At 44.0% G+C, this 54692-nt stretch overlaps 1 protein-coding gene and 1 long non-coding RNA gene across 5 annotated transcripts; one reads left to right on the top strand and one right to left on the bottom strand.

Annotated features, from left to right (window-relative positions):
- Positions 1-1994: 1994 nt before the first annotated feature.
- Positions 1995-36177, bottom strand: OPTN (optineurin). Of its 4 annotated transcripts, none has more exons than XM_050936895.1 (14): positions 35730-36177; positions 31706-31882; positions 29210-29394; positions 25242-25412; positions 23776-23852; positions 22258-22392; positions 20193-20340; positions 18636-18751; positions 17652-17801; positions 14811-14904; positions 13718-13876; positions 12814-12944; positions 2726-2808; positions 1995-2416 (listed from the first exon to the last, which is right to left on the bottom strand). In XM_050936895.1, exons 2-14 carry the CDS (start codon positions 31869-31871, stop codon positions 2292-2294), a joined length of 1740 nt encoding a protein of 579 aa, XP_050792852.1. In that variant the 5' UTR covers positions 31872-31882; positions 35730-36177; the 3' UTR covers positions 1995-2291. The 4 variants fall into 4 exon arrangements, with proteins under 4 accessions (XP_050792852.1, XP_050792850.1, XP_050792851.1 ...); XM_050936893.1 differs by having other exon boundaries at positions 29210-29397; positions 35730-36175; XM_050936894.1 differs by having other exon boundaries at positions 22258-22389; positions 29210-29397; positions 35730-36175.
- Positions 36178-36689: 512 nt separating this feature from the next.
- LOC127043212 (uncharacterized) lies at positions 36690-37994 on the top strand. Its single transcript, XR_007772177.1, has 2 exons — positions 36690-37358; positions 37495-37994. It is a non-coding gene; the product is annotated as an uncharacterized LOC127043212 (long non-coding RNA).
- Positions 37995-54692: the final 16698 nt, after the last annotated feature.

Below are 54692 nucleotides of genomic sequence, written 5' to 3'. Positions count from 1 at the left end.
ACTAATGTGAGCAGTAATGGACTGGAACATTTATGGTTATTATATAATGGTCAACCTCAAAAATAAGGACAAACCACAGTGCCCCCATTAGCCATCAATGATAGCTCAATTAAATCCATGCTACAAAATACAGGTATCACTGTGAGAGGTCATTAGTGTCCTGTCTTACTGATGGCTGGAGCTGGAAGTATGATTTTGTGCAACCCACCAATTTCAAGCAACATATATCTGGAACATTCACACAATAGAACCCTGCAAATCTGCAGATCTCTGCTTTATATCTGTGGACCATGTTTGTGGATCAGATGTGGATACAAATGTTGTATCCGCGCAGAACTCTACACACAATGTAATGAACCAAGCCAGAGCCATTCCAATAGGGGCTAGAGATCTGTCATTCATAGTGGCTGAATACAAGCAATAAATTAACACCTCCTTTACATAAATAGCAAGAGGATGGGGTGTGGCGGACCTCGTTGTGGGTGTTCAAAGTTTTTCCATGTACCTGCATCGCTTCTGCAACAATCTTTTGGCCTCCCATCTCTGCCAATTCCTCATACCCAAAATTCAAAATTATGGAATATCAACTGTTTGCATACAAATTACATTCCTTTTGCATTGCATGCATGTTTATCATTGGTGCTCATTTACCAAATATGGTCCTAGTTCAGGGACTGGTAGTTTATAGCAATAGATTTAATAATTCAATCAGCTGTCCAGACAGGGCTCTAATCCTGCAGTTCTTACTTGGGGAGAAATCCCATTTGAAGTCAGTGGGACTTTCATCTGAATAATGAGTACAGGATCAAGCTCAATATAATTTCCATTTTTTCCCCCTCGATTACAATCCTCGTTCCAGTAGTCCTTCACATTATTTGATGTATGATCCTGCTGCTTTTTTTCCTCTTTCTTTTTTTGCTGTCACAGTAGATTTTGCATTCTAGATTTCAATAGTAATTCAACAAAAACAGCCGACTGAGGAGCTGAGCTGGAATCCCACAATCCTGAGGAAGATGGTGATAGTTTTTAGATTTGGTATTATATAAGCAAAGAATATATGCACGCATCTCTGAAAGCATCAAAAGACCTAGCCCAACACAGTTTCCTACTGGAAATACATACGGACGAAAAGCCAATCCAGAATATAATGAAGATCTAAAACGGGTAGGCAACCTATGGCACGAGTGCCGAAGGCGGCACATGAGCTGATTTTCAGTGGCACTCACACTGGGTCTTGGCCACCAGTCCAGGGGGGCGCTGCATTTTAATTTAATTTTAAATGAAGCTTCTTAAACATTTTAAAAACCTTATTTACTTTACATACAATAGTTTAGTTATATATTATAGACTTATAGAAAGAGACCTTCTAAACACTTTAAAATGTATTACTGGCACACAAAACCTTAAGTTAGAGTGAATAAATTAGGACTCAACACACAACTTCTGAAAGGCTACCGACCCCGATCTAAAATATGCACAAGTTGCAAAGTCAATTCTTGTGTTTTGCAACAGATTTATTTTTGTCTCATAAACATGAAACTCAATTAACTCTCCTAAATGATTAAGTTACATCCACCATACCTGTTTCCAGCAAAATATTTTGAGATCTACTGTACAAGTTCAGGTGAATTTATTACAATTGAGAGGAGTAAAGACAGCTTCTTTAAACTGTTCTATAAAACCAAATGACTTTAATATAGCAGCAGCTACATATTTCAGACCCAACCAGTTTAATCTTACACTTTGCCCACATCTGGTTAAAGCAGAGAGTACACAAACTACAGTATCAAGAATCTAACATCAGATTAGCCTGGTTCCAGGGAATTCAATACAACTGCTATTCAGCGCAAGAGCAGGATTCTTTTCAAGTGTGTAATGAATACAAAACTATTCCATTTTATTATAAGCTTCTCAAACATGAGTTAGCTTCCTGATTAACCCTGTACCCCCTACTTCATCTCTCATATATAAACTGAATCATTCTCTGCTGAGTGATCATAAACTATGGGAAGTAGAACTTGTTGTTAGAGGATGATTAAAGATTCCACTGCAGCAGACATATGTGGAGTTCCGTAAATCAGCAACTCATTTTACAAAATGAAAATTCTCTCTTCCCTAAAGCAAATGGAAATGCTAAAGAAAAAGTGGTATTGCCCTGTTGTCAATGAAATCAGTGGAAAATAACCGTGTAAAACTTCACAGGGAGTAGGATCAGCGCCTATTCTAGAGGGAAAGAATGCATTTGCTTGGCAGTTGAAAATTTCCATTTATGAAGAGTTGGAGATCAGCATTCAGATGATACAGTCCATAACGTGGATCTGAAGCGTGTCCATGTCAGGTAGAATTTCTCCACATTTGGGACAGGAATGTACTGGAATATTCCTCTGCTGCTGCCGCCAGTCCTGAGGATCACTTCCTGCAGAGAAAGAGAATTAAAACTATGTTAAACTAGATTGTCACTCTTTTGTGAAAATGTGAATTTAGTGCTGGCAAAAGATGCCAGATTGATAGTCCTGTGGACTGTAGCTAGGGAGTTGCAATTGCTGGCCTATCTTCAGTTACAAAAAGGCCCTGCAGGCTGCTGGGCTAAGACAGAGCAGTCCTGAGAGTGCTCAGTATTGTGCCACTTGACTGGCCTGGCGGCAATGCGAAGCTGGCTTATACTGCGGACAGCAGGGCCAGGCCCAGGATTTGATCTCATAACAATTATCATCTATTAATTTACCTCTTTGTACAAGATGAGGTGAATGATCTTGATCCACTGATGCTCTGGCTCCGTGACGACTCTGCATTTCCACCAAGGAGCTTCTGCAGAGATTAAAGAAGTTAAGAGGGTGCTCATTTTCAAGCACACACACAAAGCCTGGTAGGAAGAGAAATCTAGTCTAACCTCAAACAACAGGGAAAGCAGAAGGATTGTTTGATATGAACTGCTGAAGGGAAGAATTTTAAAGTAGTATGGCATCAACACACAAGCTTCTGGCCTGGGAAGAGTGCTGAGAATTCTGTCCTTTGGAACATTCTAAGGCCTCAAATCATGTAATGCACAATTTTAAGTGTTAAAAGAAAAAGTTATACAGGAAAATATTTTGGGCTACATGTCTTGGAGAAGATGGGGATTAATATGTGAACTGAAAGATGGGTAAGGAAATGGGGAGACTACAATCGGTTATGCTGAAAGATGAACTGCCAGGCTGGAGGGAGGTTACCAGTGAAGGATCTGTCTTGGGATAAATCTTATTTTAATTAATGGCCTGGCACAAAAAGTGGACGTGTACTAGTGAAGTGTGCAGGGGAACAAAGCTGGGAGATAGTGTCAATAGGGAGAGGACCAGATCATCGTATAAGGAGATTTGGATGACTTTGAAAACAGGAGTAAAAGAAATAGGGTGAAATGCAACAGTGAAAAGTGCAAGTTCATTCACTTAGGGACTAACATGCATTCCTGCTATAAATTGGGGACTTATAAATTGTAAACAACAGAGGAGAAAAATAACCAATGCACCAAGGTCTATCACAGGATGATTATGAGCCACCAATGTGATGTGGCCATGAAAAAGGCTCATGCAATCCTAGGATGCCTCAGGTGAGGCATTTCCAGTAGTGATAGGGAAGCATTAGAAACATTGGACTTGGCACTGGTGATACCTCACCTGAAATACTATGTAAAATTCTGGTCTCTCATGTTGAAGAAAGATGAATTCAAACTGGAACAGGTGCAGAAGGGCTACTAGCATGGTCAGAGGAATCTTATGAGAGAAGACTTATGGACCTTGGCTTGTTTAGCCTAACCAAAGGATGAGATGAGATACGACTGCTCTCTAAATACATATGAGGGATAAACACCAGGGAGGGAGAGGAGTTGTTTAAGTTAAAGTCCAATCTAGGCACAAGAACAAATGGATATAAATTGGCCAGCAATAAGTTTAGGCGTGATATTAGACAAAGGTTTCTATCTCTCAGAGGAGTGAAGTTCTGGAACAGCCTTCTGGGGGGAACAGTGGGGGCAAAGAGACTTAGCTTGATAAGTTTATGGAGGGGCTGGTATGATGAGATTGCTTACAATACCATATGACCAATCCACGACTGCTATTAGCAAATATCTCCAACAGCCAGAGATGGGACACCACATGGGGAGGGCTCTGAGTTACTACAGATAATTCTTTCCTAGGTGTCTGGATGGTGGAGCTTGCCCATCATATGCCCATATGCTCAGTGTCTAAATGACTGCCATATTTGGGGTCAGGAAGGAATTCCCCCAAGGTTGGATTGGCAGAAAGTCTGGGGTTTTTTGCCTTCCTCTGCAGTGTTGGTCACAGGTCACTTGCTGGTTTGAACTAGAGTAAATGGTGGATTCTCTGTAACTTGAAGTCTTTAAATCAAGATTTGAGGACTTCTGAAATAGGGTCCTACTTCTTGTTCAGTCCATCGCTCAGACAAACAAGTTTGCTCACATTTGCCGGAGATAATGCTTCTTGTTTACCATGTTACCTGAAAGTGAAAACAAGCGTTCTCATGGCACTGTTGTAGCCAGCATCACAAAATATTTACATGCCAGATGCACTAAAGATTCATATGTCCCTTCATGCTTCAACCACCATTCCAGGGGACATGCATCCATGCTGGTGACGGGTTCTGCTCGATAACCATCCAAAGCAGTGTGGCCCGACATGTTCATTTTCATTATCTGAGTCAGATGCACCAGCAGAAGGTTGATTTTCTTTTTCAGTGGTTCGGGTTCTGTAGTTTCTGCAGCGGAGTGTTGCTCTTTTAAGACTTCTGAAAGCATGCTCCACACCTTGTCCCGCTCAGATTCTGGAAGGCACTTCAGATTCTTAAACTTTGGGTCGAGTGCTGTAGCTATCTTTAGAAATCTCACATTGGAACCTTCTTTGTGTTTTGTGAAATCTGCATTGGAAGCGTTCTTAAAATGAACAACATGTGCTGGGTCATCATCCAAGAATGTTACAACATGAAATGTATGGCAGAAGATTCGTAAAACAGAGCAGGGGACATACAATTCTACCCCAAGGAGTTCAGTCACAAATTTAATTAACACGTTTTTAACGAGCGTCATCAACATGGAAGCATGTGCTCTGGAATGGTGGCCGAAGTATGAAGAGGCATATGAATGTTTAGCATATCTGGCACGTAAATAACTTGCAATGCCAGCTACAAAAGTGCCATGCAAATGCCTGTTCTCACTTTCTGGCGACATTGTAAATAAGAAGAGGGCTGCATTATCCCCTGTAAATGTAAACAAACTTGTTTGTCTTAGCGATTGGCTGAACAAGAAGTAGGACTGAGTGGACTTGTAGGCTCTGAAGTTTTACATTGTTTTGTTTTAGAGTGCAGTTACATAGCAAAAAAACCAAACCAACCTACATTTGTAAGTTGCAATTTGAGGACAAAGAGATTGAACCTACAGTACTTGTATGAGGTGAATTGAAAAATGCTATTTCTTTTATCATTTTTACAGTGGAAATATTTGTAATAAAAATATACACTTTGATTTCAATTACAACACAGAATATATATAAAAATGTAGAAAAATGTCAAAAAATATTTAATACATTTCAATTGGTATTCTTTTGCTTAAAGGTGCGATTGTGATTTTTTAAAATCGTGATTAATTTTTTTGTTAATCGCATGAGTTACCTCCGATTACTTGACAGCCCTACTTATCAATAACAATGTTTTACATTTTTTTATTCTTAGATTTGAATAAAAACTGGAATCCCAAAGATCTCACTGCATAAGAACATAAGAATGGCCACAATGGGTCAGATCAATAGTTCATCTAGCCCAATATCCGGTCTTCTGACAGAGGCTAATGCCAGATACCTCAGAAGGAAATGAGCAGAACGGGGCAATTTATCGAGTGATCCATCCCATCGTCCACTCCCAGATTCTGGCAGTCACAGATTTAGGGACATCCAGAGCATGGGGTTGTCTCTCTGACCATCTTGGCTAATAGCCATTGATGACCCATCCTCCATTAATTTATCTAATTCTTTTTTGAATCCAATGATAGTGTGGCCTTCACAACATCCCCTGGCAACAAATTCCATAGGTTGATTGTGTATGAAGAAGTACTTCCTTTTGTTTAAACCTGCCTATTAATTTCATCAGGTGACCCCTGGTTCTTGTGCAACATGAAAGGGTAAATAACACTTCTCTATTCATTTTCTCCACACCATTCAAGATTTTATAGACTTCTATCATATCCCCCCCCTTAGACATCTCTTTTCCAAGCTGAACAGTCCCAGTCTTTTAAATCTCTTCTTATAAGGAAGCTGTTCCATACCCTAATCATTTTTATGACCCTTCTCTGTACTTTTTCCAATTTTACTTATCTTTTTTGAGATAGAGCAACCAGAACTGCACAGAGCCTTCAAGGTGTGGGAGTAGCATGGATTTACTTAGTGGCATTATCATATTTACTGTCTTCTCATCTATACCTTTCCTAATGGTTACTAACATTCAGTTAGCTTTTTTGACTGCTGCTGCACATTGAGTAGATATTTTCAGAGAGCTAGCCACAATGACTCCAAGATCTCTTTCTTGAGTGGTAACAGCTAATTTAGATCCCATCATTTTGTATGTATAGTTGGGATTATGTTTGCTAATCTACATTACTTTGCATTGATCAATATTGAATTTCATTTGCCATTTTGTTGCCGAGTCACCAGTTTTGTGAGATACCTTTGTAACTCTATGCAGTCTGCTTTGGACTTAACTATCTTGAGTAATTTTGTATCGTCTGCAAACTTTGTCACCTCACTGTTCACACCTTTTCCCAGATCATTTGTGAATATTGACAGTACTGGTCTGTGACGGGGTGGACTAGGCTCTGAGGCTCTCTGCTGGAGGCCTTGTGGCCCTGCCACACTCTGCCTGAGAAAAGAGCAGAAGAGAGGTCCTCCAAGCTGCCTAGAGTGGCTGTGTGGGGAGTAGCCAATCAAGGCCCAGCACGTCAATATAAGAAGAGCTGCAGGGGAAGAGTGAGTTCAGTTCCTTACTAGAACTGGAGAAGCATGGATGGTGTGTGGCTGTTTAAGGGAGCTGCAGAACCTCGGATGAGATAGTGCTGCCAGAAGCCAGGGAGAGTGAGAAGGAGTCCTGAGCTGGTTGCGGGGACTCCATGAGGACAAGACTCTGAAGTAAGGGTGAAGATGGCACAGGGCTGTGAGAAAGTGGCCCAGGGAATCAGAGCAGCAGAGTCACTTAGATAAAGGGACACAGCAGACAGCTGCTATCTACAGAGTCCCTGGGCTGGGACCCAGAGTAGTGGGTGGGCCCGGGTCCTCCCCAGGTCCCCATAAGCCCCAAGGTGAGAGTGGCCTGGACACTGAGGCACCCCCAAAAGGGGGGAACTGAACTACAGTGGCCCGGCTGGAAAGGTGTGTGTGTGTGTGTGTGTGCCTGCACGCACGTGTGTGTGTGTGCGTGCATTGTGTCCTGGGAAGGAGCCCTGGGGCGCCGTTCTATTCTGGAGTGAGGACAAACTGACAGACTTTACAGAGGGCACTCAGAGACCCCAGTTGGACTTGGATCCCAAAAGGGATTTGCTTTGCTTTTATCTCACAGATGGACTGTATATGACTTGGATAGAGGGCTGAGTCAGCAAAGGCCCACCAAAAACAGGTAGAGTGAGTGTGCAGGCACACATACTTGGTCAGGGGGTTCTTGTGAGAGGTGAGTGCAACCCTGTTACACTGATTTATTCAGACCAGCCCCTGCACACAACAGGATCATGGAAGCGCAGATAAGAGCTCTCAGCCAGCAGCGGCAGATGGCAGGAGCTACAAAGTCCCAGCAAGCTGCCCAGCAGCAGCATGGCAAAACCCTGGAGGAACTTTAACAAGCAGCAACTCCAGGACCACCAGTCTCAGCTGCGGCAAGCAGCTTGGCAGCCATGACAGCCAGGCTCAGCCACCGCAGAGGCCACAAATGAAAGAATGGGAAGACCCCACCATGGAGCTGCAGGTACTATGGACAAGTGGGGAAGGTGAGATGGGTTTACCCTGATATAACCATGGCTTGTAAAACAAGACCTGTTGCCATGAGAGCCATCGAGACCAGTGAAGGCCAGGCTGACCAAGACACCCAGCCACAAATGGCTGAGGCTCAGGCTGTAGTGAAGGCGGAATAGAGGATCATCAGAACTCAGTTTAGGGCTTGGAAGGCTACTGCAGGGACAATTGGTTTCCATTACGGGGAAAATGGGTCACATAAGAAGGTACTGCCCTGAGAAAAACTAACTCAGGAAGGCAGTATTCGTATTATCATAGACCCAGGCCTCCCCATAATTAGCAAAGCTGGGCTAGACAAAGAAGCAGGATTGAGGCCCACAGGACAGAAATGGGAAAACAGTCATGGGGTTTGAACAGCCCTTTTGCTGAAGGCAAGACCCAGTCTCTGTCATGAGGGAAGAGAACATGGGGAAAAGTACTTAACGTGTCGCAGGAACTGAGGCAGGACCGCTGCCTGACTCTGGCTATAAAACCCCAGAATCTTGAAGTGGTGACAGAGTAAGGCCACAAGCAGATCTCTGCTAAAAAGAGAAGTACTTCCCAGAGGAAAAAGGAAGGTAAAAGTGGTCCTAACATGCTGGATGTTGTTCACACAATAGTGTGGGTACGGAAAGAATAAAGAGGGTGTTGCTAAGCCAGGTATTGAAAGCAGTTGGCAAAACAGTACAGTCCCTGGTCTTTGGAAACCTGAACCTGAATAGAGAGATCCTTAACTCTGAAGCATGTACAAGCAGATGCATTCGGAAGGACTCGTCTCCTGATCAGGAGGCCACAGTAAGGGAGTTTATTTCAGGGGAAAACCCAGCTCTGTTAACCACCCTCGAGAAGATAAAAGGCTTTGAAGATTTGAACGCCCTGCACGTGGCAAATTATGACATGCCACTGAATATGAAAGGTTATATTCACTGTATGGGGTACCTACAAAAAGAGGGATCCCAGGCTGCGGTCACTTCGTATTTATCTGAGGAAGACAGGGGTATTGCCAAGGACCTGGTTAACTTCCTAGTGTCAGTCAAGCAAGAAGTTCCCCGTTGGCTAAAGAATATGCCTAACGGGTAACTTTGGTCGAGCCCATCTTTGAGATAGGCTGGCACCAAATAAAAGGAGCTCCCAGGGAGCCTGAGCTATGAAAACCTCTCCAGACAAAGAGGTCTGAAAGGAAGCTTGACTAACTGGGGCAAGGAATTATTAAAAGCTCTCCAGGTAGAGAGGCCTAGGAGAGAAACCGAGGCACCAGGGCAGAGATTACCATTACTAGCTCTCCAGGTAGAGAGGCCTAGGAGAGAAACCAAGGCACCAGGGCAGAGATTACCATTACTAGCTCTCCAGGTAGAAAGGCCTGGGAGAGAAGTACCCTGAAGAAGCAGGGCATAATTGATAGGTGTGTCATAGAGCTGCTTAAGGAAGGACCCTGATCTGGAAAACCTCTCCTCACAGAGAGGCCTGGGAGGGAACCCTGACCAAAAGGGGCAGAGATTATAAAAGCTCTCCAGGCAGACAGGCCAAGCAGGGAAACCCTGAGAAACCAGGGCAAGGACTACTAAAGCACCCTGGATAAGAGAGGCCAGGGAGGGAGAACCATGACAAATGGGTGTACAGGCAGAGGAACTCTTCAGACAGAAAGGTTGGAGACAGTAAATACCCTATGAAACTAGGGCAAAAGGCTGGGTAAGCAGAGACATTACCTGCAAGAGCACCACTTCAATCTTGTCTGAAAGGGGAGGTGTGTGAGGGGGTGGACTAGGCCCTGAGGCCCCCTGCTACAGCCTGCCCCAGCAAAAGGCAATAGAGAGGTCCTCCAAGCTGCCTAGGGTGGCTATGTGAGAAGCAGCCAATCTGGATCCAACAGGTCAGTACAAGAAGAGCTGCAGAGCAAGAGTGAGTTCAGTTCCTTGTCACGGGATATCAGGAGGCCATCTAGTCCAACCCCCTGCTCAAAGCAGGACCAATCCCCAGACAGATTTTTGCCCCAGATCCCTAAATGGCCCCCTCAAGGATTGAGCTCAGAACCCTGGGTTTAGCAGGCCAATGCTCAAACCACTGAGCTATCCTTCCTTCTTGGAGCTGGAGAAGCATGGATGGTGTGTGGGCTGGCTGAGGGAGCTGCAGGACCTCGGACGAGATAGTGCTGCCAGAAGCCGGGGAGAGCAAGAAGGAAGCCTAAGCTGGTTGCGAGAACTCCATCAGGACAAGGCCCTGAGGTAAGGGTGAAGACAACACAGGGCCACGGGGAAGTGGTCCTGGGAATTAGAGCAGCAGCATAACTTAGATAAAGGGACACAGCAGACAGCTGCTATCTACAGGGTCCCTGGGCTGGAACCTGCAGTAGTGGGTGGGGCTGGGTCCCCCCGCAACCTCCTCCAAGCCATGGCGTGGGGGAGTAGCCTGGACATTGAGGCACTCCCAAAGGGGGAAAATGAACTGCAGTGGCCCAGCTGGAGAGTTGTGGCTGGAAAGGCCCTTGGAGGGCAAAGACATTGCCTCCAGGGAAGCAGCCCTGGGGCACTGCTTGATTTCAGAGCAGGGACAGACACACATTACAGAGCTGGACTTGTACTCTGACAGGGGTTTGCTTTGCTTTTATCTCACAGACAGTGTATGACTTGGCCAGAGGGCTGAGTAATCCAAGGCTCACCACAAACAGTTAGAGAGTGAGTGTCCAGGCACATGCACTTGGCCAGGGGGTGCTCATAAGAAGTGAGTGCAACCCCATTACATGGTCCCAGTACAGATCCTTGGGGGACACCATTATTTACCTCTCTCCATTCTGAAAACTGACCATTTCCTGCTAGTCTTTGCTTCCTATCGCTTAATTAGTTACTGTCCCATGAGGGGACCTTTCTGCTTATCCCATGAAGGGCACTCTACAGTCACTGGATCACCCTTGTCCACATTTGTTGATCCCCTCCAAGAGTTTTAGTAGATTGGTGAGGCATAATTTCCCTTTACAAATGCCACGTTGACTTTTCCCCCAACAAATAGCGTTCATTTATGTGTCATCATTCTGTCTGAAACTATAGTAAAGAACAATTTCCCAGGCTTTGAAGTTCGGCTTACCAGCCAGTAATTGCCATGATCCCCTTTGGAGCCTTTTTAATGATCAGCATTACATTAGCTATCCTCCAGGCATCTGGTACAGAAGCTGATTTAAGTGATAAATTACATACTGCAGTTAGTAGTTTTGCAATTTCACATTTGAGTTTCTTCAGAACTCTTGGGTGAATACCATGTGGTCCGGGTGACTTATTACTTTTTAACTTATCAATTTGTTTCAATAACTTCCTCTATCAACACCTCAACCTAGGACAGTTCCTCAGATTTGTGGCCTAAAAAGAATAGCTCAGGTGTGGGAATCTCCCTCACATTCCCTGCAGTGAAGGCAGATGCAAAGAATGTATTTAGCTTTTCTGCAATGGCCCTGTCTTCCTCTAGCACCTCTATTGTCCAGTGGCCCCACTGATTGTTTGGTAGGCTTCCTGCTTCTGATGTACTTCTAAAAACTAACAGCATACTTTTTTTTTTTTTTGGTCTTTTGCCAATTGCTCTTCAAACTTCTTTTTGGCTTGCCTAATTATACTTTTATACTCTACTTGTCAGTTTATGCTCCTTCCTAATTTCTTCAGTAGGATCCAACTTCCAATTTTTAAAGGATGCCTTTTTGCCTCCAACCACTTCTTTCACTCTGCTTTTTTAGCCATATTGGCATTTTTTTGGTCCTCTGGTTTTTTTTGTTTTGTTTTTTTTTTAATATGGGGTATACATTTAGTTTGAGCCTCTATTATGGTGTATTTAAAAACTATATTTCATAGACTATATGCACACCCAGATATCACTCCACCCCTGACTGATCTGCACCTGTCTCTTGGGAGCAGCACAGTACCAGTAATCACAGAATAACCAGTATTATAGTTTAGGACAGAAATGAAAGAAAAAACTATTCAAATGAAAGCACAGGAGGAATTTAACTTATATTGGGCTTACTTATCCAAATTGTTTATTCCTGTGTCTGGGCCAAATTTCAATCTTATGATGCAAATACAAATTATTACCATCATAAAATAAAAGCTTAGATATCAATTTGGCTCTCTCCTCTTAGAGAAGTTAACCTAAGAGGAAGAACAGGAGTCTACAGGGAATGGATCACTTGATGATTGCCTATTCTTTCCCTCTGAGGCATTGGGCACTGTCGGAGGACAGGATACTCTACTGGATGGATGTTTGGTCTGACCCAATATGGCTGTTCTTATGTAACTTGGTGAAGCCCTTTCTGTTTATATCTAGTGACTTAGTTTTTAGAAGAGACCTGAAAAATTTGAATAAATGGGGTTTCAGATGAAGCCAATTTATAGAGTCCTTAGGTGAAATTCTGGCCCCACTGAAATCAATGGGGCCAGGTTTTCACCCACTGAGTTTAACTGCATCTCTCAAGTAAGTATAATACTTTCATAATTCACAGGGAGCTCATATGGCTTAATTAATTTTGGTGCTTTGAGTTCTTTGGATCAATCTCGCACACACACTCACTGTTCTGTCATCTGGCTAATTTCTTGCTTAAATCAGCTAGTTCACTATAGAGCCAAGTCTCGGGCTCCTAGAGCTTTTTTTTTTTTTTTTAAACTTTATTGATGAGCACAGTGTGTTGTGGCTTCAAACCCTCATTAAAGCCAATGTTGATTTTAACGAGCCCCTAGCCAGCTCCTCAACATAAGAGACAACAAGATGATCCAGACAACTACGTCAGAAACATATTTGGAATTTCCCTTAATCAGTTTCTCACCTGCCAAGATTTTCAAGAGTGTGTTTCTCTTGTAGCAGGTATGTCAGCTGTACAGCCAACTGTTCTTTTTCTTCATGTATCTTCTCTCTTGCTTCTCTCTCAGCATGGAAGTCAGAACAATAAACCTCCATCTGGTCAGAAAAAATAAAATCATGTTCAGCATTTACTATTTAGATCAGATCTAACTCTATCAATGTACAAATTAATCCCATTTGCCAACACAGCCAACCAGTATGTTATTTGTATTGCAATAACTCCTATAAGCCCCAACCAAAATCAGTACCTGCATTGTGCTAGAAACTGCACATAGACATGGGAAGACATAGCCCAAGACCCAATAGCTAAGAGCAAAGAAAGGCTGGGAGAAATCAGGCCTTATCTCCATTTTACAAGCAGGACTGATGCAAAGACAGTGAGCAGGTGACTTGTCCAAGGTCAAACAGAAAATCTCTAGCAGAGCCAGAAACTGGTCCCAGAACTCCAGAGTTCCAGTTCAACATCAGCCTTCTTCCTATTCACCCTTTACATCCATGACCTCGTTTAATTTGACTAAATCCACCACTCTAACATTAAGGGAGCCAATTGAAAATAGAATATTTTTGTTCTATATCAGCTACCAAACTTTTTATTGGTGGTGCGAAATTGTGTCACGTTCCAGACTCATTTAGTTCTCAGAAATCCCATCCACTAAGGTCAATGGTAGCTGGGAATTCACAGAAGTACGGAGTCTACAAGGATCTATAGGGGAAACTCAAAAAGATAATTATATATCTGGACTCTTGTAAGTCTGTTTTAAATTATTCAGAGCAATTGCTCAAGCCATTAGGGTTTTTCTTCCAATTTCTCAACAGTGGGAAGGAGAACTATTCAAGCCTCCCTGACTTTTCTGAAGGGCACCCCATACCTGAGCTCGGAGGACAGCCATGGTTTCAAGGTCTTCCTCCTGCTTAGCAATGATCTGCTTCATTTCATCTATCTGTAGCTGTTTTGTAGCCAAAGCTCTCTCCACCAGCTCTAGCTTTTTATTCAGGTCCTCTACCACCGCCTTATCCACTCTCGCCAACTGCAAGGAAGAATTCATTTAAATGGCCTGATCGCCTTCCCCATCCCCCCCCCCCCCCAAAAAAAAAAAAAAAAACCATCAGCTCAAGGCTACTTCCGGCTCCCAGATATACAGTTCCCGCCAGTCCCCATTGTGTCAAACCCAAAAGGAATCTCTTTATGCAGTCTATGAAGGAGATCTTCCTTTTTTTTTAAATTGAAGAGTAAGGTCTCTGTTAAAAGTACTGGGAAAAGCAACCAAGTTCAAAGCTAAGGCTTAATTAACCCTATTCTTCCAGCTACTGCAACATGTATTGTACTTTATTATATGTATTCCAGGAGCCCCAGTCATATATTGGCACCTGACTGTGCGAGGCACTGTAAAAAAACAACTAAAAAGATGATCCCTGCTCCAAAGACCTTACTTTCTTAAGTTTACACTAACATTTAGATGCTTAATTTCTGGCTCCTGAGTTGGGATAAACTAAGAATTGCTGAAATGTATGCAATTGTGTCACATTGCCATAGCTTGCAGCCTACAGAGGATATCAGAGGGATAGCTCAGTGGTTTGAGTATTGGCTTGCTAAACCCAGGGTTGAGAGTTCAATCCTTGAGGGGGCCATTTAGGGAACTGGGGTAAAAATGTGTCTGTGGACTAGTCCTGCTTTAAGCTGGGGGTTGGACTAGATGACCTCCTGAGGTCCCTTCCAACCCTGATATTCTATGATCAGCACTAACACAGCAGAGATGTGGTTCATCTTTAGTTGAGGTGGCATTTATGTTTTTGGAGCAGGAGATGTCAAGGTCTGTCCTTACTAACGACCATGGAATCTATGTGGCTATGGTGTATGGTAAAGCTGAAAAATCATGAAGTCATTGGCCACAATATTGTTACAATCCACATTCATTTCTCTCCCCTAAAATTCATTGCAATTTCTCTTCATAACCAGTTTACCTCATTGTTTTTTAGTTCTTCAATGGTTTTCATTGCCTCACTGAGTTCAGGGAGAAGCTTGCTGTACGTATGCTGCAAGTCAGAAAATTTTGCCCTGTTTAAGGGGGAAAAAAATTACATCTGAAATGCTCCTTCTATCATCTTCCATTTTGTTAAATTGTTCAACTGGCTCCCACTTTAGCATTTTTCATCACTCCTCCCCGTCAAACTTGCAAATCCCCAGAGTTTAAGACACACTGATCCAGAATCCAGAAAGCTGAAGGACTATCAACTATCAGAATTTTCTCCAGTCTGACTTTTTACTTTTACAGGAAAATAAAAACAAAACAAAACAAAAAACAAAAACCCTGTAACAACTTACAAATGGTGTTTCAGTCTGATGATAAAATGTAGCCTTCTACCCCTCACCATACCCTCTCTCAAAGTCTCTGGTGCTGGCCTTTTCACAGATTTCAAGCCCAGAAGGGACCATTCCGATCACTTAAATCAGGCCTCTTGGAGTACAGGCCAAAGAATCTCACCCAATAATTTCAGCATCAAGCCCATAGCTTCTGTGAGAGATACAGCATATATTTAGAAAAGATAGCTAATCTGGACTTGAAGATTTCAAGTGAAGGAGAATTCATCATGTCCCCAGGTAAACTGCCCCAGTGGTGACTTACCCTCATTGTTAAAAATCTGTCCCTTATTTCCAGTCAGACTTTGTCTATCTCATTATGCTTTTTTCTGTTAAAATTGCCATATACTATCCAGGTAAGTGCTTACAGACCATGGAACAGTCACCTCTTTAACGTCTCTTCATTAAATAAAATGGACTGAGCTAAGCTTTTGAAGTAGTGCTTCTTAACAGCTTTTAATTCTTTTATGATTATTATTTGTGGTGCTTCTTACCAAAACACTGACCCCAGCAGAGTTTGGAGGCATTGGTGTTTCCCATGCCCTCTTCTCTCACTCTTTCTGAGCAGCTTGTTTTTTTGTCTTCCTCTGCAGCATGAGGCCTGGGTCACTCATAGATTTAAGCTAGTGTAAATGGTGGATTCTCTATAACTTGAAGTCTTTAAGCCATGATTTGAATCTTTAAGCCATGATCTGAGGACTTCAGTAACTCAGCCAGAGTTTAGAGGTCTACTACAGGAGTGGGTGGGTGAGGTTTTGTGGCCTGCAGGAGGTCAGACTAGACGATCATGATGGTCCCTTCTGACCTTAGAGTGTATGACACGTCATCCATTCTCCTAGTGCCATCTGGGCCATTTGGATTGCTTCCTCTAGAGCAGGGGTTCTCAAACTTTATTGCACCCCCTTTGGACAACAAAAATTACTACGTGACCCCAGGAAGGGACCAAAGCCTGAGCCTGCCTAAGCCCCTACTACCCTGGAGGGGAGCGCAATGCCAAAGCCTGAGTCCTGCTGGCCCAAGCTGGGAGGGAGCAAAGCCTGGGGCTTCAGCCCAGGCAGGGGGCCTGTAACCGGAATCCTGCCACTTAGGTCTGAAGCCCTCAGTCATCAGCTATGGCCCCAGGGTGGTGGGGTTTGGGCTTTAGCCCTGGGCCCCAGCAAGTCTAATGCCAGTCATGGTGACCCCATTAAAATGGGGTTGTGACCCACTTTGGGGTTCTAACCCACAGGTTGAGAACCACTGTGCTCATGACCAGAGAGCTTCCAGTAACAATGTGAACATGTCTACAAACATTTGAGAGTATCCAGGGTACTGTCTTGTTCCCACCAGAGTAATGCTCAGTTCCCAAGCCCTTCCTTAACACAACTGTGTTCAAGCCCTGCATATAATTGATTGCGGCTCTTGGGTCCAAAGAAGTGACAAATTAGGGAACTGCTCACAAGAGCCTATTATAATCCACTTGATCTGCCTTGGTACTGAAATGCCTGGGAGACATTGCTCAGTATCTGCAAGCATAAACTGCTTGTCTTGATTTTCAAGGCCTCTCACAGCCTATCCTAAAATTTGCATCTATGTCTGTCAGACTGGAGTAGTTCAGTTTTATGGCTGGTCACATGTAGCCATCACTTGGATGTAACCATCAGAGGGAAGGTTCCTCAGATTTATCCTTAAAAAATAATTCAGTTGAGTTTCCATTTTCTTTTGTAAGCCAAGCGAAGAAAATGCCTATTGTTTAGCAACCTGAGGAGTTAAACTTAGTCCAGGCAAGTGAAATTACTAACTGGCTGCTGGACAAAACTATCAACCTGCAGAAATTCCTGCTGACTGGGAGATGGGCCCCATGCTACACTCTGGGGACGGCATATGGTTAACTAGCCAAGTGCAGTCTTTCAAAAATGCATTGTGGGTATATCTGTGCAGCTCCATAGGAAGAATTTAGTAAAATACAGTAACAGGCTAGGCAAAGTATCTTCTCTTCACCTTTTGTAAGGAAAAAGCCAACATGGGAAGCCAGTTTGTGTTTCTGTCCTCAGGCTGGACACAGTAAGTTAATGTACCCAATATCTGAAGGCAGGGCTCTGTTTAGATCAGCAACATGTCCCTGAGACGGCAAAGTACAACTGTATACAGGTAGAGAACAGCACAAGTCAGAGGTTAGAGCTGGGATTTCCGCAAAGGTTGGGGATCTTTGGATGTGAAGATCCACTTTGGGCCTATTATAGAGAGAGGTTTGAATGGTCAACTTTGATAAACTGAGGCTATCTGGATCCAAGGCTCCAGTTCAGATTAATCTCTACAAATTCAATTTAATGAGGGGGGGGAGGAGAAGAATGTGCACACACAGTCACATCTGAGATTCAGTTACTCCTTGGACACATTACAAAGATATGTAGAGGTCAGGTGAGGAGAATAAATGGTAAAGTACAAAAGCTTGTCACACTCACTTTTCTTCCTTTGTTTTGGCTTGTTCCAGTTCGAGCTCTGACTGCATGCTCTCTACCTGAAGCTCTAGCTTTTTAATGGTATATAGGAGCTGCTGCCTCTCATCCAAATCTGCTGAAGTAGCAGAGTTTTTTCTTTCAAGTATCTGACACCTGACAAAAAGGAAGGAGAGTGGTTATCTTACCTATCTCCCTTTCTTGATCGAAGTCATCATGATGAGTATCATACAAAGAGAACCTATATTTATGATTAATATTTACCTCCAAAGCTTATTTCATGAGACTGAAGAAAAAACCCAACGCATAATGGTAAGAAAATAAAGGGACTGTACCATACCCTTTTCTTTAGGTTATATGCTCTCAACAAGATGGGAATCGTGGCTAAAAGTTTTAAAAAATGGGTGCCTGAAGTGAGGCTTTTAATTAGGTGCATTTAAAATAAAGTAAGTGGCCTGATTTTCAAGCGTGCTGAGAACTCATGTGAATAATGGTTCAAATTGGGCCCTTAACTGCTTTTCTTAAGATTGCAAATCTCCTCCTTCAACGGATTTCATTTATTTTAAAATGCCCTTTCACATCAGGAAGGATTAAATCCTCAATCTGTAAATCAGGATTCCTGAGGTCTATTGCTAACTCTGCTTGACTCGTGGTGGCATCTCAAATCTTGTGAAAGCCACTGAGGACTAGATCCTCAAAGGTACTTTAGGCACCTAACTCCCACAGAAATAAATAGTAGTCAGGTGCCTAAATACTTTTGGATATCTGGGCCCCGTTTCCTGACCTGTAAAATGAGATTAATACATACCCACTTCTTAGAAGTATCATAAGGCTTAATCAACAACACTACTTAGCTTTAATAAAGTGCTTTTCATAAGTAGATCTGAAAGCACCAGTTAGTGTTTGTAAAGCTTGTTAAACTCCCCAGATGGAAGGGGTTATGAACACTAAGATTCTCATCAGCAGAACATTTCCTTTTCTGAGCCTTACTTTTCTTGAAGCCTCTTCTGGATCAGCTCAGCTTCTTTTAATTTAGCATGGGCCTCCTGAAGTTCTTTGAAGAGGGATGAGACCTGCAGGTTCAGGGTTTCTATTTCACTACCAACCTGTTAGAAGGAAATTATACTCAGACAATTCAAGATTTGAAAATTGCAAACAAACTAGACACCTGTATCAGGCAACCACCATTCTCTTTCTAAAGAGAATAGCACAAATCATTCAGCACCAGTAAACTGCTCCACTGTGAGATTAATATAAAGATCTTGCAATTACTGAGCATTCCCAAAGAAAGCAGAGCTGAAATTTTGGGCACCCCAAACTTCTTTAAAATCGTTGGGAAAATGGCTGCAAACTACCTCTCCAATCATCACCTGTCTCTAAACAGGAAAGGAATGACAGGCAAACTCCAGCATCATGTGACCTCTCAACTTCCTGAAAACTTCAAGACCAGAGGACAGCACAGCCACAACCCTAGTGGCACTTAAAACAACTCTCCTCCTAACAATGGACAAAGACCATCTTCAAGCTGCTGCTGCTGACCCACCTACATGACATAGCTGGAGTAGATGGTACAGCACTGCAACACCTGAAGTCTTCCCTCTCACCCCAGACTCAGTGGTGATGGGCAACTGCTCCTGATCCCCAAGGGCTCTCACCTGCATGGTCTCCAAAAGATCCACTCTACTCTCCTGGCCCCCTACATCATCTGCATTGGTGAGAAGCTGCTTGGAGAGTTGGTGGAACAACATAAGCTCTGCTGCCAACAATACATTGAGGAAACCCAGCTGTCCACTTCATGTTTTCACAGATACAGCCAGCACAGTCATAAATATGTCACAATGCCTACATCTGGATTAAGGGTATCTGACTCAATCTGAACCCAGGCAACAATGAAGTGATCAGAAGAGGAAAATACTTGAAGAAATTTGCTGGGACATCTCCCAACCTGTTCATCAGACTAGTATGAAGAGGTAGTTTGGCTGGGATACTACCTGGTCATTTAGGGGATGATGGGTATCAGTGGCTGGGACTCCCCTATCCTTCAAGTGGTTTGTGGCAGCAACCCCCTCACACACACAAACACACCACCAGCTTCTTCCACTTTCAGCTGTTACAATCCTCTACCCCTTCTTCCTTGAAGATCTAGCCCCAATAATCCATGCGTTTATCACCTTCAGACTTGATTACTATAATTCACTGTACTTGTGGCTAAACATTCGAACAACAGAGAAACCAGCTTATGCAAAATATAACTGCCAGCTACTGTGAGCTTACTACTTTGTTCTTTATTGGCTCCCACTTGACAGCATGGTCAAGATAGTTGGGCATGAGTGGGACTCCACTATGTCTCACTGATTCCAGGCTGCTATAACTGTCTCTTGGGGCTATTGGTAGTTTGTGTAATTTAGAACAACCTTCAGGAGAACCAGGCCAGGATCAGGGGAGCATGGAGTTCACCTTTGTATCTTCCTCTTGAGCTTTGCCCAGTGCTGCTCAGGTGCAGCCAAAGGGCTGGACACCTGTATCATTAACACTAATCCTACCTGCCCCAACAAGTTCTTCGTAGTTGCTCAAAATCGTGTCCCCCAGATGACTGGTACATACTGTCTTTGCACTTTCATCCTCTTCTTCTGCCCATTCTGTTTGAGTTCCACTCTCCAGATAATCAGCCACTTCCTTCTCCAGCTTTAATAGCCTGAGAAACGTAAGAAGCCAACGACGATAGTTTCAACACACATTCAGTATGAGATAATGAGCATTTTAAAAAAAGTGGGAGCATTCAGATACCATATGCTATTGCTGTATATATTACTCTAACATGAACATTTCCCGTAGGAGTCAGAATTAAAAAAAAAAAGAAAAAAGCACTCATTGAAATATGAAGATATGTCCAAAAGCTGATTTTTTTGGATTCTCCTACATACTTTGCCCTTACTTCATTTTATATAGAAAGACATACAAATTTATTTTCATAGTACAAGAATAAAGTGGAATTCAGCTGTAGTGATCACCTTTCATAGTGATCATGCCACAATATAAATGAAAGCTACTTTCTAAAAATCTTTTTCTAAGGGTATGGATGCATCTGTCCCTTGTGTCTCTTGGAAGCTGGGAATACGATCAGAAATATTAATTCTGAATACATTTTTTCTTTTGAGATTTTCAAATGGCAAGAAGAATTTCACAATTTTTTGAGAATACATCTACACTACAAATTAAGGTGCAATTATATTGTGGGTAGGTACATCCATACTAATATAGCAGCATGGACTCTAGTGTGGGTTAACAACTTGAATACATAGTGTCCCAGGCAGGCTTTTACTGGGGAAGTCAGCCTATGCAGAAACCTGTGATGACTACGTCTTCACTTCTATTGTTATTTGGCTAGCCAGATTAAAGCCAGTGTGGGTATGCCTGCCAACACTACAAAAAACAACTTAAACTGCAGTGTAGACATACCCTGAGGATATGTCTACTCTGCTATTAAACACTCTCAGCTTGCCCATGTCAGCTTGAGGGGCTCTGGGCATGGAGCTGTTTAATTGCGGTGTAGCCATTTGGGCTCAGGCTGGAGGTGTTTAACTGCATAGTGTTTAATTGCAGTGTAGACATTGCCAATAGCCAAATGATAAGCTTGTTATCACTTCTAGGAAGGCTGTTTAGAACCATTATGTGACTGATTTGCACTGGTATAGTGTCTACTCTGAACAGATCTCACACTGTCCTTGCAAAATGGTAATTGTGGAGGAGCTTCTACTCACATCAATGAAATTTCATTAACTTGAACAGTTACTTCCAATTTACACCAATGTGATTGAGCTTATGCAATTTCATCTGGGACATTCATTTTAGGTATCTGGAATTAAATTTATTTTAGGCATTCTAGGGAGCTTTCGAAAAAGAAGTATCAGAGTCCCAAACGTTAAAGAATTAAAGCCTTGTGAAGTAACTACTTTTATTCCCACTGTATAAAATTTGACATGTGCAAGGTCCCATAGAAAGGACACCACACCATGAGGGGAGGGATAGCTCAGTGGTTTGAGCATTGGTCTACTAAACCCAGGATTGTGAGTTCAGTCCTTGAGGGGGCCACTTAGGGATCTGGGGCAAAAATCTGTCTGGGGATTGGTCCTGCTTTGAGCAGGGGGTTGGACCAGATGACTCCTGAGGTCCCTTCCAACATTGATATTCTATTTTATATATATATATTTTTCATTGGAAAACTGCAGAGAACAGTGTGAGAGCAATTCAGGAAGTAAAATGTTCCCAAATATCCATCATACCATTTCCCTTCAATTTTGGGAAGCTGCAAGCCCAGAGGGGGCAATGGGAAAAGGATCCTGAACTGTTGTGTGTTAAGAGAATTAAGAGAACAGGAGATAGAAGAAGAGAACCTGTGATTTACCCCTCCCACGGCTACAATAAAGGAGTCATTATGAGATAAATGTTGGTTAACGCACAGCTGCATGTACTACAGCCCATATACTACTGTCAACATCATATTGACATTTTAGCCTGTCCCTGTCTACCCACGGGTTTGGTAGCTTTGGCTGAAATGGCTCTGATGGTAACAAATATTTTGAATTGCAACCATTATCCATCTATTATATACCTCTCCTTGTGTTCTTGAAGTTCCTTTTCAAGGGTCTCCCTCATCTGAGTCTCATTTCTAAGGCAACAAAGAAGTTGGCTAACAGTAAGCTCTTCAGATTCCAAATTCTTTGGTTCATCCACAGATCTGCTCCTGCTATGTTCAAACATGCTATTAGTACAGGTGATTACAAATTAATTTTACAGTCCACCAATCGCCTAGCTCAGGGGTAGGCAACCTATGGCACACGTGCCAAAGGCGGAACACAAGCTGATTTTCAGTGGCACTCACACTGCCTGGGTCCTGGCCATCGGTCCAGGGGGCTCTGCATTTTAATTTAATTTTAAATTAACCTTCTTAAACATTTTAAAAACCTTATTTACTTTACATACAACAATAGTTATATATTATAGACTTATAGAAAGAGACCTTCTAAAAAGGTTAAAATGTATTACCGGCACGCGAAACCTTAAATTAAGAGTGAATAAATGTAGACTCGGCACAGCACTTCTGAAAGGTTGCCAATCCCTGGCCTAGCTGAATGTCAAGATTTTCAGAAGTGACTAGTGATTCTGGATGCCCAACTTAAGACACCTTATAGGGATCAGAAATTGTTGAGAACCAGCCCTCTGAAAGTCAGTTCCCATTAGGATGTCTCAAGTTGGACATCCAGAAAATGAGTCTTGCAAAAAGGCTAAAATAGTGGCAGCCGATAATCCTCAAGATCTGGCTCCATGACCATGAGTGCAGTTCTTGCTTTGAGCACCACTTCAAAAACAGCTCACAAGAGGAAGGATGCATTTAACCACTTAACTGAGTAGGTCTATGCAAAAACAGAAATCTGACATTTAAAATAGTCACAAATATATTATGGGTCATTTTATGGAACCAAAGTGTTGCTTTTCATGGTGGATGTCTTCACAAAATGGCTTTTCCAATTAAACATACAAAATTTCACATCTCTCTACAAAACAATTCCCCCCTGCCCCAAAATCCCAGAAAAATGACATTTTCATTAAAATTGCCTTATTTTTGAGCCAATAAACCCTGTAATATTTCACCTCCATAAAGTGCTTTTATATGTCAGATTATGCTAGTGGAAAACACATTAGTTCATGACATCAAATTTGAGACCTCACTACAAGTAATAGGGAAATTAACTTTCCTGTGATATGACACAACCTTCCACTCCTTATGGTGTGGGGAGTGTTTGTCTGGCTATTCACTATGTTCATACTCCCTAAATTTTGAGATAGGATGTACAGGTATCATATTACGTGCTACTGAAATGTAGCTAGCATGTCACATGGGATTATCTAAGCCACTCTTTGCTACTAAATTGGGCAGCATCCAAAATGGAAACTTTAATAGTATCAGCTGCCTAAACCTATGAAGCAGAAGTTCAGCAAGGAAAAAAGCCTCAGGGATAAGAGTTCAAGTGAAAACAGAATTGTGAGAGGAGTCTTAAGGACTACATTCTATGATTTTGGTTTAAAAAAAAAAAAAATCAAGCTTGAAACAGCCCCAGACTCCACATACATGTAGGCAGCTGCGTTGTTGGTCCTTTGGCTATTAACATCCTGATTTTCTTTTAAAGTTGCATTTGATTCTCCCTCCTATTGGGGATAAAAATAACATTAGTGTTGATATTACACTAGCTAGTGACAACTGGGAATCTGCTTTTATTTCATTTACTTTTTCAATACGAGAAAGGTTAGGAAGAATCACACCATGACAATACAACTACACAAGAATCCAGGGAATAAATCTCACATTTGGAAATTTTAAAAGTTAATATTTAACATGTACTCTGGCCACCCCGTTATACAGATCAAATGAGAAGGACAACAGAGAAGCCATACCTTCCCCCTGCAATCTTTTGCCATTAATTTTTTCCCTAACCAAAAAAAATCAGAGATCAGGCAATTGACATGCTCATCAATATCAGACATGACTTCCACTATAGGTCTAACAACCACTCATTTGTGGGAAGCCAACAATCTGCCCTCCCATAAGGAATGTTTTTTCTCTGCCAATGTAGACTCCAATGCCTTCCTGATTGAATTTTGTAGCCATAATGGGGAAAACGTTGAGCTCGCAGCTTGAAGCTTCCCCAGCAACTCTAGAACCTCAGAGAGTGAGGGTGAATTAAACCCCCTCAGCCTCATGCAGCGATTGCCCTTCCAGACATGGATCCACTACCATAAAAATGATCAAGAAACGATTAATTTTGTCCATGAAGAAGCTTCCACAGATTCAATGGTGATGGTAAAAGTAGCTCTCTCTGTCTTCAGCACAGTTACGGCACAGAAGTTTTGAATATATAAAATTTGAGCTAAGCTGAGTTTGACAGCATCTCTAATTTCTGTGAAAAGAAAATGGAACCTTTTCCTTGCCACTAGGGAAAAAGAACCACACATATAAGTTTTCCCCTGAACTAAATACAGCACAAAAGTGAACCTATGGCATGCAATGCCTGCTCCAGGCATCTCCCTGGAGTGGAGTCAGCATAGTGTGCCGGAAACAGACTGAACAGGAGAGAATGGAGAACAGAAATGCCATCTAGTTCTCCAGCCCTCACTCACACATGCATAAGGGCCCTCATTACTATAGGAGAAGGGAGACAAAAATCTCTTTAAAGAATAATCCCCAGCATAAACTTAACTATTCAAAAGAACAGTATGTTATTCACTCATGCTAGGGTATATCTGCTGTGCAACCTGTTTCTGCTATTATGGTTGGGGTTGCTAGTCCCCCTCTCAAAGTGGCATACTGTCTTTTCAACACATTGCACAGGGACTGAGCTAAACTGTGCATTTACCATTACAGGAAACTGTACTGCTACATCCCTCTCAGATCATACAGAAATTTGCCCTCGAAAATATCCTGTCTTAACCACAAAGACTTTTCAGATTGTGCTTTCTGTACTCTTCCTGCAATAGGCCAACTGATACTTCTCGAAGCAAAAATATGGTGCTGTTAATGGTTTGTTCCCAATAACTTACACTCATTCTGATCTCAACAAAAGAGTCCTCTGTCGAAGGGACACTGAGTTTGAGCTGTAGTTCTGAAACGATGGCAAGCAGATCTGCCTTCTCAGCCTGAAGCCGCAGCAACTGTGTTTTCAACTGCTTAGTTTCCTGGGTCATTTCCTCCCTAGGAACTGTGCAGTTCTCCTGGGAAAGATGCAAAATACACACCATATTAGCCAACCAAACAGAAATCCAAAACTACTCAAGCAGAAGTGCTGAGGCAAAGACAACACAACAGCATCCCAAACACCCTGACCACTGTTAGGTATGCCTAGAAAAAGTCAGTGAATAAACTATTTAAATTTGCTTTGATCAAACTGCATTAAACTAAGTTATCAAATGATGCAACCACCTCTTGAAAGGCTGGAGCCCAGTTTAGAAACATGCATCTGATTCTCCTCATCAACACTGCTGTAAACCAGGAGTAACTCCACTCAAGTCAGTGGAGCTGCTGGTGTAAGCAAGAGGAAACTCAAGCTCATCAGATTCAGTTCTCCCCTATCTACATTTCAATAATGTGTTTTCACCGGGTCCTTCAATACAGTAAATTCCATAGTGCTGACAGGACTATTTTAAATACTTGGACAATATAGTGTGGGGGCCATGTAAATAGGTAGACTAAATCTTTTTGTCTCTTCATTCCTCATTCCCCATCATTGACTCCAATACTCTGGGCCCTGTTCCCCAATCCTCACCAGTCTCTCCTTGGACTTGTAACTATTCCCTCTCCTGCGTACAACCGTCTTCCTCACTTCTCTTTCTCCAACTCATCTGGGATCCTCCCTCCTTTCTGCTTGGAATCTCTCCAAATGCCCATCTGCTCCTTTCCCTACAATCTCTCCCCCTATTCCCCAGCTCTTCACATCTGCGATTTCCCACATCCCTTCTTCCAAATCTCTCCCTCTTATCTCTTCCTTGGAAGGTCTCTCCAAATCCCCCCAGAGTCTCTCCTCCCTCCTCAGGGGGAGGGGGAAGGATTTAAGGACCCCTTTTTTTGGCCTCTACTTAACCATTAAGCTCCAGTTTCCACCCCTCCCTATGGTGTCTTGCTCCACTCCCAATCCTTCCCCTTGAGTTTGTCTCCCTCTGCCCCTTTTTCCCTCCTGCCCCGAGGGGCTTCACCACTCCACTCACAGCCTACGGCACTGCCACTATGAGTTCTGGGAAACCTCCCTCAGTCTCCTCCATTCCCTTCTAAGCTGCATCCTCCGCCCCAGTTCCTTCCCACCGCCTCCCCCTATACCTTCCCCAGCTCCTAAAGTTTTGTCATGCTGGCATCTGCTCTGGTGCTGCCTCTCCTCATATAGCATCTCCTCCACCTCCTGTTGCCTCTGATTTTGTGTTCAGACCAGGAGGGGAAGTTGCCTTATCACAGCCCCTGCTGGCAGGAAGGCAGAAGTGTAGGGGTTTTTCCTCTCAAAACCATTTTAAGTGCTAATGTTTACAGCCTGTGAAGGCCAGAGGATAGATCTGTGATTTATCAGTAGTTGAAACTGAGAGAGCACATGAGGTCACCTAACGAGCAGCAAGTGGCTATGATTATTTTAATTAAGAAAAGGCTAAAGTAAAAAGATAGGATTCAAAGTGGCACTGAGGAGTTTATTAAATAAAATTCATCTTAAATAAGGGACTGTTTCACATTCTCTCTCTGAAGAGAATTTAGGTTACAATGACAATTCCTTAAAAGAAAAAATAGTCTCGGATTAAGTGACATTGTCAGGCTAGAAATCATAAACAGTAATAAGTGTCCTTGCCTAGGTCACCACCATAAGAGATTCTTAACCCTGAAAAAAAATAAATCTAGTTTTATTTCTTGAATTTCTTTTAGTTCAGACAATGAAAACAAACTTGTCTCTAGTCACTTTGATGTTTTCATGCCCTGGTAAAAGCTGCAGGTCTTACTTTGCAAATCTTGCAGTCTGTTGTTGGTTAGCTTTTTTTAAAACAGACAGTTTTCACAGGAAACAAAATAAAATATTCAAAAATACTAAAAAAAAAAAAAGCATCTCTCTCTGTGGTAGGCTTTGCAAAAAAAATTAATTTGGCGCAAAGTCTGATCTGACAGCATCACTCTAAAGAGAAGTTTTGAGAAACTAGTTTAACATACTATGAATTAAAAAATGAACAGTTTTTTCCTCCCTTAGAGCGCATCAGGGTCTAGACTGAAGCTCCTGGGCCTGCCAAGGGCCCCCAATAACTTCTGCCTATGCAGAATTCATTGCAGGATCAGAATCTTAGACCCCATGTTAGACCAGAGTCTTAACTCACGCTCTGTGTTTTCTGTCTAAAAGGTGCTCTCATTCTTTTTACAAGATGTTTGTTCTTTTCTGATTTGATCATTCTCCTATATTCTACTTACAGTGATTTCTCTCTTCCCCCATTTCCCATGTACTCCACTCCTTTGGGGTTGGAAGATAGAGAGAGAGTCCTGTCCACCAGCCAAATGCAGAAAAGCATATTTCAGTGGATGAAGAAGTGACAGAGTGAATTTATGGACATCATGCTTTGAACACCAGTGAAATGACAGGCTTGAATTTGAATGAACATAAGAACTGCCAGGTTGGACCAGATTTGTAGTTCATCTAATACAAACTAATAATAATAATAAACAACCAGTATCCTGCAACATTGGCTAGCACTAGATGCTTCAAAGGAAGGTGCAAGAAATCCCTTAATAGGCAGATGTGCGGTGATCTGCCCCCATGAAGATCTCATCCTAATCCCTAGTAGTTGGTTTAAACCTGGAAGTATGAATTTTAAATAAACGTTCTACACCTGAAGGTTCAAATATATCTCCACATATATATCCCAGGTACAAACCTTAAACAGGTTTCTTCAATATAGGCCTCCTACATGAGGATACATGCAGGTCAATGTTGCCATGCTATTAGATGGCTACCTCAGGGAGCAGAGCTGGCGCTAAGCATAAGCAGACCAAGCTATTGCTTAGGGCCCTGAGCAGCTCAAGAGAGCCCCTTATTTGCTTTTTAGTATTTGTTGTATGTGGGGAAGGGGCAAAAATATTCCTGCTTAAGGCACCTCCTACCCTGTTTCAAACCACTCAGTTACAAAGCAACTTTTCCCATTACTTAGAGGGATGCAGACAGGCAGTTTAGATTGACTCAAAATATAGGTACTGCAGACGAGAGATGTATTTGGCCCAACATGAACAAAAGTATTTTTGATGACTTAAAAAAAAGTTAGATGGAAATTGTGGGAAGAGTTTCTGGTGTTTTTTGTTTTGTTTTGTTTGTTTTTTGCATTTACACTTCCCCCTGTAACACTGGAAGCCCAAACGGAAGAGCACTAAACTAGTGCATGAGAAGGAAAAAACTAACTAGGCGCACGTCCAGACTAACCCGCGGCATTGGCGGGTTAAAATCGATTGCTCGGGGATCGATATATCGCGTCTAGTCTGGACGCGATGTATCATTCCCCGAGCGCGCTTACATCGATTCCGGAACTCCATCAACCCGAACGGAGTTCCGGAATCGACACGGAGAGCCGCGGACATCGATGCCGCGCCGTCCAGATGGGCGAGTACCTCGATTTTAGAAATTCGACTTCAGCTACGTTATTCCCGTAGCTGAAGTTGCGTATCTAAAATCGATTTTAATACCTAGTCTGGACGTGGCCTAAGAAACAAAAACAAAAGAGAAACAGGAGTAAACAGAACAGAGAACGAAAAGTGAATGAGATATCCGAAGTTCAGTTTTAATTCTCTCAGTTGTAGCCTGATTTCTCAAGTCTCCTGGAAGTCAGTTACCTTCGGAAAATAATCAGGCCAATGATTTCCATTATGATACAATCCCTCTAAAGTAAAAACAAACCAAAAATAGAAAAAATGTTAAAAAATACAGTGTAACAAAGTGATATGAATGCTCCTCCCATTAAAAAATAAAAGTTAACTGGCCACATTTATTTACCATTTCAGACCCTACCTCTTTCTCTTTTAAACTTTGAAGTTGTTTCTGCAGCTCTTCATTTTCAAGGCACTTGGCTTGCAAGTAATGTTTAGCTTCTTTGAACTTGGACTCGTAAAACTCCCGCTCCTCCTTCTGTTTCTCTCGCCATATAGAAAGCTCCTCATACCGATCCTTCATAGCTTGGTTATGTATCTTCATGGCTTCTAGAGAGATACATATGAAACAACATATGAACAGATACTAATCCCTTGCCAGAGAAACAGGAAATTGAGCCAGCCCAGTGACAATGTTCTGCACAGAAGAGCAGGGTGTTTTTATTTAGATGGTCAGCTATCGGTGATAAGGACTCTCTTACTACAGGTTTGTTGTATCTAGTACAATGGGGTGCTGATCTTGTTCGCGGCCCTCTAAAAAAATAGTATTGCCATAACACTAAATTACCTGTCCGTGGTCTCTGAATCTCTTGGGTTACCACTAGATCACCATTTACAAGTAAGGCGTGACTTGCTTCTCCACTGTCTTGCATCTTGTGCAGGTATAAATGACTATACAAGGTACAGGGCAGGGGAGAATCAGACCATACTCTTGAGCCTCACTGGAAAAATCCTGGTTACATATTTACATAAATGCAGTCTAAATATTCAAAACCCAAGATACTTTAGGATCCAATTATGCACTCAGATACCCATGCAATTTCCATTGACTTCAGTGAAAATAACATGTGGAGGCCAGTGCTGATCCTTATTTAAATAATAAGCAATCTAGCCAAAGGAAATTAAAGAGCTTTAGGGCCATTACACAAAATGTCAGACTCAGCCAGGGACCATACATTCTAACATCCACAAAAAAAAAAAGGCACTGAATTTAAAAGACATGCTGTCAATCTAAAAGTCACATCTCTGTCTGAAAGTGTTACAAGTTATACTGATGCTTACTACGGCTGAAAGTGGTTAGCTATATTATTTCCCTGTTTGATTAGACACAAAGTGCTGTTAAACACACAAAGTAATCAGCCTCATTGCTGCCCTGCATATAGTTATTTTTTCCCTTGGTGAGAAGGCTTTTATAAACATCATGAATTTGTGAGGATACACAATTACGAAAGGGCTCCAACAGATCAGTTAAGACAGGGGTCCCCAACGTGGTGCCTGCAGGCGACGTCATCGAGAGGCATCGCCGCCGAAATTCGGCATTTCAGCGGATGCTCAACCGCCACCACAGTCCTTCGTCTGGCGCCTACCAGACGAAAAGGTTGGGGACCACTGACTTAAAATATTTCATGTCAGAGCCACTTTAAAGATTAATTTCTTTCAGGGTTACTGGATTTCAAACACAATGTACTTTTCTTTAGCTTCCAATAGTAAAGTGTGCTGGAGCTGTAATATACATAGAGGACTTTCTTCTTCTGAAGACAATGGAGCTACACCAGTTTACATGAGCTGAAAGTTTGGTCCTGAAACTTTACTTCATACCGTATTGGACTGCCAAGCACGGTATTGAAAAGATATTAATAAAGTTATTTACATATTGCTTCCCAGACCATGAAAGATACCCTTGGCTTTACATCCTAGAGGACTTAATGACTCTGGAAATCTCTGACAGCTGTAAAAATAAGAGCTCTTACAGCTAAAAAGGTGGTGCTCAAATTTGGAAAAGACTGATATATGTTTTTAACAACTAATGAGCAGTATTAGTGATGTTGCGTCTACAGAGACGGCATCTTACAAGATGCTAGACAAATGGTATGTGTGTACAGATAACTGGTCTTCATTTTTTAACCTCTGATGAATTATATATGTTGCTCTACCTTTCCATTTGCCCTAAGAGCTGTCAAAGAGAGCTTTCTTATTTTATCTCAGCATAAATCCTGTGTATCGTATTGATTTAAGGCTCTGAAATGTATCCCTTTATGTAACCCATGTAATTAATAATGCGTGATTAGTGCTATAAGAATTATTAATAATCTATATTTTAAATACAGAATGTTGTTTTGAAAAATAAACTTTAAAAGCCTAATGGCTCATGGGACTCTCTGGCCATGGGTCACACTAACCCAGCCTTGAGGAGGGAAAAAACACTTTATTTGACCAGGGCAAATACGTTTGTTTCCTTGATGAGGAAATGTCATTTGTTTTTGCATCAATCATCATAGCTAAACAGATTTTGTGCGCGGTCTGGTAAGTTTTCATACTAATTTTGCAAACCTGTACTAACTATTTCTATAATTCTCAAGAAACCAAGTTATACTTCAATCTGGTTGTTTCCCCTTAATTCTTCCATACAGATTCAATTTCATAAGATCACCTTAAATATTACCATTAGCATGGAGGAGATTCTGTATTGCCTTACACCTTTACACATATGCACAGTGCAAGCAAGTGTAGTAAAATGTTACCACACCACTGTGATTGGGTGCAGAATTTGTATTTGACAGTGTTTTTAAACCCAGTTGGTAAAGTACAAGACCATGGAGAATCTAGCCTCTACATTTAGAGGCAGGTTCTCATTCACCTTTTAATTCATTGTTCTCTGTAATCAGCTCTTTCATTTGCTGCACCATCTCTTCTGGGGTAAACGTGCCAAGCATAGGTGAAGCCAGATTGTGGGGTCCATTTCCCGTTTCACTCTTGTGACATTCACCATTTTCAGCAGGACGCCTTAGCGGCTTGCTGGACATCACTGCAGTGACTACAATAAGATTAACAAAGAGAAATTTAATTTCCTGCTGCGAAGTTGCATACCAAGAACATCCAGTAGCTAGCCACCCACCGAGACATACCACGGATACACCACTGGATCGTTCTGCCCTGCCATGACAAAGGAGTGTTGCTACTGAGCTTATCACAACAGACTATACCAGATAAAACCCCAAAAGATCTGTGTGAGCCTTTCGCTATTTAGTTTATTCACATAATACTCAACCCAGACTCATTAACCATTCAGCAAACATGGGCTTGTATCATCACTCTGAGGCAAACCCCTGAAAGCTGCACATGGCTTTGACTTGAAACCAGGGAGCACTTGACTGTTTCATCCACATTTTGTTCAAGAGATTCACCTACAATGCTGGGCCTTCATACAGAACTCTGCAGCACATCTCCTCAGCAATACACAATCTACTGTGAATACATCAGGGTGGATAAAAATCAATGATTTTTAAAAAAGAAATTAAAATCTGTTTTTTTTTAAAAACACAAACTGATTTTTTGATAAAATGCTTTTTGAGGGAAAAAAGCTTTTTGAGGGAAAAAACCTATCTAAAGATCATTTTAATTAAGATACATTATATCTCAAAGATATCTCATCATGGAATAGTGATTATAAATTCTAATTCTATAGTATGAGACAATATATTCATGTAACGTTTAAGAAAAGCACTTTAAAGTTTTCTTTCCCTCCCTAAACCAAAAAGGTATTTCTAGAACAACCACAGATGGCCTTACATTATCTAATCTACCTGTCCCTTTCTACCCCTTCTTAAATCAGGCCTTCTCATAAGTTTCTGTGCATTTGGATGTTAAGAGGCTGGTATGTTATAATTTATAGTGTATTTATTTGTATTCCATTAGGAGCACCACCAAGCATTTGATGGTTGCCACAGAGGCCAAGCTCAAGAGACAGACAGCCCGGTGAAAGTGGTGCTGGCATGCAATACGTAATTATTGAAATCAGAAAACCAAATACTTAGGAATGTGGTCCTGTAGCTGTAATTCTATTGCCAGGAACAGATACTGCCCTTTTCTTATATAGCACTTTTCACCTGTAGAACTCAAAGCTCTTTACAAAGGCGGCCAGTATCATCATCCCAATTTTAGATGGGGGGAGACACAGGGAAGGGATTTGCTCAGGGTCACTCAGCAAACCAGCATCAGAGTAGTGAACTGAATCCAGTGCTGCCAAACTCGGCCTTTAGTCTCAGACCGGTGCACGACTCACTCTCACTACACAAGTTAATTGTAAGGGAGGGAGGGAGGGATTTTAGAGCTAACTCCATAATCATAACAAAATTAATGAAACTTATGATGCTCCAAAACATTCTCAATTTTAAAAAGTGACAGCTTAGGATTTGTTTACAGTAAATAGTATCTGTTCTTTTATCCTTCCCTTTCCTAATTCTTTTCTTTGTTGATTACCTTTATTTGCTTTGTCCAATACAGACTAAGTTCTTCAGTGCAGGGACCTGGCCTTCAACTCTGTAAAGCCCCATACAAAGCTTTGGCACTATCCATATTTAACGTGTGTTATTAATTATAATATATAAACAAACAAATAAAACGAGATAAGCAAATAGCAACACATTTATAAGAAATTGCTCACATGGAAACCCCCAGAAGAGAAATAGCTGCAAGCTGCTCAGCAAAAAACACCATTTGTTTCTGCTCTCCACAGTCATGGTACAGGTTTGAGTCATATGGCCCACATTTCTAATTCACCACACTGGTGTCACTCCAATGGAGTGACACAGGTGTCAAAAGCAAAAAGGGGGAGAAAAATCAGGCCTCCAGTTTCTTGTCCCTGGTCTGTAAGGAGCTGTAAGTGCTGGTTTCAACAGTTAAAATGAACAGTTCTGCCAACAGGGTCCAGTGAGAATCTCAATTATTTCTTCTCATCCAGGGGAAGGGTGGCCATGACACCAAAATCTTGAGGTCATGTAAAGGGGCATGCACGAAGAGGTATGTCATTAGTAAGGCTGCCTGTCTGCTATGGAGGTCACAGTGACCTCTGTAGCAGCTGGTGTGGCTGGCTCCAGGGCTGCCCGAGCAGATCAGGTAGCCCCTGGGCCAGTCACACTGACCACTGCTGGGGCAGTCTCAGGCCATTGTGCCCCTCCCCGTAGCAGCAGTTTGGGTGGGAGCTGGAGCAGGGGATTTGGGCATGGTGGGGGGGCTCCCCGGAAGCATCTAGCACATCCCTTCAGCTCCTAGGCAGAAGGGCCAGGGGGCTCTGCGCACTGCCCCCGCAGCTCTCACTGGCTGCGGTTCCCGGCCAATGGGAGCTGCGGTGCCAGAGCTCATGGTGGAGGAGGCACATAGGAGACCCCCTGGCCTTCCCTCCACCCAGGAGCTACAGGAACGTGCCACCTTCTTCCAGGGAGATGTGCGGAGCTGGGTAGGGAGCCTGCCAACCCTCTCCCCTGCCCAGCACCAGCAGGGATCCTAGGTCACGCACTGCTGTCTGCCCCCTCCAACACCAGTGGGGTCCCAGGCTGCACCCCACTGCCCACCCCCCCAGCACCCACAGCCCCCTTGGCCAAAGTTTTAGTTAGGGGTATATAAAGTTATGGACAGATCACAGGCTGTGAATTTTTGTTTACTGCCGGTGACCTGTCCATGACTTTTACTAAAAATACCTGTGACTAAAACATAATCCTTAGTAATTAGCAATGCAGTAGTTCACGCCCCTTCAGTTTGGTAAAAGTCATTTATTCTTTAAATACATGGAGATGGATGTAAATCATCTCTGGACACTGACTCTTATCATGGGACCTTTAACTTTTATTCCACAGCTCCAGTTACCTGACATAGGTCAAGGCTAAGAGAGAACAATCTCTTAGCAGCATTCCTAAGTGTCACAGCTTTATGACAGCAGGGCGAGATCTTGTTTCTTGATTTAGCTTTTCAGCCTCACTTTTAAACTATGCAGTTTTTCATGTCTCCCCTCCTAGCTCTAGCCACCTGCTACCAGGTTCTCTTTACAAAGGTACAGAGCAACCCACAAACACACTGCTGATTCTTCTGGTGCCTCCATCGAAAGGCCACAACCCCCAGTGCCCTTTTTTATCTCTAAGCCTGCAGGGCTCTGAGCCATGACTCTGCAGTATTACCATTTCTTGAAGTAATGGCTATTTTGAAGCACGATGGGGACGGCTGAGGTACAACAGTGATTCAGACATGTCAAACTCACAAAAAAATAAACACAGAAATTGGGCTTGTTTTTGGCTTGTAGCTTTTTTTTGGATCGGCTCCTGGCAACCATGGGTAATGGGGGGCAAGCGAGAAAGAGAGTCGGGGGAACTGCAGGCCCACCACAGTCCCAGACTGCAGGCCGGGGGATCTAATCACATAAAGTGTTTGGTTCTTAGGGATTGGCTTGTTTTTGAAATGGGATTAACTTGATTTCTGGCATATTGTGAATGTCTGGGTGCTTATCTACTGTGTGACAGTCAACAACTGTGCAGAGACTGTGGCTTGAAACAAACAGACCCCACACTATAGTCCAGTTCCAAAAGGAATTACTTAGGGGGAGTTCTCTGGCCTGTGATATAGGTGATCATCTCCTCTGACCCAACGGTCCCTTCTGCCCGGGGGGACCCATGAGCAAGGAGCAGGCTGAGAATGTCCCGGCGCGCAGGGTGTCTATCCCAGGGAGCAGGCGAGGCTCCCCATGGGGCTCAGGGCCGGCTCCCCGCATTGGCACGGTGCCACCAGCAGGTCGGTGTCTGGAAGCGGCACCTGCGCCAGCCCTTTCCCCTCCCTCGCGCTACGGGCGTTAGTTTCACTTTCCCTCGCCCCAGGCCCCGGAGGGCGAAGCTCACCTGAGCTCAAGCCCGCGACCTGCTTCCCCCAACGGCTCCGTCCCTCGGCCGCGCCCGGCCGGCTGCCGCCTCCTTGCTCCGCCGCAGGCTCCCACTGCCCGTCCTGCGCGGCGCCCCTCGCTGCGGGGGCGGGTTTGTTGTGAAGGCCTCGCTCCCCGCCCGGCCCCGCTCAGCTGACTCCCGTGACGCCGGCCGCCTCCCGGGGACTTTCCCGGGCTCCGCCCGCGGAGGGCGGGTCCCGCCTTGGCGCCGAACCCCCAGCCCGGGATGGCGGCTGCCAAACTGCGGCGTGATCCGCCCCTTTCCCCACCCAGCGCGTCACAACCTCCCCGGGGGAGGAATCCCCGCCGCGGCCTGCCCCAGGACAGCTGAAGGACAAGGGTCAGAGCCCTCCTAAGGCTGCTCCGCCTCTTCCCCAGTCCCCCGCCTCGCTTCCCTTCTTCCCGCCCTGTTCCACCCCTGCCCCGGCTCGTCCTGCCTCTTCCCGCCCCTGCCCCGGCTCTTCCCCAGGCCCCGCCCCTGCTCCGCCCCAGCCTGCCTCGCCTCGCTTTTTCCCGCCCTATTCCACCCCTGCCCCGGCTCTTCCCCAGGCCCTGCCCCTGCCCGCCCTGTTCCACCCCTGCCCCGGCTCGTCCTGCCTCTTCCCCAGGCCCCGCTCCGGCTCCACCCCTGCCCCGCCTCTCCCCCAGGCCCCGCTCCGGCTCCACCCCTGCCCCGGCTCTTCCCCAGGCCCCGCCCTAGCCTGCCTCGCCTCGCTTCTTCCCGCCCTATTCCACCCCTGCCCCGCCTCGTCCTGCCTCTTCCTGCCCCTGCCCTGGCTCTTCCCCAGGCCCCGCCCCTGCTCCGCCCCAGCCTGCCTCGCCTCGCTTCTTCCCGCTCTATTCCACCCCTACCTCGGCTCTTCCCCAGGCCCTGCCCCTGCCCGCCCTGTTCCACCCGTGCTCCGGCGCGTCGTGGCTTTTCCCCAGGCCCCGCTCTGGCTCTTCCCCAGGCCCTGCCCCTGCCTGCCCTGTTCCACCCTTGCCCTGGCTCTTCCCGCCCCTGCTCCACCCCTGGCTGCAGTAGGGTCAGTCTGTTTCTCACAGGAAGTGGCCAGCAGAGGCCTGGTGCCCCACACAGCCACCGCGGGGGGGGGGGGGGGTCTGCATAGGGCACCAAAATAGCTAGGGATGGCCCAGACAGGAGTGGGCTGATTTCAATCTAGGATTCTCCCTGAAATGGCTGCTCCCATTGGAGACCCCTTTTACCTCTTTCCCACCCCCAGTCTCTTTCTTTGGGTCATGCTCTCCTCCCCGCCTGAAGCTCTTGCCCTTTGGATAAATAATTAATCGTTGGAACAGGGGGAGGGGATCCTGGATCTCTCATCTCTCAGGTGGATTTCTTAACCACCAGGTTTAGGGGCTAGAACTAGGGGGGCTGGGGGGGCTCCAACACCTCCTGGCTTGAAATGGTTTCCATCATATACAGGGTTTAGAGTCTGGTTCAATGGCTCTCGGCACCCCTGCCACCACGCTCCAGCATGTATGTTTACACAGCACCTAGACACCCACTGACTCGAGGTGCAGGGCTGTTTCACTGCTGTGTAGGCTTCCTGGCTTGTGCTGGAGCCCAGCTCCAGGCCTCTACAAGGTGAGAGGGTCCCACTGGTCAAGTCTACACAGTACTCCCCAGGGGGGATTGTTCCCCTTTGTGTATGCAGAATTTGCACAGAAATTAATGTGTGTGCAAAATTTCTCTCTTCCCCCCTGCTCAAAATGGGCTGCAGAGCTGCTGGCCACCACTGGGGGCAGTTGGACCCAGCTGAGCCCAGCTCTCAAATAGAAGACACGGCTGGGGGTGTGTGAGCTGGAGGTACCCTGGCAACTGCAGTTCTCAGCATTCCCTGAAGGAAGGAGGTAGCATGCAGGAATCTCTACACAAGCGCTGGATCCAGCATCAGGCTGTTTTTCCCTCTGGATCCCTTGGCTCTCAGAGGTAGGGGGTGTGGGTGTCTGGGCTGTGGGGAGAGCACCCTGCAGCTGGGCTCTGGTAGGGAGGGGTGTCTGAGCTGGGGGGTGCCCCATGACTGGACTCGGGAAGAGGGGGCAGAGAAACGGGAACTGGGTTATCATAGTGATTTCTTTAACTACTGGTGGAATTATTTTGTGTGTCTATTGTTATAGACTTGGTTGCTTACAGGTATTTTGAAATAAATTACTAAAATCATTGAAACTGGCATGATTATATAATGTTGTTTTGACAAATAAAATACACAAATTTTTAAAATGCATGTAGAATTTTTAATTTTTTGGCACAGAATTCCCCTAGGAGTAACACAGCAATGAAACAGCCCCATTAGCCTGAGCCCAAGTCAGCTGTTGTGGGCCAGCCAGGGGTGTCTAGTTGCTGTGTAGGCAAACCTAGAGTCATTCTCTCTCTCTCTCTCTCTGACCTAATGATTAGTTAAGTATTCATACAAAATGGAACAGCTACAACATGTGTTGGGGGGAGAAGGGGAGAATATGCAAATATATCTAAGAGTTTACTTTCATAGGGAGATCAGAGTCTCCTCACTTGGGGTACTCACAGTCCTATTTGCATGAACAGCTGAAATCCAGAATCTGTAGGACATCTGAGGCCCCAGTCCACCAATGTTACAGAACTCTGTTCGGTTTCAGTGAGGGCATGAAAAATGAGGGGAAGGCCCCTTGCAACAGCTAACCCACTCAACCCTGGTGTGAAGCACTAAGTAACTAAGGGTTAGCTAGGATACGTAGTGTATTTATCCCTGTCTTGTAGCTGGGGAAACAAAGTAATTGTGCCCCTCCAAAGAACATTGCAGCAGAACTAGGACTACAAGTCAGGAGATCCCAGCATTCAGGCTGCTGCAACAGAGATAACTAGACCATACCCTCCCTCCTTTACTAAATAATTATGCACCCATAATCCACTATGTTAATGACTAGGGTTGCCAAATTCCTAATTGCAGAAGATCAAACACCCCTGCTCTGCCCTTTCCGTGAGGCCCTGCCCCTGCTCACTCCATCCCCCCTCCTACTGTTGCTTGCTTTCTTGCTCACTCGCTCATTTTGACCAGTCTGGGGCAGGGGGTTGTGGGTAGGGATGATGGCTCTGGCTGGGGGTGTGGGCTCTGGGGATGAGGGGTTTGGGGTCCAGGAGGGGGCTCTGGGATGGGAAGTGGGGCAGAGAGGTTCAGAGTGTGGGAGGGAGCTCTGGGCTGGGGCAGAGGGTTGGGGTGAAGGGGGGGTGAGGACTTGGGCTGGGAGTGCAGGAGGGGGTCAGAGTGTGGGAAGGGACTCCAGGCTGGGGAAGTGGGTGTGGGCTCTGGAGTGGGCCAGAAATGAGGTATTCAGGGTGCGAGATGGGGCTCTGGGCTGAGGCAGAGTGTTGGGGTGCAAGGAGGCGAGGGCTCTGCCTGGGGGTGCAGGTTCTGGGCTGGGGTCAAGGATGAGGGGTTTGGAGTGCAGGAAGGGATTTTGACCTGGAGCAGGGGATTGGGGTCCAGGAGGGGATTCAGGGCTGAGGCAGGGGGTTGAGATGTGGGCTCTGGCTGGGCGGTGCTTACCTCAGGAGGCTCCTGGAAGCAGCTGGTATGTCCCTGCAGCCCCTAGGTGCAGGGATGGCCAGGGTACTCTGTGCCTTGCCCTTGCCTGCAGGCAACAGCCCCCATAGCTCCCATTGGCCGCAGTTCCCAGCGAACGGGAGCTGCAGAGACAGCGCTTGGGGCAGCACACGGAGCCCCCTGACACCCCTGCGCCTAGGGGCCACAAGGACATGCTGCTTCTGGGAGTCACACAGAGCTAGGGCAGGCAGGGAGCCTGCCTTAGCCCGCTGCACTACCAGCTGGACTTATAACGGCCTGGCCAGCAGTGCTGACCGGAGCTGCCAAGTCCCTTTTCTACCGGGATGCCTGGCAATCCTGTTAATGATGCCAGCCTTTCTACTTCATTTCTTTTGTGCTGTCCCTGTACCTGGAATACCAGTCCGGAGGTGGCCCCACTAGCCTCATTCAACTCTATCCTTGAGACCTCTTTGGGCCATGATACTCACAAGAAGTTGCTAACTAATTCAAAAGTTAGAGGGGCACCTGGGAAATGGCCATATATTTAATAAATAACACTCCAATAAAAGCCCATTATGCTAACACCCTTTATTGAGGGCAGGGCTGGCTCCAGGCCACAGCGCGCCAAGCGCATGCTTGGGGCGGCACGCCGCAGGAGGCGCTCTGCCGGTTGCTGGGAGGGCGGCAGGCGGCTCCGGTGGACCTGCCGCAGTTGTGGCTGTGGACGGTCCCGCGGCTCCGGTGGACCTCCCGCAGGCACGCCTGCAGGAGATCCACTGGAGCCGCGGTACCAGCTGACCGTCCACAGAAACGCCTGCGGGAGGTCCACCGGAGCCACAGGACCGGCGAACGACAGAGCGCCCCCCACGGCGTGCCACCGTGCTTGGGGCGGCGAAATTGCTAGAGCTGGCCCTGATTGAGGGGGATTTTCAAAGGCATATGCGCAATTTAGCTTCACCTTCTTTATTTTTATTTCAGCATATAAGAGGAACACAGGCACTAGGCAACTATAAGAGGGGCCTGTTCCAGAGCTAATCCCGTGTGGCACAGTGTGGCCCTGCCAGCACCCAGCCCTCAATTCCCTCAGGGGTCTTTCAATAATTTTCTCCATACCAGAATACTTGTGGGATCTTATTTATTAAATGTTTTCAAAATTCAGACTCTTTGGCCTCTCAGTCTCCAATCCTTCATCCTGTTGGTTCAGGATTCCTAGTGCTCCCACAGCTCTCTTGCTCAGGGTCTGTGTTGTGATTTGAGCCATCTTCCCCAGCAGCCAGTTTCCAGCCCTGGTTCACAGAGCACCTCTTCCCACCCTTGGTTCAGGGGTCCATAGCCCTCCTTCTAAGGCCAGGTAGGCGTTCTCTTGAGTTGTCTGCCTATTTTCTTCCTTTGGCTCTCTGGTTGGTTCTTATTTATCTATAGGCTTGGACTGATTTAGCTGTATGATCTGTCATGTGACTGGAATAACTTCCCCACCTGGGGAGAAGATCTGAGTGAGACACTGGTCGAGCTGGATGCATTACCTCTTAAAGGGGCCAGTGACCAATGCGACAGCACCTTTGGCAGATCATTCAAAATCCAGTCTACGACAACAGTTTTTCTTCACACAAGAGGAATTGGTCCACAAAAGTGGAATTTCCCAACCTCAGCCTCCGCAAAACTCTATTCCCCCATCCCATTCAAATCTCAAGCCTCCCCAAACAGATGGGCTTTGCAACAGGTTGTAAAGGTCAACAAATTTGGTCATTTAGACTGAGTTAGGAAGTGAATTGCAAAGTCAAGGGACCATCATGGGGAAAGTCTTGCAACCAGCCCCCTCTTGTATTCTCTTAAAGGACTGGCACATATAACTTATAGTGAAAGATTCATGGCACTTGATCTATTTAGCGTATCAAAGATAAGGTTAAGGGGTGTCTTGATCACTATCTGTAAGTAACAATTGCTGAGGGGGGTTCGCTTTCCTCTGCAGCATGGGGCACAGGTCACTTGTAGATTTCAACTAGTGTAATAAATGGTGAATTCTCTGTAATTTTAAGTCTTTAAACCATGATTTGGGAAGTTCAGTAACTCAGCCAGAGGCTAGGGATCTATTTCAGGAGTGGGTGAGGTTCTGTGATGTGCAGAAGGTCAGATTAGATGATCATGATGGTCCCTTCTGACCTTAAAGTCTATGAATCTGTCTACATGGGGAACAAAAATCTGATAACAAAGGACTCTTCAAGCTAGCAGACAAGGGTGTAACAAGATCTAATAACTGGGAGCTGAAGCTAGACAAATTTAAATAAAGTGCAAATGTTTAACAGTCAGGATAATTGACCATTGGATCAATTGACCAAGGATCATGGTGGATTTCCCATCACTGGAAATCTTTAAATCAAAATTGGATGTTTTTGTAAAAGATATGCTCTAATTCAACCACAGCTGTTGGACCTGAAGCCGGAATTAATTCCTGGAAGTGCTATGGCAAGTGTTATGCAGGAGGTCAAATGATATGATCATAATTGTCCCAACTTGCCTTAAAATCTACAAAATTTATATCTAAGCCAAGGGAACTCCACCACAAACCCCTCTGCATGTCCCAACCATGACAGGTCTCACACACTCATGCTCTCTCTCCTTTATAGATCAGAACCAGCACTTTAAGCTCCACTCAGAAACTAACATGTAGCCAGTGCAGATTCTGGGAATTGGTGTCCTGTGCTCACACAAATTACCACTTTCTACATGAGTATCTGTTTGGAATTAATATAAGATGTTGTCTCATGTAGAGTACATATCAACAGGCTAATCTCTAAGTGACAAACACGTAGATAATGACTGCAAAGGCGTCATCCAAGAGAAAGGTCCTCCTGGCCAGATGCAGATAGAAAACACCAGCCTTGGCCATGGTCATCTATTAAATGAGTACTCCTCTGAGCTAGACTCCTGTGTTCTCCTATGACTCTTATTGCTTTCTCTAATGCCACCCCAAAGCATGGAACTCCTTCCCAGTCCTTGTTCTCCAAGACGCTACTCTCTAGTCTCTGTATTTTTACAGTCCTTATGCTGTCCATTGAGACTGTCAATAGGAATGTCAGTTGTGCTGGTGATTTTTGTGATGGAGGCCCTAGTCCACTAGGAACTGGACTGAGATTTCCATTTCACTTAACCTCAGAACAGCCAATGAACATTTTCACAGAGGTCATTTCATGCAGGCCACTGAACAGCCAACAGATGATAACTTTATGTATACCAAACCCAAACTAGATATGGACTAAAAAACTGTTGGTGAATGCCCCAATGAATACCAATGCCCCAAGACAATGTATTGTGTTGAAGAGGAACATTGCAAACTTAGTGAACTTACGGTGTGATCCAAAGCTCATTAGAGTCAATAAGGGTCTTTCCACAGAGAGCAGGAACTAATCAATCCCCTTACAGGACAGGCTCAGTTTAGGGATGATCAAATATTTTCTGTCAAATCTGTTTTATGTTGGAAAATTGGATTTTTAACTAAAGGAAATTTAGCAAAAGTGTCTGCTGTCCATGGCAACTTTCAATTTTTTGTCAAATAACCAAACCCCCTTTAGTAAGTTTCTCAGTGGGCTAGGTGGCCTAGGGGTTAGAATCCTCTCCAGCTGAGGGGTAGTGGCAGGGGAGCTCAGGCCCACCCACTCCACTGGGTCCCAACCGAGGGCCCTATGAGGGTCAGTGGTTCTCAAGTTTTTGTAATGGTGACCCCGTTCACATAGTAAGCTTCTAAGTGCGACACCTCACCCCCCTTATAAATTAAAAACACTTTTAAATATATTTAACACCATTATAAATACTGGCGGCAAAGCAGGATTTGGGGTGGAGGCTGACAGCTCACGACCCCCCATGTAATAACCTCACAACCCCCTGAGGGGTCCCAACTCCCAGTTTGAAAAACCCTGATTTAATCAACTAAGGTGGTGGGGTCTTATTGGGTAAAGATTTGTTTCACAATATATTAGGATTGATCAAAGAATTCTTTTGTAATATTTTAGTAAAATGCTTGGTTAAGGTATAGCTAAGCAGGACTCAAGTTTCACTATATAAACTGGAGTCCAAAAGGAAGTTCTTTGGAACCAACTCCAGGACAAGATCAGAGCTGCCAGACTTCCACACTCTGCCAGCTACATCGTGCAGAAGCTGGAGTCCCTGGTTGACCCAATCCTGACTAGCCACCAGGAAAAGTGAATTTGCTTTATTGGGAGTGGTGAGCATTGTATGCTTACCGTATGCATTCTGTTTTGATGATTGTTAATACATAGAGACTAAGGGTATTACTGTGTGGTCTTTCACTGGTAAAAGACCCCATAAACCCACCGTAGGTTACATCCTGAGCCTGAGGAATGAGGTGTCCTAGAGTGTGCGGGTAACAATAAGGTGAGGTGCACATCTAAATGGCCTTACAACGCAAGACAAATGGTCACCCATGGAGATATTCCTTCACATCAACCTCCTAGAGCAGGGGTAGGCAACCTTTCAGAAGTGGTGTGCCGAGTCTTCATTTATTCATTCTAATTTAAGGTTTCGCATGCCAATAATACATTTAAACTTTTTTAGAAGGTCTTTTTCTATAAGTCTACACTATATAACTAAAGTATTGTTGTAAGTAAAGTATATAAGGTTTCAGAATGTTTAAGAAGCTTCATTTAAAATTAAATTAAAATGCAGAGTCCCCTGGACTGGTGGCCAGGACCCGGGCAGTGTGAGTGCCACTGAAAATCAGCTTGCGTGCCGCCTTCAGCACCTGTACCATAGGTTGCCTACCCTGCCCTGTCCTAGAGCTAAGGGCAGTCAGGAATGCTTGCACCTGCTTCCTCCCGCTGCTCAAAGGATCACACACAAGAGTCCTAACAGACAACGTAGCCTGCATATACTATATAAATCGATAAGGGGGAGCCAGGTCACCCTCCCTCTATGTGGAGATGATGAGCCTATGGAACTGGTGTATCTCCCATGACATCATGCTGCCAGCAGCCTACCTCTCAGCACACAAAACTCCATAGTGAGCAGTCTGTTGCAAATTCCCACATGACCACAAGTGGGAGCTAGACCCAGCAGTACTTCATGATCTATTCAGGCGGAGTTGGGGGGAGGGGACACCAATCACAGACTTGTTTGCCAATTACCTGAACAAGAAATGTCCACACTACTGCTCCAGACAGGGATAGGACAACACTCCCTGGACAATGCTCTCCTCCTCCCTTGGGACGCGGACCTTCTTTATGCCTTTCCTCCTTTTCCCCTACTATTTAAGGTCCTGCTGAAAATAAAAAGAGACGGAGCACACATTATTCTGATCACTCTTACTTGGCCGAGACAGACCTGGTAGCCTTAGGTGTCACAACTCATGATGTGCCTGCTGATCCCTCTCCCACTCACTCTGTACCTCCTCTCCCAGGACAGAGGACATACCAACATCCCAACTTGGGGGTTCTCCATCTCCAGGCATGGCTCCTTCTTGGTTCAAACACCTAGAAAGCTCCTGTTTGAAGGAGGTGAAAGATGTACTATTATACACAGTAGAAAGTCCTTGACACGACATACTTACCTGAAAAATTGCTTCAGGTTTCGGATTTGGTGTACTTCCCAACAAATTTCCCCTATGTCCGCGACTCTTCCACATATCTTAGACTGTGCACTGGCCCTCAAAAGATCAGGGCTGCCTCTAAGCTCTCTCAGAATCCACCTGGTGGATATAACAGCCTTCCACCAACCAGTAGAGGGATACTCAGTGCTGTCACATCCGACAACCCAAAGGTTCCTCACGGGTATAGTAAACCTCTTCCCACAACCTTGACTTCCTATTCCCACATGGGACCTCAACCTAGTGCTGAACTGACCAGGCCTTCCTTCGAACCCATGGCCACCTGTTCACTCAAATACCTCTCAGTGAAAACGCCCTTCGTGATAGCGATTACCTCAGCTAGGAGAATAGGATAAATAGCAGCTCTGATGGCACATCTTCCCCAACACGATATTCTTTTGGGACAAGTTATGCTCAGGCCACATCCAAAATACCTTCCTAAAGTAACCTCCCCATGTCACATGAACCAATTGTTGCATCTTCCAACCTTCTACCCCAAGCCTCACAAAGACAACAGGGAGGCTGTATTATACACTGATATCAGGAGAACCCTAGCCTTCTACCTGGGCAGAACAAAGGTTTTCAGGAAGTCCCCCTCTCCAAGTGTGTCTCGAACTGCATCAGACACTGATACCAAGTTTGCAGATACTATTTGTACACATTTCACAAGGTCAATCTCCTCATCCGTCACCTTCTTCAAGAATGTCCCTATCTCAGAGGTCTATAGAGTGGTGACATGGGCGTCAGTCCACCCTTTCGCAGAACCTTATACGATCACTGGGGACTCCACCTCTGATGCCATCTTCGCCTCCACAGTGCTGTCATCTGTAACTGACACAATTCCAAAGTTCCAGCCCTCCAGAAGGGATACTGCTCAGGAGTCACCTAAAGTGGAGCACCCATAGGGACGTTACTCGATGAAGTTACCTTGTGCAGTAACGATGGTTCTTTGAGATGTGTGTACCTATGGGTGCTCCACAACCCACCATCTTCCCCTTTACATCAGCGTTCTTGTCAATGACTCTGCGGTAGAGAAGGAACCGAGGGAGTTTAGCCCACGTGCACTGACTAGCCTCGTGGTGCAGCAGAGGAGAGACAGCACTTATATGGTACGAGCGGACATTGCTATTGAAATTCTCCAATCAGCAGTGCAGGGACACAAGAACACCTACAGTGGAGCATCCATAGGGACACACGTCTCGAAGAGCCATCATTGCTGCACACTTCATGTTGGGCATAAAATTTAAAAATAAACTAAAAATATGTTCATGTTTGCATGTCTCCAGTAGATGGTGCCAGTGATCTTTTCAGGTCAGTTGCAACAGTATTGGTCAAATAGAGCAGCTTGACAATACTGGAAATATTTAAAAACAAATCAGGGCATATATTTGCTCTGTCTAAGTGTGAAATTTGGACCCCAAAGGCCACAGATGGAGAAAATGAAGTTTTTGGAATGTAGCACTATTGCCAAATACTGTGGTGTAGTGACAATAAAGATAGATCTATGAATGAATATTAATTAATATTACAGAGGGAAGGAGGGTAGTTTGCTTTTTGCTAGGGAAGATCACCAGGTAAAAATTGGGATATTTTAGGGATGTATTAAGAAGACATGAAGAGACATCTGTACAGGAGTATGAGGCAGAGAAATGTGGGAAGGGCAGGAACAAAGAAATTGCCATATTGGATCAGAACATTTGTCCATCAAGTCCAGCATTTTGCCTTTGATAGTGGCCACTAGTTGATGCTTCAGAATGTGAGGATATATGCACTGTTTCTTTAAAAAAAGAATAGGAAGCCAGGCAAGACTGAGGCCTGGTCCACACTACGCTGTTAAACCGATTTTAACAGCGTTAAATCGATTTAACGCTGCACCCGTCCACACTACACTGCTCTTTATATCGATTTAAAGGGCTCTTTAAATCAATTTCTGTACTCCTACAAAACGAGAGGAGTAATGCTAAAATCGATATTACTATATCTATTTAGGGTTAGTGTGGGCGCAAATCGATATTATTGGCCTCATTCTTTTACAGTAGCTACCCACAGTGCACCGCTCCAGAAATCGATGCTAGCCTCGGACCACGGACGCATACCACCGAATTAATGTGCCTAGTGTGGACGCGCACAATCGACTTTATAATATCTGTTTTATAAAATCGGTTTAAGCTAATTCGAATTTATCCTGTAGTGTAGACATACCCTCAGAGTGGGGTTGGGAAAAGATATAGGCAGAAACTGCAGTGAAGCAGAGATAGCAACAGAGAGAGAGACAGATAGAAAGAGAGAGATAGAGCATGGCTTTAGGGCTAATACAGTTTTTCCTTTATGCTATTAATGTTCCTTGTTCAGTGTTAGAAGAAAACAACTCTGGGATTCTTTACCACCATCACATGACACAATGGAAGATGAATCCCTGCTCCCATAGCCCACGTTGACATGCAGGTGGTGGAGAAATTCCTTCCTGACGAGCGTGGAGATTGATTTATGGCCAGAAGCATAATATGTGATTAACCTTATCTTAGAAGGCATTACGTTATTCATAGAGTCATAGATTCTAGGACTGGAAGGGACCTCAAGAGGTCATCGAGTCCAGGCCCCTGCCCTCATGGCAGGACCAAATACTGTCTAGACCCTCCCAGATAGACATTTATCTAACCTACTCTTAAATATCTCCAGAGATGGAGATTCCACAACCTCCCTAGGCAGTTTATTCCAGTGTTTAACCATCCTGACAGTTAGGAACTTTTTCCTAATGTCCAACTTAAACCTTCCTTGTTGCAGTTTAAGCCCATTGCTGCTGCTTCTATTCTTAGAGGCTAAAATGAACAAGTTTTCTCCCTTCTCCTTTATGACACCCTTTTAGATACCTGAAAACTGCTATCATGTCCCTTCTCAGTCTTCTCTTTTCCAAACTAAACAAACCCAATTCTTTCAGCCTTCCATTATACATTATGGCTGGGAGTTTAAAGGGAACCTAAGAGAGTTAGGCACCCAATGAATTTTGTTGGAGTTAAATCCCTAAATCCCTACCACCTTTGGAGCAAAAATCCAAGGTTCAAGTACCAGGACAAAGATTACCTTTACCTTCCCATGTGGAGAACTGCACACGCTGGAAACGATAGGCTCTGCAAGAAAGAAAAATGGAGATTTTCCAGAGACTATTTCTTCAAGGTAGCAAAACATACAGAAGTTAGCTTATGCTCAGATAAATCTGTTAGTCTCTAAGGTGCCACAAGTACTTCTGTTCTTTTTGTGGATACAGACTAACATGGCTGCTCTAAAACCATACAGAAGTTAGAATTTTTCTATGAAAGCTTTCTCTGGGAGTTGAGGGGGCTCAGTACTTTTGGGCAGTTCCCAGCACATTAAAGGATGGACCACTGAGACATACCATGAAAAATACATTGAGATTTGAATTAAAGATAACACTGCTTGGTTCACAACCCTCTACCAGGGATTAGAATCTAACACTATCAACAAATGCAGCTAAGATATAAAAGGCCCCCAGCTTGTTATCTCATTCTTGGATCAGTGTGAACTTAACACTTTAATTTTTAACACCATTTTAAAAGAACTCTTTGATCACACACTTTCCTTAGGCAGCAGAAGTGCTTTTTAATTTTTTTTTACAGTTTTGAGTCTCTCCGTGTGAAGTTAGCACTGAAGAAAATTGCCAGATTGACACCCCTGGATATTTATACTCTGAAGAAGTGTAGCAGGAGCTGTGGCAGAGTAAGTCTATTTGAAATGTTCTATCAATGTGCTTCAACTCTCTTCTTTAGGGATCACCTCTAGGCATAAGTGTGTAGGGACCCACTCTTGGAATAGGAATCACCACAAGGAGAAGCAACAAAAATGATAAAAGGTTTAGAAAAACTGACCTATGAGGAATAGTTACAAAATCAGGGCATGTTTAGTCTTGAGAAAAGAAGACGGAGGGGAGACCTGATAATGGTCCTCAAATATGTTAAGGGCTGTTACAAAGAGCATGGTGATTAATTGTTCTTGTCCACTGAAGAAGACAAGTAATTTGGAGAAAAAATAATAGGTTTAAACTGCAGCAAAGAAGTTTTAGATATTAGGAAACACTTTCTAACTATAAGGATAATTAAGATCTGGAATAGGCTTCCAAGGGAGGTTGTGCAATCCTCATCACTGCAGTTTTTTAAGAATAGGTTGGACAAATACCTGTCAGAGACGGGCTAGGTTTATTTGGTCCTGTCTCATTTGATGACCGTCTGAGGTCCCCTCCAGCCCTACATTACTATGATTCTTTGTACATCAGTCCTGGAGATCCAAACTGGACTCCAACAAAGTTGGAGTACCAGCTTTGGTGGTGGATTTTGTGACATGGACACTTACCACTAGGATCCAGATTGACACCTTCTGAACTCATTTTGCATTGGCCACAGCTAAGGGGTTTTTTTTGTTTTTGTTTTTTGAATTGCAAATACAGCATCTTCCATACATTTATATAGGTTACTATGACTGCTAAAAATCCTCTGTGATCTTTCTTCACTCATCGATATTCTTTGGCAAATGCTCAGTTAGCTAATCCTTGTAAGGCACTTTGGGATCCTCAGTGCTACAGAGGTGCAAATTATTATCAATCTTATTTCTCTTTGTACAATTGCCACCGGTTTCCTGTATAAACAACAAAGTTCAATTTATATTTGTTTCTTTAAAAAAAAAAGGTAAAATAATTAGCACTATTAAAATATCTGCCTAGCTGGGCACTTCTTTTTGTGTCCTCAGGAAGAAGGATTAATCTAATTATAATGGAAATGATTTCTATTCTTGTTTAAGCATCAAGGGGCAGCTTAGTTTAGGAGATGAAGTAATGGATGTTGGAGACATTCATTTTTAAGTCCTCATTTCTAATATAGTCTGAGTCAATTGTGACAATGGGCTTAATTTTCAAATGCTGTCCAGTTTCATATTTGGAATACAAATGATCAAATAGGCACTCATTTATCTCTTTCAGGTACTTGTGTACCAATCTGAGTGCTTAATGCAGAACCAATCACCTTAATTTAGGGGTTCAAGTATGAAAACTGGGATCTGAAAATCACTTCTGTCTGGAAGTTAAGATCTCCATGTAAAGAATAGCACATATGTAGCCATTTATAGAGCACAATAACAAAAAGTTTTATTGGCCCAGCAAAACCCAGGAACTATGCTACACAAACAAAATCTGCTGGCACATTATCTAACTATTTACATATACACAGAAAGGAGCACTCCTGGGCTATTCTGTGCATAGAGAACTTTAGCCTTCAGGGCTCTTAGTCTTAAGCATTACACTGCATTAATTTAAGAGAAAAATTGTTTAAATGTTTCTAATGACATGGGGTTCCAGAGGGTATATTAGGGACCATGATAAACATTCTTTATGGGATCTTTTGTCCTCTTTACACAGGGCACATAATTAAAATTAATGGTCACTTAGGTACAAGTGATCATGATTCAATTACATTTATAATGAGCAAACAGACTAAAGTCCAAACAAGTAATATATAAATTTGGTGCTTTAAAGGGGCCAGCTTCACAAAGCTGAAAAAAATAATGAGACAAAACAGCTGGGAGGATGAATTTAATTTTAAAAAGTGAATAATACTTGTAAATTATTTAAGAACACTTTACTAGTGGCCCAAAAAGCCATAATTCCACAATTAGGAAAGGAGGTGGCATTGGTTTAAAAAAAAAACAGATTTAGAGGGGAAGTGAAGGCAACTATAAAAATAATATATATGTAATATATGAAAAATACATGTATATTAGGGCTGTCAAGTGATTACAAATTAATTGTGATTAATCATGCAATTAAAAAATTAATCGTGATTAATTGCGTGATTAATTACACTGTTAATAATAGAATATCATTTATATATTTTTGGATGTTTTCTACATTTTCAAATATATATAAAAATGTAGATGGTGTCAAATTTGCAGATGAACTGAAGCTCAGCAGTTTCTCTTTGAAGTCTGGTCCTGAAGTTTTTTTGCTGCAGGATGGCTACCTTTAAATCTGCAATTGTGTGGCCAGGGAGGTTGAAGAGTTCTCCTACAGGTTTTTGTATATTGCCATTCCTAATATCTGATTTGTGTCCATTTATCCTTTTCCGTAGGGACTGTCCAGTTTGGCCGATGTACATAGCAGAGGGGCATTGCTGGCATATGATGGCGTATATTACATTGGTGGACGTACAGGTGAATGATCTGGATTGCTTGATAAGCTGGTTGCAAGCAAACACTATGTTTTTTAATATGGCTAAATGTAAATGTGAACATAGGTCATACTTACATGATGCGGGACTCTACCCTGGGAAACCGTGACTCTGAAAAAGATTTGTGAATCCTGGTGAATAATCAGCTGATCATGAGCTCCCAGTGCAACACTGCGGCCAAAAGGGCAAATACAATCTTTGGGAGCCTGAACAGGGATATCTCAAGTAGGTTATTTTACCTCTGTATTTGGCACTGGTGCGACTGCTGCTGGAATACTGTATCCAGTTCTGGTGTCTACAAGTCAAGAATGATGATGATGATAAGTTGGAGAGAGTTCAGAGAAGAGCCACAATAATGATGAAAGGATTAGAAAACATGCCTTCTAATGACAGACTCAAAGAACTCCATCTATTTAGCTTAACAAAGAGACTGTTAAGACGTGACTTGATTACAGTCTATAAATACCTACATGGGGAACAAATATTTAACGATGGGCTCTTCAATCTAGCAAAGAAAAGTATAACATTATCCAAAAATTGGAAGTTGAAGCTAGACAAATTCAGACTAGAAAGAAGGTGTACATTTTTAACAGGGAGGGTAATTTAACCATTGGAACAATTTACTAAGGGTCATAGTGGATCCTCCATCATTGGCAATTTTTAAATCAAGATTGAAGGTTTTTCAGAAGATCTGCTCTAGGAATTATTTTATGGAAGTTCTCCGTGTTATACATGAGGTCAAACTAGGTGATCACTGTAGTCCCTTATGGCCATGGAAACTAACTTTGACATTAATGGGAATTATGTCAGTGCTTATAAAAAGTAGATCCAGTTATTTTTAGAGTCTGAGGGCCAATATCCAACTATCAACCCTTTGGTTACATAGTGTAGGGAAAGAGGAAGTTTAACATTGTTCAGTCTACTTGTTTATAGTCTGGAGCAGTTCAGATTAGGATTCTCAAGGCATAGCTGACTAGTTCCCTGGATAGGCTGTGGCTGCATTTAGAAGTGAGGCGTATCTCTCAGATATCTCCTCTTAACCTGTCATCAATCTGTATTTGGCTTCAGAATGGCTCTGGGTTAGGAGGAATTCATTGGTTGCTAACACTCTAATGATCTGAACATGAGAGGTGTTGAGTGCCATACACTCCTACTGAGGGCTGGTCCACACTGGGGTGGGGGGGAATCGATCTTAGATACGCAACTTCAGCTACGTGAATAATGTAGCTGAAGTCGAATATCTAAGATCGGATTACTCACCCGTCCACACCGCGCAAGATCGATGTTCGCGGCTCTCCGTGTCAATTCCGGAACTCCGTTGGGGTTGATGGAGTTCCGGAATCGATATAAGCGCACTCGGGGATCGATATATCGCGTCTAGATTATATTGATCCCCGAGCAATCGATTTTAACCCGCCGATACGGCGGGTAGTCTGGACGTGGCCTGAGTTCAGCACCCCGGGAGCTTGGCCCTTATGTAGTATAGGAAGAGTTTGCAAATATGCTAGAATGGGGTAAGTGACTATTTCCCTCATCCCCATTAGCCTCCTAGTTCTCTCTGCAACTTTGGTTTTCTTCTTTCAGTAGCTTGAGCCAGTTCTATCTTTTAGAGGATAATAGTGGTCATGGTTATATAAAAGTTTTATTTACAAATTGTTTATAAGAGGTTAATAAATAACTAATAGATGTAATAACCATGTTAGACATGAGAACTACGTGTTATAGATGGTTATAAACATCACTGAAAAATCTTATAGCAAGGTTATTACAAACTATGGTTATGCACAACCTATTGATCTGTTGGACTCTATAAAAATCAATTAACAATTTATTAAAACACCTACTAATCAGTTATTAACACTTTTAAAAATGGAACTGTAATAAAGTCAGCCACCTCTTGTGCACCCTCTTGTGACCAGTAGTGGCTTTGCAGAGCCAGGCCTCTTTTTCCCCTCTGGGTTCTTTAATAAATGCAAAAAGAGGCTTTCACAAATCCGGTAACAGCCCTTCTTAGGCTCTGGTTTTATTAGCACAAAGGTCCAAAACAAACATGAAAAGTCTTCTACCCAGCCTTAAGTTTGGCACTGCCTCTCCTCCTGGGGTACTGTCCTTTCCTGCTCTTGAGAGCTGGAGAAGATATAAGGCCTGGCCTGCCTTCTTTGTCTTCCCCCTAAAAGGAAAACAAAATTTTGGCTGGGTCTTCCTACTCAGCCACAACTCCCTTCCTGTGGGACCACTGCAGGAGACAGCTTCTCTCCGCAGTTCCCCACTTTTGGCTGTCCATGAGCTTCTGTTTCTCTATTGCCTTACAGGCCTGATTTAGTCACATGACCACCGGTCACATGACTTTTTTTGTTCTCTCTGCCTGTCAAGGCAAATCAGCTGTGCCATAAGTGGACTGAGACCTATCTCCCTTTGGAAGGGCCAGCCACCCTGTGACATGAACCTTAATATAAAGTGTGACCGTTAGCTTTAGACACAATTTGTTATTTCCTTCTCTTCATTTCCCCACTCCCTTGTCTTCCCCGTCTGACTCCTTTCGTTTATGCAGGTTGTTGGAGGATATTATATAAGGACCCAAATTGTGCTGTCATATCTACCTGTGAAACTCCTCTGAAGTCAGATGAGCTGCACAGATGTGATCAAGAGCAGCACTGGACCCAAGATGTCCATCTCTGCTTACAGCTTCTTTCCCATCATTCATATTCTGTTTGTTATTTTCTTTATCACCTTCTCTTTCTATCCTTTCACCTCTCTCCACCGGGTGCCTAGTCCTCCCCTGCAGGATACATCACCTCCTTTGAAGTCAGTGAGGAGAAGATAAAAAGGAGAGATGGTAAGTAACTTCAATAGGACTCACTCACACCCTGCAGGGAGAGAACAGGCTCCACAGGGTGAGGTAGGCTTCGGTTTAATGGTATTACATTGTGGAATAATGATTTGAGAAACAACATGTTTCTGTTCATACAATGTATTTATTAGAACCATAGGTGGTGGGTAATAGGCCAGGGGAGGCTAGCGTCCCCTGGTGAAGCCACTGCTGCCAGACACCAGGCTGTGAGTTTTTGTTGTTTGTGAGGGCTGGGAGTGGGCTGAGCTTCTGCCGGAAGATATTTTTGCTTATTATTGTGTGCCATGCAGGTTCTGGGGTGGCTGAGGAGGCAGTATGTGCTACTCAGCTTCCTCGGTTCATCAATAATCTACTGGGACTCCACGTGCCCTGCTGCCCCATTGCCGGCACCCAGGAGTTGGAGGTATATATCCCTGTCGCCGAGTGCTGGGAATGGGGCTGCACCCCCACCCCCTCACTGCATCCCTCCCCATGCCACCTCCCTTCACTCCCATCCCCTCACTGCATCTCTTCCCATCCCACTCCCCGCACCCCATCCGCCTCACTGCATCCCTCCCCATCCCACCCCTCTGCATCCCAATCCCCCTCGTTACATCCTTTCCCATCCCATCCCCCTCCCCCTCACTGCATCCCTCCCCCGTCCCATCCTGTCTTGCCCCCCACACCTTCCCATCCCAGCCCTGTACCTCTTAGAGCATTCTCCCACCCGTCCTCTCCACCTCCC

This window comes from Gopherus flavomarginatus, chromosome 1 (assembly GCF_025201925.1).
Source record: "Gopherus flavomarginatus isolate rGopFla2 chromosome 1, rGopFla2.mat.asm, whole genome shotgun sequence".
Taxonomy (NCBI): domain Eukaryota; kingdom Metazoa; phylum Chordata; order Testudines; family Testudinidae; genus Gopherus; species Gopherus flavomarginatus.
This window is presented reverse-complemented; position numbering and strand designations above follow the sequence as displayed.

Excerpts from the sequence above, each read along its gene's own strand:
- OPTN (XM_050936893.1), bottom strand. The coding sequence starts at position 31,871 with ATGTCCAGCAAGCCGCTAAGGCGTCCTGCTGAAAATGGTGAATGTCAC. Across the intron at positions 14,905-17,651 it reads GCCAAAACAAAGGAAGAAAA|GGCAAAATTTTCTGACTTGC; the intron begins GTGAGTGTGACA and ends CCCCTTAAACAG. Across the intron at positions 2,417-2,725 it reads ACCTCATCTTGTACAAAGAG|GAAGTGATCCTCAGGACTGG; the intron begins GTAAATTAATAG and ends CTTTCTCTGCAG.